Genomic DNA, 60,948 nt, shown 5'->3' on the forward strand with positions numbered 1-60,948 from the left:
AATGACCTCTGATAATCATAAAGGTAGATCATAAAGTTCTTTTCCATTCCATCAAAAGGCAGACAGATTAAAAAGTTCCATGAGTATTTTTAGATACTGTGTCATTAATATGAACATTCACGTTCAAATATTCTGAAACAAGGCACACAACATTGTCTGAGTAAATTGCTTACCCCAGCTGGTACTAAAAACATGTAATGCCAACACATTTACTCAGAAACATAACACAAAAACCTAGATAGCGTAAAAGCAGACAAAGTTTGCAAACGATTCGCACACAACCGTCCCAATTAAAATTCAACTGTATGTCGTGATAATAGAGTGCAAATTACGTTGTTTGATAGTAGGGTTTGACCATTAGTGTAGACATAGTGCGTACATAAAGAATTCAAGAAGGCAGTACCCGACACTTAGTGAAACCGTCAGTCAGTCTTTAGGAATTATTGATAAGTGTACGCACATTATTAGACGTTTGTTGCTAGTTTTTCACTATTTTACGTAGTTTTCGTTGTAATGATGATACGGGGAACACTAGCTAGCGGTTCGGGCGGGTGTGCGTAATATTTATTACCTGAAGGTTGCTTGTGTACATTCAAGATTCTTCAGAAAGGAAAGATTTTGTACCCAAACATAAGCAGTCGCTTGTGAAAGATCCAAGTTTTTCTTAGAGTTTAAATCAATACATAGATTTTAAAGTATACTTAGTTTATAAATGCCCCTTCTCTAAAAACTTAGCGACGAATAATGCAATTGACGTCTCGAAGTTTTAGATGGCTATCGCGTATCTCAGTTAACTGCTATTTAAAAGCTACTATGTTGTGCATTGTTTTCTACGTACATTAATTTATTGAATAGTGACCATAAATTTGGCGTACTTTAGTTGCCAACTGCAATATCTGAGTGATAGCCTTCCTGATCGACAATTTAATAGCTGCCATATGGTGAATCGTTGCCAGGAGAAAAAGCAAGAAGTGTTTTTACTATACTTATTAAGTTACTGCTAGGTGGGTGTATAAAACAGATTCTATACGAGATATACCTACGTAATTTATTTGAACGCCATAATCCTCAAAATTCGCAACACGAAATAATAATCGGACATTAATCAGATTGCGTATAATGAATTTATTGTTGTCCTTCGGCGCAGGTAATAAACGAAATCGAGGCTCGTTCGTTTTTCTCTCAAATTTATTGGTTTTCGATATGAGTACGACTTTTAATTATAATAACTTTTCTGAAATGTTTTTGTTTATTGGACCGTTAAATGTTATTAGTTGTGAATATTTATGAAAGTTATGGAATATTATTTATTTACTTGTTTTTGTGTTGCTTTTTTTATAGAGTTAATTTTAACGCTTTCTTTTAATTGCATTGAATATAAAATATTCAATGTAATTAAAAGAAAGCGTTAAAATTTCGTTAGGTTTCAAGAAATTAAAGTATATCGGACTTTTTGTACACCTTACTACGTCTTGCTTGGATTTTACAAACAAACAACTATGGGGACATTTGGTACAACTAACCTGAAAAAACGATTAGTGGATGATACAAAATGTGCTCGTTCCTTGTAAGAATCGAATCTACAACCGCCGTGTGAGCGCAACGCGTGACGATCATTCTTACAATAAACCATAGTACTCGTCAATTAGTCGCGAAATACGTCGGTAAGTTAGTAAGTAACAAATAATATTGAATGAATATTCACAAAGTATTCTACAAAATTGTTATCTTTTTCTCCCTGTTTTTAGTTTCACCTTACATTAACCTCAGTTGAGATACTACGTGCCATAAATACGCGTAATGTTTCCAAGACGTTTACAAAAAAATGTCACGTACGTACTTGACGGGAATCTGATAAAGTAACAAAAGTTGGTTATTAATCAAAAGACTTCAGAACAGCTTAAGGAGGAGGGAGAGGACTGAGTGCTCACCAAAGCGGCCAAGGTGAGGAAAAAGAGGTTTTATTACCTGTCACCTTGTCGTTGAAGAACTCTGTCATGATTCAGTAATCTGAAGAGCATGAAGAGAAACATAAATGTAATATATCCTAGTGATATTAAGTTATTGATGATTATGTAGGTACCTATTTAACTATGAATACATTTCGGAAAACAGACATTTTTGTTTATTGCAAGATCAGTTTTATAAAGTAAATAATGCCGTCTAGAATCTTTGACTTATATACAAAAACCAGTATCTCAATTTTCTAACACTATAGAATACCTACAACCAGCTATAAAAAAAATTGTATGCCAATCTATTCGACGTCATATAAATTATTTTTGCAGTACATTTTAAATGTCAACTCTCGATGGTTCAAATTGTAGAGAATCGGACTACAACTCATATTTATTACTGTAGTAAAAGATCTTACGCTAGCCGTTAATTATCACAATGATTTTGTACAATAAACCATGTTGGCGAGATCATTGGACGCACCACAGGTTACCGCCTCGCTCTACGCTCCTCTATTCAAAACCACCGACCTTAGCTTCGGTGAAAAACGGTGTAATGTACCGAAAGCGATAGGATAATATTGTAAAAGTTTTGCGGGAAACGTCGATGGATCGGAATAATTGATTCGAAGAATTGAAAATTTAACGTCCTTCCTACCTAATCTTATTTAAAGATGAAAGCCATTTTTCCTCCTTTGAGATAAATTTTACGAAATTATTTCAAAAGTCAGATGAGGCGATTATGGAGGTGAAATTAAAAACTGTAAGATATGATCTTGTTTTTTAAAAGCGACGAAGACAAATAATGAAATGCCGTGTTTTTTGTTTGTATCCGGAAATTTTAGTAAAATGTCTACATAATTTTAGATAGAGCAGGCATTTTTGCAGGCAACTTTTTGCAGTGAATGCAAAAAAGTAGGGGTATCATGAAATTAAACTACAAATATACTTTTTTAGAATGAAAATAAATACTGATACATAAATTACTTAAAAGGAAAAAAGTGAGTTTTACATACATACCTACCTACTCAACACTTCTGAGATACCTACGCAAAGGTTATAGATTCAGAACAGGTGTAAAAATTACAAAAATCTGTGTATTAAACTTTTATTTTCACAATGAATCTTCATTAATATCCTATTTATATTGTTAGCCTTGTAAGGTCCTTACACGTCCATATTCCTTATTTATCTTACACGTGAACTATACATATTCATTCAGGGAAAGCCATAGAAAACAATGAAATGCAAAGTACCTAATGAATTGCAAAGGATCTAATTAAAACCTGTATAATTAGGCGACGGATGATTAGTATTGCTCGCTGAGTGCATAATGATAATTGTATTGAAACAACCGCGAATTGTATTACGAGTTAACTAGATATTGGAAATGGGACAAAATTGAAAAGTGCTTGAAATTTTGAGTATATTTATGATGAATAAAAAGAGGTGTTGTTGTTCTACATAACCAAAATTCTAGCCTTAGCTTTTACAGTAGAACCTATAATGCGCTGGAAATACTTACTAATGGTATCATAAATGCGAAATTAGTACAAATTTGGTTATTAGTTCTTAGTCACACAGTTTTTTAAATCCATATTATGTCGAGTAATATTTCTTACAAAACGCAAAAAGCGACCGAGAGACTGGAAATCCAAGAGGCCTTTGCTCAGCAGTAGAACACAAATACAGGCTAGTTAAAACAAACACAAATAATTGCTGGATTTCAGTCAAATCCATTTAAATAATAGGCATCGAGTTAATTAACCCAAGAACATGTTAATAAAAGCAATAAAAACGCTTAAACCAAAACAAAATATCAAACAACTCGAAACGAACATAAAATTAGCATAAACGTCAAAACTCGCGCCATTTTAATTTGAATTTTCAAGTCAGGCAAAGGAAACATTCCGTACAGGCTTGTTTCAACAAACTACTTATTAAATTTACGCCTCCAAGTTTCAAATTAAAGCAAATAAGCAAGTTTGAATGTAGTACTAAATGCATGCACGTTTTGCATGCATGTTTTGCATGCATGTCAAATTAATCTTTGTGAATGCATGAAACTTCAGAACTTTATTGAGTGGAGTTATGAAAAGAAAAGCAGCTTTTTGTTTAACAAGATTTAAAAGTTGTGGTGAATTAAGTTTTACTTATTTTTCGAAGCTCTAAGGCATATATTTTGTACTTTTTTCAAACCACTCAACTGTTATAGTGATAAGAATTTAAGTGAAAATTATTGGGATTAGCAATAAATTTTCACTGAGCATATTTTTTATGACATTATAAAATTGCAGTCAAGTATGCTCGATTTGTTTTCAGAATAGATACCTATATACTTAATTTACTGAAGAGAATATTATTAAATTATCTAAAGAACTGGTAAAGCAAATGTTACCTTATGAAAATATTTTCAATAATATACTCCAAAAAGTCAAACGAAACATAATTTTCTTTGTAGTTTTAAACATCATTATATAAAATTAACAACAACATAATCCCAAAGCGGCAAACGTAAACACACGACTTAGTTCTACTCAAGCCTTTTTCAATAAAGAAAATGGGATTTCCATCACAATAGACTGGAAAACACAAAACCATTCAATTTAGTTCGCCGAATTGTTTTATACCCGACGTTTTTACATACACCCACTATCTGTCTAATAAATTTTCAGGAGCAAAATACACAATATTGTTTTTACGTGGTCGAGTGGTTCGTGGTTCGGTTAAGCCGATTTGCAGATATTGGGCACAAGTTTGGGACCAACTTTGGACGGTGACAAAAAGGGTAGGTAAGACATTTGTGGACTGTGATTAAAGCTTTGGATGTTATAAACATATTTGGAATATGGATGTAAAAAACACTGAAAGATTTTGAGATACCAATAGGTTCTTTTTAAAATACAGTCTTTCCAGTTTTTTAGTTTTTTGTGATCCATCTCGAACGATAAAATCTCGTCAAAAAAAATCTCTTCGTCAACAGTCGAACAGTCGACCGTCCTTTGATTGTAAAGTGCTACGTCATACTGCAGATTCATCATCATACCAGATTTTAACAAAATTCCTTAAATTTCTACTCAAAAAATAGTACTTTTCCCTTAATAAAACCTTTTCAATTCAATTGAAAAAACGGAAAACGCCAAAGTAATTGTATATAGTCGAGAGTGTACAGTCGCAAACAGTAGTGTTGAAAAACAAACAACGCCTAACGCGTGCTGGAAGCAACGCCCGCATTTTATTTACACACACGCTGACCGCTTGTTGACTTATGTCCGACACTATTCACTAACTCCAACTGGACACTTCGTACTATTGCTAAGATTCTTATTTAGAAACTACGGTTAGTTTTGTAGAGAAAGGCAACAAAAAGCTCCAAATTGTTATGTTTACCTGTTTTTAAAGGTGTTTTATATAGATTTCGATAGACGGAATATTAGAGAGATCTAAATAATTGTTTTACATTTAATTGTTTCTAGACTCCCTCCCCAAAAAGAGTTCGAAACTATAGTGCGAGAGTAGCTCTAGAAATCTGTGATCACGAAAAATAGTATGGTGTCTGTGTCTGAAGGAAAACACAGATTTTCCTTGTAATTTCAATTCTCAGCTACAACAATACAAATTTAATTAGCCCACAATTTTCCTCAATAAAAAAACAATGAACCTAAACTCCGCTTTTAAAAACAAAGTCAATTGTAGAACAGTAAAATCGTTAGCTTGGTCCACATAACGGTGTGATCATGGACGCGTGCGGACGGGTGCAAATTTGCGGCGCTGTGCAAACATTTGCCGACGACTTCAGCCGACGCCGCCATTCCGTGAGAACGTAATGCTATTAAATATCGCATCGGTAATTGTGTTATTGTACTGCTAATTTTGGACGTTTTGTTTTATGTTGAGTTGAATGAAAGCCTAAAATCACTTTTATTTGCTTTTGAACATTGATTTTTCCCATATATGTATGTTAGGGTCTCGTTATTACGTGTTATATTACATTTTTGCTCTCTTTTTATCTTATCGTAAAAAATACAACTCCTGCGCTAAGAATTGCTCTTGTGTGCGGGACTTTTATAAACATAAAAACAACGAACGCAAAGTACAACCAGACCCGAAACAACCATTCGTGAATTGCACAAATATTTTTTCCGTGTGGGAATTGGACTCGGCCTCCCGTCGCAGTGATAGCGGCGTGGCGACCTTAACCATTGCAAGAGGCAGTCAAAAGTCTCTATATGAGGCAATTGACAATGATGTCAGATAAAGCAAATTGAATTACTTTGAAACTTGTGATTTATCGTAGTAATTGTTTTAACACTGAATAAAGCTCTTTAACTCTCATGTTGCATGTTTATAGAAAGTAACGTGAGCATGCAATTAACCTTGGTATACTTGATGCATCGGCTCAGCTTACTTTGCCGTCGTAAGCTGAATCAGACAGTCATTGAACTTACATAATACATGATGCCTGATATACCCGAAGATGTAGGCAGAGTTGTATGAAATCCACCTACGTTTTGCAACTTGAAATGTCACTTCCATGTAATAGAGGGCGCGTCTATTGCCGTCTGTACGTAAAACTCCGTTCTACTATTGTAAAACATTCTTATGTATGTAGGTTAGAGAAGACCAATACCACTTTGACCGGCCGTTGAATCGTCATCAGCAGTTGTATACTCTATCGATAGACATCCGAGGTAGTTCATTGAACAGATTATATTTTAGACAGCTGACCCTCGCAACTTCGCTTGCGTCACATAAGAGAGAATGGGTCAAGATTTTCCCCGTTTTTGTAACATTTTTTATTGCTGCTCTGCTCCTATTGGTCGTAGCGTGATGATATATAAGCTATAGCTTTCCTCAATAAATGCACTATCTAACACTGAAAAAATTTTTCAAATCGGACCAGTAGTTTTTGAGATTAGCGCGTTCAAACAAACAAACAATCAAACAAACAAACTCTTCAACTTTATTATATTATATATAGTATAGATGATAATAAGAACGAGCTTCATTAAAGTACGTGAAAGTCATATAAAGGTGTCAGAGCAATGAAATTATAACCAAAGCGAACTCTTATTCATCCCTCGTTTGGCCATATGAAGTGAAATTGAATTCGAGAGAGCTTCCGTTCACTCCACTGTAATTGAGGGATTAAAATATCTAGCGCGGGGTTATCTGACGTACATTTTTAAATTGTTTAACTAGTGTTTTTGGTGACAGGAATACAGAATGTGTTAATTTACCAAAATTATTTTGTGGAGAGATATTTATTGAATACCAATAAGTCAAACTGCATATATGCGAGTCAAATAATGAATTTTTGAGAGTGGCTTTTTAGCACCTTTTCAATTACTTTTTAAGTAATATCTATTGACGTCAATAGCTAAGCTTTGAAGGCGTATCAGACGGGCAGACAGAGTTCATAAAAATGTTATTTAGTGCTGATTCCAGCTGTGAAAATCTTGTTTTCATTTACCTGTAAGTGTATTACTAATTGATTTGTAGATCAAAACTACAAACTTATTGTACTTCGTTCAAATAGATTAGGTATTATTATAAAATCGGAGCTTTACTAAAAACTTAATATCATTAAATGCATTAAAGTTAAACTATGAATGCGTGTTATACGATTATAATATTCAATATCAAACTCTGCCGTCAGCATTGAAATAACTACAATTGAAATAATCAGCCGCTTAACAGTTTAAGCCTATATTTGTGTTATTTCGCAAACAATGATAGAGATAGCTAACTAAAATAATTCAAATACGTTTTGTTAAGGCTGTATCCATATTAGGCAAGCTCGAAAAAGGCATATTGTATTCTCATACTATTCGTACTCACTAGTACAAAACTTACCGTACATCTTTATAAGTTAACCCTCTAATTCATAAAAATATATAAAGTTATGAAAGGCTTATAAAGTGTTTTGTTCCTTTCACTCCTTAGCGACATGAAAGAGAGAAAATACATTAAAGTAGCGTTATAACTAAAATAGGTGATATAGTGTGTTAAGGAATAAGAGGGTAAGTCTTTATGGTCCTCTGAGTTCAAATATATGTATTTTAAACTTCTAAAATTTATAACAGATGTATATTGATACACATCCTAAGATTGCCAAAAGTAAACCAGATTCCTACGCGGTAAATTTAACTTAAAGCATCTAAAAAAAACGTACTTTTGGCACACACAAAACTGACTATAGCTTAATTTTTATTATAATACGTATAAATCATTTTAATGACTTTTCTTTCAAAATAATTTGAAGTAATATTAACGTTACGTTTGCCAAATGCGAATGCACCCTAGCTTCAAATCAGCAACTTAAATAAATGTAAATTCTGCTTAATTTAGTATTGTCGACGAATTAAAATAACTTAAAGATTTAAGACGTGCATTTAAGTTTATTTCAAAGTTTCTCTCGAACTTAAAGGTGTTAATGTACTATTTCATACATTATTTAGATAGCGATTTATTTAACAACTAGCTCTTACCCGCGACTTGGTTGAATAATAACTATGATTATGTTTGATTATATAATAATATTATGATTTTATGTTACGAACATAAGTATAGGTCTAACTAGTATTTGTAAACTAGTGTGTTTTCTTTAGACAAGCTACAAGATTGCTTAGTTTCATCAAAATCCGTTCAGTAATTTTGGCGAAAATAAGTGTAATAAACATTCATTCAAACATTTAAAGCATAAAATTTTAAATATAACGTATTTTTAATATTAGTGAACACACAATACATGTCCACAGTTTCTCGGGTTTCGATTTACATTTCGTAGACCTTCTTAGATACACCATTTAAACAACTAGTAACTAGTATTTACTAGTTTATGCTTTTTTTCATTATACCAGACACATCCATAGCACATTGAACCGTGACTCGTGACTTAAACCCTAGACCCCAGAATCAACAACAACGTAAAAACTCCGATGCAGTTTTAAAAACTGCTAATAATAATTTCATGAAAGTCAAAAGTATAAGATAATATTGGACGCCATCTTGCAAACACTTCCTTCCAGACATCTTTGAGTATCTCGGTATCTCGGTGTTATAAATATTATAGGTGTGGATCATAAAATTTTATGAACGGTATATTTTGAGACGGGCCATATTGCCGCTCTTTCGAGTGCTATGCCCTTGCATTTCACTGTGCATTCCGTTGTTCGGGTCACTGTCATAACCATGCATTATTTTATGAAAATATTTCTTATGTTTAGCAAAGTTTTAATTTAAAATGCAATATTTAACCTTAATCACCCGCATATTTTTTACGGCGAATACATAAGACAGTAGAAATAATGCCTACGAAAATTGGTAATTGACTAATCGATTTATTGGTCGAGTCTAAATTTGTTTAAGAAGACGGTTTTAGAGTCTTGGGCGAAGTAAGTATTTACAAACCTTTTAAGTACCGAGAATAAAAAACGTGTTTGACTATTATTTTCTATCTATTCATTGTTGTTTTAATAAATGCTGATTTACAAACAAGATCTATTAAATTTTCTATTGATGCTAATATTCAACATTTATCTTTAAAAATGCCAGCTCGTTTGTGACCAAGACCGGACGTAGTGTTTTCAGTATCCAATCTACAGTGTGATGGCGGCCGGGCTTATGAATATAAATCGAGGCAGATAGCGAATTATACACTTTGTAAAGCCGCGGTTTAGTTCACCACAGTTCAGCACACGGATGATAAACGCTGCATTGTCGTAAACTTTTAATGAACATCCTTTTACATTAAGATATCGTGCTTAGATTTAGTAAGCGGAATAGAGTACGCTTTTTCTGTTTTTTTTTTTTAAATTTGTTTTTTCTATATTTCTATATTTAAATATATTTGATTAAGATGAGACCTTTACCTTTTTATTTTATTAGGCACGGTTATACACTCCCAGTTTTGGCTAAAAATCTCTAATGCCTGTACCGCTGACAGTAGAAAAGACATTTTGAATTTGAAGCAATACAATTGAACTGATAAACCTGATTAATTTTGTTCAGCATATCAAAGAAACGAGAGGAGGTCCATCTTTGTGGTTAAGCTACGCTTGCCAAGGTTGCTCTGCGGATGGGAGACCATATTATACATTCCGAGTTCCTCCGTGTATTGGAAGGCACGTTAAATTGTAGATCCCGTCTATCATTTTCAAAAATCTTTGACACACATGTTTAAAAAAAGCACAAAACTTAATTAACTCCCAGAATCAGGCTTTACAGTTTTCAAAAGTTATATTGATGAAATATGATCCTAGAACATTAAACCTCGAATACAGTTCACCATCCCTAGAGTAAAATGGCCGATACTACGGAGATATTACCATAATCGTATCATTGAGAAAATTGCCCGCTTAATATTGTTCAACCTTTCTCATGATCTACGGTTACTGGACGTATAAATCTAAAGAAAATGTTTTATTTCTTTTGTACGTTTTATATTGTTCTCACTATTCTTTTTAGTTGTAAAAAGAAGATTTTTTTGTTTGAAGACCAACATTTTAAGAGGACAAAAATGGTACACTGTAGTCAAACAAAAATATTGTATCCCTGCTTGATAATCGAATATTGAAACGGTAACTGTAACTATTAACTGTACTGTAACTGGCATATTGGTGAAGAACAATAAATTATCATTTTGGAAATTGGTAAAGACCAAAGATCGTCAGTTGAAACTGGTCCCGCTTGATTGCAGCCAACCGTCTTTGCTTTATTTAAATTCATGTAGTCTACCACGCCGATCACAAGTTCAATTTCGTTTACAGTAAAAAATCTCTTTATAATATCATCAAGTAAACCTGCAGTCAAAACCTAATCTAATCCAAATCACTCCATATTTCAAATATATTTTGTTCGGTCACGATCATGTCGTCCGTCGTGGTAGATAGCCGTGTCGTGGACAAACGACCTATGGGCCTGTCCACACAGCGCGCCGCAAAGCAAACATTTTGACGGATTACTGGTTATACAGGCGCTGTGTCGTCTTAGCATTACTAGCTATGATTACCTCTGTTACTCAGCGGCTAGAAATGCGACCGCTGCGCCTTGCGAAGGACTTTGGTTTGAAATCTAGGTATCGTGACAAAGAGATTTCTTTGGTGATTACCAATGATAGCTTGGAGCATCGAAGTTAGGCTCATAAACCTTAGAGCCCCAAAGATTACGTAAAGCCATCGTTCTCACGCCTGATCTATCGTTGGTCCTGCACCTGATAACTTAATGGTCATATCAGTCTACAGTATCTGCAGTTTAGTCTTTCCACTTCATGAGAAAGGTAGCTGCAGTTTATCACCTGAGTAGTAGTACTTAAGTTGGAAATACGGAGCGTATCTTGTTTACTACATAGATACACACTACGCACGTCGTTGCAACGGTAACGCAACGTAAACGCAACGTGTTGTCTGGAAAGGCTCTATGAGTCGGACTTAAGTAACGTTATCCTGGACATCCCTGTCATAGCCGACAGTGACAAATCGGTTGACGTCGTCCGAGGAAATAACTCTCACCGGGTTTCTTGTAAAAATATCTCATTACATTTTTTTTGGTTGCTATGAAGACGTTCGTTTTTAGAACGATCGTGTGGAAAATGTTTTTGATTTTGATGTACCGTATAGATTTTTTTTGGGTTGAAGATTTTGACGCAGAGTCGTTGGTCATCATTTCTAAAATGCGTCTCTAAGGAAGTTGTGCCTCTCACTTATACCGACCAGAATAAATTCTTATCCTTATTACTAATCACAATCACTGATGTAAGTGACGTACATACCAATAGTAACGTGCACCTATATTACAGAAAATGTCGTAAAAAATAATCTTACTGGATAATAAATAATAATTATGTATCAAAACATATCACATCTTCTTATTAGCTGTATTGTCGAGCATAGCATCTCTACAGTGAAGATAGTAACGTACAAAAACTACCCAATATCTCTTAGGATAAGAGTGGCGTCAAAGGCCTTCGGGAGGCTTGAACAACTTTCAAACTAGGATTGACCACTAACCATGCGATAAGAAGAAAAAGATCATTACCAATATTCATTTTCCCATTTCTTTTTCCATTTTTTCAAGTTATAGTTTCAACTTTTCAACGTTCTCAATACTCGCCCAAAAAGTAGGATTTCGTTGATTTTTCCCGCGAGTATTCTCATAACGAGAGGTTTCGAGATCTGATACCCTTCCATCATTACGTGAAACCTTGGCCGTCTAATAATAGATCAAGAGAGATCTGCATGGAGTTTTTATTTCGGGTTTTTTCGTGCTTGACATACGTATTAGAAAGTGAAGAGTTTTTGGTTTATTTGCGATCTTTTGAGTATGTCTTATGTATTACAGATATGTGTTTTTTGGTCTTCGGTAGTCATAATAATATGTAAGACCTCTTTAAGCTACTAGGGTTTACTTTTATACGAAGTGGACGTTTCTCATAAAAAAAAATCTCCACATGTTTTATAGTGAAAAACTATTATAATGTGAGGTGTAATATTTAAAACTTCAAGATTATTTCGAAAAGACTGTTATTAATTTGGCTACAAGTAGATATTTAATAACTTATACTAAGAGTATACAAGTTATTTAAGTCAATCTACTTAGATATTTAAAGAGGATATGATCAAAGAAAAATGAGCATTGATATGTGATAAGTCGTGCATGATATGCCATTTAAAACACAATGAACCGCATAAACTAGATAATACAAACATACATACGTACATGTATACCTATAATATCACGCTTATTTACCAGAAGGTGCATGAAATACACACAGGTATATCATTTGCCAAACTGACAGCAAACGTGCCTTTTAAAAAACAGTTTAGGAAAATAGAAGCGTGTTAATACAATGATTTCCGGACTGCTATTTTGAAGTAAAGGTTGTCACTCATCAGCGCGTTGGTAGCGTGACGTTGGCACCACATCAAAGTGTTGCACGTTCGACAACTGACGCGCTTACACGAACCATTTGTGATCGTGTCACTGTCAAACAAAACAAAACGGCTTTATACTGTGTATCGGTGGCAATTTTGAGGTATGGGTTTTAGAATGAAAGGTTTTGAAGCTGACGAGGCTGCTTGTTTTATAGAAAGCTAATTTTTACCCGCGCATCTGCTCGTTTTGTCACAAGTCATCTTCTTCATTGTTTTCATTGAAAGTCAGCTACCACACCCAGAACTAATATTGTATCACGATTTTTTAATACCTGCTTACCTAGTACCTGAAGTCTTCCCGTTTTATTATTAAGGTATATGAAATTGTAAAAATTCTGGTACAAAAACCAATCATCAAATGCTTTCTTCATAACATCTATCAATCATTTGGAAAACCTAGTCCTACACCCAAACTAAGTTTATTACACAGTTAAGTTAATCTATGCTGTTTCTACTATTATTCAATTCTAAGGTAATTTGAGAACCACGGCCGATCGTCTATCTATCGTATAGTTAGTGGTCAACCTAATGTCAAAGTTGTTCAAGCCACCCGAAAGGCCTTTGACGTGGCTTAACGACTGTTATCTTAATTGACAACAACCGGGACCGACTTATTACGTGCCCTCCGAAGCACCGAGACGCTCAGTTCAAATACCACTATACGGTCACCCATCTATGGAATGACCGCGCCAACGGTTGCTTAACCCATAGATCGTTCACCGGTGAGCACAACTGGCTATGATCGTTACAAACTTACATAAAAACACTACAATATTTTTGACATAACATCCATGATTGTTAAACGAAACGTGTAAAACGGTGCACATGACGTGTAGAGCGTGACACGACGTGCTCGTGAAATAACATTAAATAATAAAGTTATACGCGCCGCAGACTAAGTTAGTTGTACGTAAGTAGATCACCCGCCGGGCGGAGATTTTCTTAACCGGTTAGACGGTTATCTTGGGTGCAGAGGAACTTTTAGACGCTATTACACCGAGTTTAAATATAATAAAATAAAATTTTATTTTCAGTTTTGCTAATATTAGTACAAAATAATTTAGAAAATATAAGCTTTATAGTAAATGGAACTTAAAATATAAGTGACGTAGCAAAAATGTCTTTTTACACCCCTGCCCAAAACGTTGAGTGGGACAGGCGAGATACTTGATGTATAAAAATATATAAAATCAAAACCTCATTTTCATAGAATACTTACCAATTATCGTGATGAAATCATTATAACATTTAATAAACGCTATTGACATAAGGTAGACCATTAACCACACGAAAAATAAAAACGGCCAAGTGCGAGTCGGACTAGCGCACAATGGGTTCCTTATTAATTATTTGTTATCTATCATGTACGCTAAAAAAATCAATCTTATGATATGGGAGCCCAATTTAGATGTTTGTGTTTATTTTATAATTGGAAAATCCATCATTTGTAAAAAATCTATTGTCTGGTTATAGCGGCTCACGATATACAGCCCGCTGGCAGACAGGCGGATAGACGTACAGTAGAGTCTTAATAATAGGTGTCCCGATTTTACAATTTGACTACGGAACCTTAAAAACTAAGTAAATGTCGATGAACTTGTCATGTCAAAACGTAAGGTTAAATACATTACACTAAAAGCCTTCGGAGGGTGTGCTATTAACATAATAATCAAAGTTGACAATACCGTAGTGGAAAAGTACATGGCATTTTTAGTTGGAGACGTAATAAGTGATGAGTAAGTGACGCGCAATGAATAGAAAAGATATTAATTTTATACATGTTTACCTTAGAGGCTATTTTGAGCTTAATTTCTTTAATATATTTTTCAGTTGACAACTATTTTTGAAAGCTTACGTCAACCTATTGTTGAACAAATGTCGCATCACACCATTTCGATTTACTAGAAGTAAGTTATTGAATGATAGAAATAGATTTGTTTTTTTTTATCTTAAAACTAGGAGTTTATATTTAAGGAATTAAGGCATTTATACATGAACTAGCTATGGACATAACGGCGCTTAGCATTTGGAGTCGCCTCAGATCAAGACCATTGACCAGGGTCGAGAAATATAAAGATATCCTAACCTTTATGTATCCATCGTTATTTATTTTATTAACGACAATTATTTTTTTTTTAATATCAAAGAAAGCCTTTTCCTTAAAGTATAAAAATTACACAAACCTCTTACATCATGAAAGCTTTAACTTAATTAAGTAACATTTAATTAAATGACACAGTATACAAATTACGTCTTGGTTAATTAAATTATTCGGCCCAGAGTGCAAATGTATTCATTGACTCTCATTTATCTAAATAAAATGTAAGGTTCACACAGTAATTTTTATTAGAACAACGCATTTGGAAACATTTTAATGGTCAGTTTATACTATGCGGTTTTATTTTACAGACCTTTCTCAAACTGTAGCTAAGTATACTATATCAAAAGAAGAACTATTCATGTACCAATTATTTTGATTTTATCCATGGAAACGAAACTAACTAAACTAATATAAATAAATGCTTATATGAAAAAAATCTGACTCACAACTTTAATACTATAAAATCGTGTCCATTTATCGCACAACGCGAACCAAAATTCAACGCAAAAATACAACATAACAAAAGTTCACAATACTTTTTTCTGTATCATATTAATTGTCAACACACGAAACAGTATTTCATACACTTCATTCCCATCATTCTTGTGTAACAGAAACGTCTATAAAACCCGTCATATTTTTGCATTCTCGCAATATCAACGTCAGTGGAATTGGACGTCGAAACAGCGAATATCGGTGCATCGATCACTGGAATAATTCCATTGATCTGTGCCTTCTGATGTCAATAACAGATGCTCTGACCTCGGCAACGAATAATCATTTATTTCACAAGTCTATTGAGATTTGTGTGTGGTAAACGGGAAATATTTAACTCTCTTTGATAGTAATATAGACCTTTTTAAAGTGCGTTATTTTTTGGTATTTTCTCAACGATTTTATTACAAGTTCATACGAACAAGTTCGTACAAAACGATGACAAATGTATATTTTTTTCATAAATTGCAATAAAACAAAAATTTTAATTTTGAAAGTACCGTCATAAGTTACGTAAACGTAAGCCCTAAATCATGGATTTAGATTTATAAAGTACTGTTCCTGCATTCTACGTAGCTAGTAGTTCTAGGTAGGTACTGCAATACCCAGTAGTTAAAAATACATTCAGTGAAATCCTTATTCATTTCCCAATACGCGACATATCAGCTTAGTACCTAGTAAAATGAATGGCCCTGGCCGTGCTTCATTAATCTTAATAACTCTTTATTATACTAAAAGATTTTCAAATGTGCACAGATATGAACTGCCATCTATCGCAATGTCCTTTTAACAGGAGCAATGTGTCTTTCGTATTTTAATGCGCTTGATTATCTAGTACCAAGATAAATGTACCAAATGCGCATACATTTATTTGCTTTTAGTAACGTCTCTTTAAAATATGCAGTCAAAATGCTACCAAATATTAGAACTTTTTGTCCTTTGTCTAGACTGTGTTTTATGTAAATTCGGGGATAGTATATAAATAATATGATGTACTGGTCCGTTCAAAGCTACATAAATGATGACGAATGGTCAGATCAAGTGTTTGTGTTAGTAAATAACAAAGTAAATATCATAATTCAAAACCTTTTTCTTCTTAAAACTTCACCGAAGAGGCGATTTCCTATCACTATCGATTATCGACAAGCAGCTAGATATCGAAAGATTTCGTACAAATATCAGATCAGCGCCACTAGCGGGCGCCGTATGAACTATAATTGCAAAACGTTTAAAATATCAAACCCTCAATATTCGAAAGTACAGACTGCAGTGAATCGCGCTACTAGTCAAGGTTGCTTACTTACGAGTCTTATCTTACAGACTTTGTTTAAAAAGAAAGAAATCCCAGGTAATTAAAACAAAGCTGAGGCCACAAAAAATCTAGAAAAAACTCACAATCTTTGCATAATATCTATATAGAGTTGTTAGAACACAAACGCAGTTCTGATTAATGTGCAGCTCTTGCACCGTTAACGAGACCGCAAAGTCTGCTTTTTTTACTGTCGCTACTCTAATGGAACGGTTAGTGCTACGTGCTTTAATGAACTTAAGAATTTTTATCATTAGTATGCATTTGCATGGAGTGCAATTTGTTAGGACACGGTCATTTTAGTGCGGTAAAAGGAAGAGTAGAGTTTGCGGAATTATTTTATACCACTTTTTAGATAGTTTTAAAGTACGCTTTTAGTTTCGTACACTTTTTATATTTTTTAAGGGATCTCTGCGCTTAGAATTCATTTTATATCTCGAGGACATTTAAACTCACTAGAATGTATTCTACGAGAAAAGATACGAATACATCTACTTATATGTGTTTGAAATAACATTTATTTTTATTGAAAGTTTTCACACAAGCTGAAAGTATAGTAGTATTATTTTAAGCTGATGTATTTCTTTACATTCATTAAATTCAGAGGGGTCAGTTGCGGAGAACTCGTGCCCGGCGGTCTTGTATGAAAAGACTATGATGAAGTACTAATAAATAAAGAAAAGTTTGTAAGGATCGTAAGTGACGTTCTCTGGTCTCTGTCTGCCCTATGGGAAGGTATGATTTTATGTATGTATAATTAAAATACTCACTATTTATTTTTGTAAACTTTTTATACGTTGTACTCAGTACAGGTACTTTTTTTTTACAACTTTCAATTCTAAGATGCATTTTCTTCACAACAATAGAAGAATTAGAGTGGATAGACATTTCTTCGTAGAAAGCAAGCCTTGTACTCTTTTATTTGGTACTAAGAAATACTGTACTAGTAGATTACTTCACCTCGGAAACGAAGACCGGTCAGTATCTATACTTGTTCAAGATTAGTATAATAAAAATGCTTTTGTTCTTTAGAATAAAATCTGTTTCTTGGTAGGTTTTTTTCGATCTCAGTTTTCAGAGAGTATTAATGCTCTACAACAAACTTAAAAAAACGAAAATGGCGTGATTTTATATATGTATGTACATAATAATATGTTTGTATGTATGTATGTTTGTATGTATGTATGTTTGTATGCGTGTATGTTTGTATGTTTGTATGTTTGTATGTTTGTATGTACGTATGAGGTTACTATTACTATGAACTCTCACAATTAAAACGTACTTAAATTCCAAATATCAAATCAATTGTAACAGAATCAACATAACATAGCACATGTTCATTCAGTAAAACAAATTTCCGCATTTATTTAACTTCCATACATACCGAACCACCACACAATGCCAATCAAACGCATCAAAGCATCCATCGGAAATACCGACAAACTAATTCACAAAACAATCAGATTCACCACAAATACGGTACGGCTGGAAGCCATATACATCGATATTTCTGCTGTTAACTGTATCTGTTGGAGTTCTAATCGGTCTTATTGCAATTTATTTTTATTTAATAATAGCGGTTGAATTTAACGTTACGTTGTCTGTTTCAGCATATGAAAGCAGCCAACAACGTCAATTTTTTTTCGAAAGGACTCTTTTATTATTTTTTGCCCACTGCTGGGCAAAGGCTTCCCTCACAGCTTTCCACGGTAAGGACTCTTTTAACCTTCTTCAAAAAAAGGAGAAGGTTCTCAACTTGTCTGCTGTTTTATGTCTTTGACTCATAAGACCAATTTTGATAATTCTTTTTTTTATTTGAAAGCTGACAATAGCTTACGTGGTGTTACCCAATATTTTTTTTTTCGCCTAGATATTTGTTTTGTCGCCTTAATTTCGACTTCTTTGAAGACTGTTCTTTTCAAAAATAATAATATAAACTTCGATTCACATATCGACACAACGGTTTTTCGTATTCCGATATTTCCCTCCCTACAAACGTTTGTATCATTGTAACATTCATAACGTTTGCCAACTTGGAACATTTCCACAGATCAGCTTTCTGTAACGGATCATTAGGTATCATTTGTCGTTTTGGAGGTCAACACCCGTATTGTTCAGCTCGGCCTTTCAAGGCGTGGATCCTTGATCGGAGGTAATTAGAAATCGCTTGAGAATTTTCCTCAATCTCTTGTGTGGATGAGGTTATGGCCTTGAATGTGAATGATACGTGGAAAAAGCACATAATAATATAATGTATTAGGGTTTCATTTTTTTTTATAACTGTCCCACTGCAGGGCAAGGGTCTCCTCCCAAACGAGGGGGAGGGGTTAGGCCTTGAGTCCACCACGCTGGCCAAGTTGGGGACTTTGCGTGCTCTAAATAAATGTATACGTTTCGTTTTTATATCTGTTTATTTCAGTAGCTGCTACATATTTGTATTGCTCAAATACCAATAAGTGAAACGTGTCGAAATACTACGTACCGACATTTGTGCAATGTTCCATTGACATTAAAGGGCTACATTTGTCTTTTTTTAGGTATAAAAATTAATTGCTCCTCTCGCACTATTATAGTGAAAACTCGAACTTCTGAATTAAGATATTTATATAAACAAGTCTTTTCACTCAGTACATAACGCAAAAAAACACGTAAAGTGAAAAAATCATTTAAAAACTCTCATACATTTTCGCAGTTACATTAGCGTCAGAAAAATCTTGGCCAATATTTTTCAATTACAAAAAATACAGTACTTTCAAATTCAATTCAAGCTTCCATCTATCAACATCTGCATGAATCAACGTACACATTTCACAAGAGCATTTCAAAAGTTAAAATCATGATATTTTCATTTTGGCATAGCAACAACACAACTGCATTGTAGTGTTGTAACAGAGGTTTAACGGATGTGAATCGTAGTTTTTAGTATCAGTAGTTTAGAAGCATGTGTTAAGCCTTCAAAAAATTTAATGGGGTTTGATTAGATTTGAACTGTGTTTAGCCTACAAAAAAAAATGGGTTTAATTAAATTCAAACCAATTTGACAATGAAAGCTGCAGCTTGCGTTAAATTTTGTGAATACAGAAGTGTAATTAAAGGTTTAAATTCAATCGGAAGTTTTTACAAGAAGATTTAAGGTATTTTAGTAGACTAGCACCTGAATTTCATGCGTATTTATAGACGTACATATATCATAGAAAGAAAATTCGGCATCAACTAGTGATAAGGTTCGCGGTCCTAGAAACGTATATTTTTCAGGGAATTCTGCAATCAATTAGCGTGATCCGTTTCGAATTTCTGTTACAACCCTATTGCATTGTATGCCAATGTTATTTTGCATACATAATACCTACTGGCAGAAATTGTTCAAAGTTTATTTTCTGACTAGCTGACATTCGTTTTACATTTGCTTCGTTAAATTTTACAATTTCAGCGAAATTCATTGTTAATAATTGTAAAACAGTTTCGGATAAAATACAATTATTCCTGTTGGATGCTGAAATGTTATTTTCGTGTACCCTTTATTTTATTAGTACATAAATATGTTGCTAAATGGACAAATATTTAATGTAGATATTCAAATGTTTGGTTTACGTTTAGGATTATACAGATTTACCTACCAATAAAATGAATTAACCAACATCATTAATACTATCTATTTACAAATTAAATTAAAACTCTATTTATTATATTTTATTTCCTTAAGAATTAATAAAATAATGATAATTTTACCTGAAATATATTTAAAACTTAGCTGGAATATATTAGATAAATGATTTATTTCTCACATGTAAGTAATTTAACTTCTCTAGCTATGTAAAAATTACCCATAAGAATAATCTAGTTTTTATGAACACATAAATGGAAAACATAAAGCACAAACACACCCTAAAATCCTTATCAAACAGTAAAATAACATTGTAGGCTCTGTAGTTCATTAACCTCACCAACAAAACGGGCTATTATCTCAACCGGTCGGAATAGACAATCAATTTGAATGATTTGTCCAGCTAATGTAACTGCCAAGTGCATTGGACACGGGTCAGAGGTTGAAACAATGTGGTTATTACTTCAATTGACATCGCTGAGATGACGGGGTTAGATTGTGAACTGGAGATAATGGCTAAAGGAAGGGATGAGGAATTAGGTGATTTAAGAAGTCTGTATTTAATTAGTATGATTTGATTACAGATCGAATCAAAACTTGATCAAAAGCTAATGATATCAAAAACATATTTTGTCAAAAAATCGGAATACCTTTATTCTAAGCAAAACTTACTTAAATGAAACTAACGATAAATTCTGATGCATAATGGTTATAACAAAAACAAAGAAAGTGAACACATTTATATTACAAAAAAATTACGCATGCAAAAATGAGTAATTAAAAAAAAACAAAATAAAACTGGTAAAGTAAGTTCAAACCATAAAAAATTGGTTAAGTAAATAATATAATTTCACGGGAACTTTAAAAGTATTCATAGGTAACGTACATATAATTTCATTAAAATAAAACGTTACTTTATAATTTAAATTCTGACCGCGAATTACAGTTTCATTTCAGTTTAATTTCCACTAATTAAGTCTTCGCGAGTATTTTGCTACACAAAATATTATTGCTTCAACCCGTATTTTAAATGTTGTCCAGTCACAATAAAAAGAAATTAAAGAATTTACTCTCTACTTAATATAATAGTTTGTAATCCGAATTTATCAATACATCACTTTTGTACATATTATAAAAAAAAGTTCCCTCGTCGCATCTGTCAGTCTGTCTGTCTGTTCGTAATAAACTCAAAATCTGCTGAGCGAACTATCAGCGGTTTGTTCTATTGGATGGAATGAGTTTCGTAAAAGATTTTAGTGTATAATTAGTTAAGGCTAACCTTATGTAGTGTTATTGAACGTAGCCGCGCTGCTAGTTTTCATCATAAATATGAAATTTTCACAATATGTCACAATTGAAAATTATTTCCCTGAGAACGGCAACTATATTCAGCATAAAAACCCAGTACCTAATATGTTATATTTATAAGTATTTATAAGACGTTTCTCATATTCATCCGTTTGTTACACAAATCTTTGGGAAACCGTATATTACAATAAATCCACAACCCTCAATGGTAAATGAAAAAGGCCGAATAATATTTGAATTTGAAAAGATATTGAGGCGTCTGAAATTCAAATGGGCAACAAAAAAACGTTTTTACATGTCAATCTCTTATAAGGTGGAATAATTCTAAAAATAAATTCCTTTTTATTTTTCTTTCTTGAAATCGAATATATTAGGAGATTTTACTAAAGCCTAAAGTCAGTGCCAATTTGTTTTTTTATTTAGCTACTATCCTCTCAAGCGCCCGGCCACCGTGTCACGGTTAAATGTTCTACCCCCGTCAAGCGCCCCGCCACCGTGGTACGGCAAAACGATCTTACATTTAAAAAACGTAAAAACGAAATGCTAAAACTATGTTTATCCCTTTCAAACATATTTGACATTGAAGCTGATGAAACGAGACGACGATCTAATGCACACACTTGAATAAGTGGTTGATATAGGCCAGAGAGCACCTTAAACAACATCTGACCCAACGACATGTTTCTTTATGACCAATATTGTAAATCCTTTTTTTAACTAATTTTAAAGATTTGAGTATATTTTACAGTTGGATTTTAATGTCATTATTCATTAACTACACGATAAGACCTTTCGTCATATTATTTTTTTTGCCTAAAAATATTTTTTAGACTTTCTTCAAACACATGCCTAAAGCACAAAATATTCAGATTAAACCGACTATTGTACTACCACTATCGAATATTATTTGTGGTTTATTTTTTTAATCTATAGCAAATTTTATGTAGATTTCAAATATATAAGGTATGACTAGGGTGTTAGTATTAAAATATGACGGAATCGGCGCTTAAACGCCAACCGTCAATTCAATTTCGCGCGCCATTTTTGGCCTGGACGCTTAACGGTATATTTGAATTTTGACGTTGGGGCGCTCGAGAGGCTATTATATTATTATATTTGCTGTGTTATCGGCGTAGTGATCACCTTGCCCTTTAGTCCACAAAAGTCTGATAAACACTGATAATATTTGATCGGTTGCTGGTGATTGATTTTTTACCCTTAATAACTGACGACAAATTAAAATTTTGACACGGCGAGGAAAAGCAACAGTTGTCCCTAAAGTAAGGCGTTTGTAACCTGACCAAAACATATGAATCAAAAAAGTCTGTCTTATTCATGTTTATCGCAATTTAATCACTTTAACCCTAAAGGTGTCTATTTTTTTACGTTTTCAATATGCGAAAGTGAAATAAGTAAATACATATATTGTATTGTAGCCGTTGACTGAACTAACTTTGCTAGAAGTAAATAGCCATAGTATCGAGGCGTGTCAGTCTAGTGAAAGACAGCCGTGATTGATTGCACAACTGGTCTAGCTTTGAAACTGCAGCCCAGTGACGTGAAACCAAATGGTTTGTTTTGTGACGTCACAGCTCCCGCACTTTGACAGATTAAAAGTAGCTAATCCGAAGACGGATGTAGATGGCTATTGAGGGGCTTTGTATTGTGAATATTAAAAAAATACAGTTATTTTGCTCGACTTTTGCATCTAGCTTTGTTTGACATGGCTATAGCTCGATTTTCTACTACTATCGAACACCGGCAACCGGCTTGTTATGGAAAAAAAAATCACGAAATTCTCTTCAGCGCCTCTACCGGGCTCCGTAAGAACTATTTTGGGCGTACATTTTAAATGTCAAACTCTCGATACTCGACGGTACGGACTATACAGAATTGCGCTAGTCTAATCTCATTGAATAGATCCGAAGCGATGGACATTTTTTTTTAAACATTAGGGCCGGTTTGAAAGCTTATAGATAACTGATGAATAACCTATGCTGTAGATTAAGTGACGGCAAATAGGGCTTTAGTCTTAAATTTTGACTGGCTACAAGCTTTTACGACAAGTTTTGCACTGTACTGAACTTAATTCTTACATAGAAAGTCTGAAGATGAAATATTATGGTTGCAGTTTAGAATGTTTCACTTATATGTTACTCTACTAAGTACACGAAAATAACCAAGTCAAGAGAATTTAGAAGTCAACTTTTAAGAGCTTATCTTTCTAAAATGTTGAACCGTACTACTTTCAACTTGGAATAATTTATGATATTTTGACAGTCAATTCACAATAGGTACCCTAAGTTTGTCCGCTTCAGCGCAACTGATGTTTGTTATACGTTATCTCTAAAACATTTTAAACAACATTTCCTCCGAGTTTCCGCTATTTTGCGATATTTGCTCCATATTTGTGACATAAAAGAGTTCTAACAATAACAAAACTTTGAAATGACAAATTTTACTGCGCTTTCAAGCAGCTGTATTTTGAGCTTCCATAATATTTACGTAAGCTAATAAATTTAACTGTACTGACCATACATATTTTTTGTCGGCATATGAATCACGAAAATCACGGTCACCTCATTCAAAAAACACTTAATGTACAGTTTGATTTCCCTTACAATACAAACTTATATTTTTGTGTGACGCACAAGGTAATTGTTGATTACTAGAGGCCGCCCGCGACTTAGACCGCCTAAAAACCCTTCCCGTGTAAATCCCTATCCCTCGAGAACTCCGGGATAAAAAGTAGCCAATGTGTTATTCCGGGTCTTCAGCTACGTTATACCAAATTTCATCGTAATCGGTTAATTAGTATTTGCGTGAAAGAGTAACAAACATCCATACATACTCACAAACTTTCGCAATTATAATATTAATAGGAAGTAGGATAACACATACTGCATCTCAAAGAGCACCTGCTATTCGTCTCGCGCTTTAATTCTATAAAAATGCTCTAATAAAATTATAAGAATTGAATAATAAACTTCTGCATTGATATTCGCAGAAAAGTTTATGCGCACGCCTTTACTTCCCCTCCTTAAAATATTGGCATAAAGTATATCTGGACTTTATAGCGATTTGAAGCACTAAGAATTGAATAAAATGTTTTATAGTTTATGATACGGTTTCCGTGACTGCCATTTTTGAAAGCTGACTTGCCTGATGTCTTAAAAGTGATGGATTTTTAATGCATGTGCAATAAAAGTATCTGATATGACGGACCAAAAGTGAAACGTTCATAACTGGTAACTTAATCTCAGGGTTAGTAAGCGATTATTAAGTTTACCACGCATTATGCTCAGATGGGTAGCCGCTTACAGGTGTTTAATCTGAACCACTCCATGTTTCTAAGGGATGTCCTGATTATTGTCGGTTAAGGTAAGCCTTTAACCCATGTCAAATGGCTAGAATACCTTTAGCACTAAATTGACCAGTAATACAACAAATTAATAAATATGGGCTAAACTATTCTTGACCTACACTTCACACAAATTTCATTATAAACTAGATCTTAATTCCTGAACTCGAGGAACATTTTATAGAGGACAATTTCTCTCACAATCTACAAGTTTCTGTAACTTTTTGGTGCCATTAAAGTCGGTGGTGCTCAACTATTTATTACAATTGGCACGAAAGACTTTCAAACTCCATTTAACATTCAGATTCATTTTTCAACAAAGAAGTAGTGCAAATTTTAATTAACGCTATGAATTCGCTGGGAAAATTGTCAATTGGTGTTCACACCTCATTGTAATATTTGCTCATTTTGTTTACTTTTTAAATACATTATTTTGTTTTTATCAGATTTTGATTCTACTGGCTGTTTTTTGCATTCACGGGTATTAAACAATACTATATTAATCTGGTTTTATAGCATCAAGTCAAATGAGATTTTCGTATAGTTTAAAACTAAAACGTTACCGATTGGTTACTTCAATAATTTTAAAATAAATTCAACTCATTTTTGTCCCACTGCTAATCTAAGGTCTCTTTCTGAAATGGGGAATAAGTTAGGCCTTAGTCCACCACGCTGGCCAAACGTGGATTGGGATTTACTTATAACGAATAAAATTGTAGGTAAGTATGAGATTTAAGCGTTATTTAACGAGCAGCGGTAAAACTTTCAGCATTCAGTACGCCTTTGGGAAAGCGATCTTATTGTAACGTTATTCAAAATATTAATATTAACCAACAAAGTAGCATCAAAATCAGCTCAATAAATTACATTACAAAGATCAAAAGTTTCATTCAAATGCTTGTAGTTCCCATATTATTATCTTGGTCGTAAACATAGATAGTTGCTTCAACCGTCAAGTAATGAATTCAGGAGGTGGGTCATGCAATTCCGCTACATATTAAGTTAGTGCAGTAACTTGAGCGTGAAGTTGCAGTTGGAACTTTGTACTCCGCGGCGCCGCGACGCCGGAGTTCCGACCTTCGGGGATAGGGCTACCACCACATACCTATACTGTTACTTTGACAAAGTCGTAGTAGACAAGAACTACTTCTAAATAGTATTGTAACAGTACAAGTCGTATTCCTACTGTTTACTAACGTCGTGTAAGCTATGATTAGTTGTACACTATTTTGTCACTTTCAATCAATTTTAAAACTCTTTGTGAGTGACAAAGACAAAATATTGTCAGAGTAATCAGAGCTGATACGACGTTTCCTAGGAAGACTGCTAGAGTATACAGTATCTACATTGGAGCTAAAATGTTAAAGAGATAGTTATTTTAACACAATAATTTATGAAGCGTCCTCGTGATGACATTTAGAGTTTTCCTTTTCTTCAACTTGTTTGTCGATAACTACCGAAACAGTATTTTTATTCCTTCTATTTGAGTTACAGGAAACTGGACAATCCAATCATTATCAGAAATAAAACAACCCTTTCCTTGCCAAAATAAGCCGCCAAAGCCCGCATTACATACTAAACCAAAACATTATACCTAGGGGGCATACACATTTCAAAGAAATGATACCGTCACAAGAAAATGTTAAATAAAATAAATAATATTTCGTTGAACAACAATCTCCTTAAAGATTCGTCGAATTTTCCGCGAGAGAAACCTTAAAATACCTTCAGGGATTGTGAAAATAAGCCGTCATCATTATTTCTTGTTTCATAAATAAGACGATCGGATTTCTCGTAAATAAATAATACGTGTAAAATTAAATGTCTGGCGTATTAGCTAAATGGTTATTAGTCTCGTTTTCTTCTGCCATTTTATAAAACATTTCTGTATTTTCTTTCTATTTTTCGATTGAAAATCGACTTTAAATCATATTTGTTCAGTTTAAAAGCTTAGAAGGTAATATTACAAAGGGATTAGAACCTATTCACTCTCAGAAGATTCGAAAATTCTTTACTTCAGTTCGAATACCCCTAAATATTATATTTTATTTGCCACACCAAATGTTGCATTATTTGCTGAAGCGTATACACAATTTACCGCAGTTATAATACAGAATAAAAGATCCACATAAATCTAGACTTTTTCAGCTGTGCCTTCAGGAGTGTTTTCAGATTTAAGCTGGCGATATTCCAGTGCTTTCTCCCCGGGGCTTTAAACAGATAGTAGAGACACACGACCACCTGGAGAATACTGAGCTATTTGTTAGTTTCCTTCTTGTACTTTTTGGAACCTAAAGCTAGAACATAAATCTGTACATTTAGCAGATTTTTTTGTCTTGCAACACTTTTACGAACATAAAACACTTTCGTTTTTTTCTGTTATCTGTCGTAATTAAAGCTGCAACGTGACTGTGAAGAATTTTTGTTTTGAAAATCGTTTAAAATTCTACAGTCAAAAATAATTTCACTGGCCAGTAACAAATTAATTTTTGTGGCGCTACAAAAAACCTGACTCATTGCCAATTTTTTAATCGACTGCTAAAACTGCAAATGAAAAATTTTACCGCGCAGAATATTTCAATTTTGGAACACAAAGTTTAAAAAAGTAATGTACAGCCCTGTTCAGTGTTTTAACCACACATATAAACTTCGACGGTTGAGTTCTTTGTTAAATGCAGTTGAGAATATTAGCCAAAATCTTAACACACGTCGGTACAAAGTTTACTTATCATACTTAAAACCGTAGTATAATTTGCGCAATTTTATGATCTACGTTTACTTGGAAAGTACGAGAATTTATGTAAGAGTTTTAATTAAATATGTAGAGTTTGAAATGCTTATTACTTTTGTTTATTTATCACCTTTGCACACGCGGATGGGGGATGGCGGATTTCTCATGCAGCATGGATCATGTTCGCATTTATCCAGAGATTTTTTTGCCATATCCATATCATGTGTCCACTCGCTAAGCAAAAATCTTCTTTTATACCTTCAAACCTCTCGGTCCTGACCATTATCTATCGCGGACTCACGAAAGAAGAACATACAATTATATGTTACGAATATTTCGTAAGACTTCTTATATAACTCATTAATTGTACAATCAATCAACAAGTGCAAGAGCTAAGCGCCTTCAGTAATTATATCACGCTTCAATTTCTAACTTGGCAAGTAACTTGAAGTTCTCGTGATGAATGTTTCACACTTCAAGCACATTTGTGTTCAAAGGTAAAGTTTGTCGAACCTAAACGAATGTCTTCGATTTGTTTTGCGAGTACTCTCACGTATGAGTTATTTACGGCCATATTTGAAACACGACAGTGACGGATTTGGCGTCTCCACCTCTCTGAAGGTTGAAAATGATAGGATAAAAATATGAGACGGTGACAATGACACAAAGGTATTTTTGTGATTGGAGTAATGAGTGTTTGTAAATATGGCGGGTTGATGACTTGTTTTCCGAGAATATGTTTTAATTTTTGAAACGATATGTCAATCTATAAATAAAGTACTTTTTTACTTCTGCATAAAGAGAGTTTTAAAAAGCAAAAGTAAAAAGAGAAAATTTGTAGAGAATCGCGCTACAGTAGCGCTATTCTTTACAGTCGATACTGTCGACAACAGTCTGAAGAGTTTGACATTTAGAATGTACCTACTGCAAAAATAATTCTTACGGAGCCTGTTACAAGCGCTGATCAAATTTTTATACAAAATTTCTCGTAAGCTAGCCGATTGTCGGTATTCGACAATCGCTCTACAAATGGATTACTTAAAAATGGAAATATTATTTGACGACCAATAATTTGTTGTTAAACTAATTTGTCCCGCAAAGCCATACACAAAACAAAAAATAGTTGCGTTAAACCAACGAGCCCGTAATAACATTGGTCAACACGAATTTTGAGTCTGAGTTCTGTACCTTTGATTTTGATTACGTATACCTAACTAAATAAAGAAATAATATTTTTATCTCATAAAGTTTGCTTTTGTAGCTTTTAGAACGAATTTTAAATTTTAATGGAAAAGCCATTTATTCACATTCAATTATAAATATGTAAGAGTAAAAAAGTTATGATTTATGTACTTTTATTAATTAAAATGATGAAATAAGGCATTAAGAAACACAAAATACAAAAAAGATACAATTTTTTTTTTCAGAAATGAATACTTTTGGTTTTTCTTGTGTGAATATAGGAACTTGATGTATCAGTAGGCTCTCTCCATATTTGTGGTACTGCAAACTTCATCTTTTTTTCTCTCCTCAGTACCAGGCTGAAAAAAATATTAATAACATTAATTAACGATGTACACATGTAATGTATATTTAAAAAAATATGTATATAGGCATATAAATGTTCATTTAATATAAGGTGTATTTTCTTACCTTCTAAAGTGTTTTTGCAGTTCTTACACAAGAAGTGAGGTGCCCATATTTTATCCTGATTTCGTACTGACATGTTAAAGTAAGCTTCATAGGCTTCACAAATGCCTTATTTGATGATAAACAAATTTTATTGGCTCTCACTTTAATAAATTCGTCACAAATGTAGCAAAAAGAGTCCACGTCGTTTTTACACTTTTTCGATGCCATTTTTAGACCCCGAGACGCAAAAAATACGTTTTTCTTTAAGAACGCGCACGCGCATACTGCCATGATACTCTGCTACCACTCACTTCACACCCCCAGCCCCCTTACCCCTGGTTTTGCATCATAAATGCAACGGCTCTTCAAAAGATCTGCCAAAACCCCATATATTTAGGTTTCGTTATATATAGTACAAAAGCAAACTTAATTTATTATTAATGTTGTTCCTGTTTTCTATTTGATTTATATTATCAGAAAATATTCATTAAAACACAGGCTCAAAAAAAAAATTTTTTTTTGTCGACTTGTGTAATCTGCGGTATGATATTTACCAACCACATTTACAATATTGTCATATAAATCATACCAAATATTGTGTTGGGGATATGAAACCAATGTTTTATGACTGACATAACCAGTATGTAACATGATAGGCTCTATTTTGAGTTAATGAAAGCCATGTGATATTTTTTGCCGTTCGATTCCGATAGTTAATTTCAAGAATACAAGTTTTATGTCTTTCTTAAGATATTTCTCCCACACATACATGACAAATGCTTTAACATACATACAAATTTTTAAAACAATTCTTGAAGTGTTATGGAATTGAGTTACGATCTAATATATTACTGAAAGGAGTTGACTTTGAGCTAATGCAATGTTGTTGAGGTAATGCTAATATTTTCTTTACTATCTCATCTCTTATAAAACTTTCTAGTTATAACCTCAGAAAATATTTATTTCTACCTACGTAAATTGGCAACAGGTAGGTACTACAGTATTATGAAGCACAGATTCACTTAGTACACATCTATAATACCTATGCAAAGTTAGCAACATCAAAGTTCACTGCACAGATTGACCAGTGAAGCAAGTATACACTAAAAGCACCTCAAAGGTATTAGCACTTAGTAAATGTTCCTAGGTTCTAGGTACTGAGTGTTAGTGCTAGAACTAATTCAAGTTAGTAGCTTACCGTGGTGTTGCTTGATATACGGATTAAATTTTGGAGCTTGTGGTGGTAGCCATTAATCCAGATCTTGGTGTAATCTTGGAAGCTAGATGACGTGTTAAGGGAAAGCTCTTATAGTTTATCGGAACTTCGTTTGCTTTCTTATTTCTGAGAATGTTCTCTGATCATTTATTTCATGCAGAAATTTTAGTATTTAGCTTTTGTTTTGCCCATCGTTTTGAAAGCAGAGGATTTTTTTAGTAATTTAGTATTGTTAACGTTAACCGCGCGGATCGATCTCAGAGTTAAATGTACGTTTATCGAGATTATTTCTGTGGAAACTGTTGGTCCTCGCTGTCATTTTCAAAGATCCTTGATAGTAGTTAACAGTAGTCAGAAGCTTGAAAATCTGACATCCAGTCTTACCGAAAAGTATCGTGTTATAATACCCAGGTAATTTCAGGTCACATTTGCTTTTATAAACCAAAAAACCTAGAAAATCCCATCTATAGTTTATTTTTAGCATAACTTCGAACAAAATAGCAACATCATCTTTATACAATTTCAAGTAACTAGCTCACTCGTATACCCACTCATTATCGAACCCTTCTCAATAATAATCTAGGTACAAAATGTTCCCTATTAAACTGGAGCCCATTATAGATGCGAAACCATTAGAATCTATTCAAAACTTCAGCGCCAGCCTTGTTCCTAAGATAAATAAGTTGAACTAAGAAGATAATTTCCAATAAAACATTAAGGGACTGTGTTTCTGTGGTCTCTAGGCCCAATTTAAGTTTTTGAAATTGTACCGTTATTTAGTTAAAGTTATGATAAATGAGTGGAGAAATTTTCGAAATTCGTAGTAGGCAAAGAGATGATTTAATATTATTAGTAATAAGTTAATATAAATATCCCTGTTTTATTTGTACTAGGTTTTCGTCCAACGTATTTATTTATGTAGATCTGTAACATAAACGTCTTAATCTTTAGCTTCTACGAAAACTTAATTAGTTTCCATATACTATTTTTACTCTACACTCTTAACATTCTTACGTCTAATGCAGAACATTCGTCTTGGTGCTTTTATTGGCGCTTGCTAAGCTTATCAAATTTGAATGTTTTAAAGTCTGTATACAAAACCGAGATTTCGCAAAAAAATGCATGTTTTGCAATGCAATTTCAAGCTTTTTACCCTACATAAAATATAATTAAGTATGCTATAAAAGGAAAAGCTTAGCCTTAACATCGCAAGGACCTCGGGTGACCATCGTCGTTCAGCGTGAGTGTTCTAAGTAGGTTCTAAACTACTAACGGTACACGTTTATACTCTGTAGAGAGTACTGCACTCAACATGTACTTTAGTAAAGTTGAAAGTGAAAAGTATTTTATACTGTTATTGTATTTTTAATTATCGTTTCTATTATATGTAGGTTAATCTTAGGGCATAACATAGTGACGATGTTAATTTTGACAAATATAGGAAATTTTATAAAAGTGAACCTTGGGACAACATGCATATTATAACATTTCAAATTCCTACAAAATGTTTTTTTATAACATGGTATCAGGCAGACTATACTATTCAATTAGGGCAATTCGGTTTGACTTGTAACGTAGACTACTAACTACGACTACTTATTTTACGACAGAAAGATTTATTGTAAAAAAGTTATTAGCTTGTATTTTACCAAGTTATTTAACACTGCACTTAACCCCCTACAAACAATTTTATAGAAACATTAAACGTAACGCAGAAAGGCCACAACCCTCCACGTTGACCAAATGCAAGCTAACATTTATTGAAAGCTCTTAACCTTCACAACGCTTTACCATTTCAGACAAGCTACTCTTAAAACATAGGTATTTTACCTCAACACAAAAATGTTATTCAATACTTTTCTCAATGTCGGTCACTTGACGCTAAGTACCTTTCAGGGGCTATTTAAATAGGTCCCTTCAGGTACAACGTCAATATTGAACGCTAAGGTTAGAAACTCAAAACCAGGTATGACTTAGTAATAACACGTGGAAATGTAATATTTGCACGAATTTGAGTACCAAATGGACCGTTTTCCTTTTGAAACATAAGTCAATTCAATTTACTTTGGTGTTTCTGAATTGGTTTTATATAAAGGTGTTTGAAGTTTATATAATTTAGACAAAAAAATGTGAGAAACGGGTCCTTTTTAAAAGATCGTATATATTATATAGGTCTAGTTTAATATAATTTTTAACGCGTAGCATGATTACCGTCTAGTACCTATTGAACCCAAACGAACGTTTGGATTACGGGCTAGTGTTACGCCGAAACATAATGGTAATCAAGGAAAAAATGTGTTAGTTCCTAAAAATATAAAATGATTGGGTAAAAATTACCAATAATGTAATTTTCATACTTTACTACTAATAATGATAAAATGCAAGTTCCGAATTCTCAAGAGATAATAATGAAGACCTCATTAAATATTCTCATCATATTTTATAATAATTAAATGCGTACAAATCCATCCTATCAATCCAATTTATAGTTAATTTAAACCATTTTATGGCATAATAATATTTTCTTTGAAGATTTAATACCGGCAATCAAAAAATTATAAAAGGTTAATTAATTTCCTGGAATAATCATGTTGTGGGAGGCAATCTGGAAAAGAGGGAAAATGATTTTAAATGAAGACATTTTTTTTAAATTTTTTGAGACATTTTGTACCAATTCATAAGATATTTTTTAAATGTTCATTAAAAGTTAATATAAATTAAAAGGTAAAAGCTCATTCTCAAATACGTATAAGTATCATGAAATAAATATAGTGACGGTTTAAGTAAAAAAAAAGTTTTTTTAGATACATTATCCTAAGGATGGATTGGATATGATGCAGGATTTTCCGATATTTAAATAGCATCCTGGAATTAATTATATGTACATTCCACCAACATTTTACCAAAGAAGTAAATCTAACGAAAACAAACACGTTTTAAAGCAAGTGTTTCGTTCACTAGTAAGAAATGCAATAACGTTGGTGTTCTCACGAGATCTGTTTACCTTTGGGATTCACTACCAACAACACAAACCGTACCGACACTACCAACGTCTTACTAAAACATTTATGTTAGAAATCTAGCGCCGCCTGAAAAGAAACCGGAAAACTTGTCTGGAAAAAATAAAGGTTTTATTTGAAAAGACTTAGTTTCATTTTCGTGGTTATATATTTTGTTGGTGTTGTATATTCAATATTCTAAGTCATTGTATGTATAGGCTATTATAAAATAGCCTATACATACAATGGCTATTATAAAATAGCCTATACATACAATGACTTTAAATAGAAGAGTTTATGTATGCCTATAATCTACAGGTAACTTTATCTTTGAACTTTTTGGTATGTCATTCAAATATTTTTTTATTTACTGAGTACAAAGCACAACCATTGTATGTGGCTACGATATATAAAAAAACACTTAACTCTACTGGTTTAGAATTCACAATAAATAGAACTAGCCGGTTTACAATTCAAGCCAATAGCAAAAATACAATTAAATTGGCACTGCATTCCTTTACAGCACTCCATTCGCTATTAAAAACGTATACAAAAAATCCAAAAGAATTATTTTACACAAACCCGACGTCAAATAAAATAAAGTGAGCAATGCTGTAGCCAAATTTAATATTTGTATGAAAGTGTCCCGATGCCTGGGGAAATAAATGCACGGGATATAAAAATTGAATTTTGTTTCAAAGAGTGCATTTCCATGACTGTATTCGTAAATACGTGTGTCAATATTTTTTCAAACAACTGGCTGGAAATGTTGGCGAAATATTCGTTTTGTGAGTTTTCTTTGATGACAAAGAAATGCATCAGATATTTTGTGTGCTTGTTAAGACAGTGCTATGAATACGTCCTAAGCGGAATTGACCGTTGTTTTTTCTTTTAACAGTTTCGAGTTTTCTAAAGTACATTAATTTGTAAATTGTAACAAATAAAGTATGAACACAAGTGGAATTGAAAAAGTAGAAAGACAAAACAACGGGGTTTTGTCTTTTACAGTTTCGAGTTTACCAAAGTTTCAAATCAACATTTTCCTGAACCTTAATAAATAATCTAGCATTGGAGTACTACGACAAAAAACACTAAAGTAAGAAGACAGAATAATCTTTTCGTACAAAGTGTTTTTGGTACTAAGCCTACCGGCGACTCCATTTAAGAGGTTGCGGTAGTAATAAATGCAAATACGCTGTCATAAAACGAAATATGTTCAGAACACAGAGCCGGAGGTACAATTTGCCAAAAACTCGCGACTCATGTCTTTCAAGAACCTTTTTAGAAACCCTCTTAAGGAAGGACATTCGAGTTTATAAAACTACATTACTCCAGTCATTAAGACGAGCTCGGTTTAAGGCCTTTATAGATTGAGCGTGCGCGTCGGTCCAGTGTGTAAGCGACGCTAGCGCCGAGTATTAGTGCTAGATATGCATAGCCATAGCGTGGTGGACTCCTTTTGGGAGGAAAACCTTGCCCTGCACTGGGACAGTACCTAGTGAGTTTAAAAAAAAAGCACAGCCATTTGTCATAGCGCGGAGTGGGTTTCAGACGGTGTACTTGTGATACGCAGCATTTTCGTCGATGTCACGCTTGAGGAACGCACATGCCTAATGTGGAAGAGGCTTAAGAGGTTGCAAGCTCAATAAACATGAGGTTCACGGCCAAGGTTGTGAGGTAATGCCAAGTTTCCTTTAAAGAATGTTGGCACCACGCCAGAGTACATTCGAGAGTAAATGATACGAATATTGTTGTTTGTTGTACGTGTTGCCAGACACCTTGCCTTTATGGCAACGAGTTTATGTTGTGATTTGTTTCAATAAAAGTTTTCTGTAACTGTTTTTGATATGCTTGGCAAAGTTTTATCGCAATATTTTTCTTGTTTGGAAGGTTTCATCTTATATTGAAGTAGTGCCAAAATGAGACTGTTTGGCTCTGTATAATTTACTAATAACTTAGAAACGATAACAGGACAAGTTGTACCTACCCGAAATAAAACCGGGAAATAACGCTGTTAACCAATCAATGACTATAGTCCATCAACTTAGTAGAGAGCCCTGGCACGCATTATTTATGTAGATTTTAATAATAATGATGTGCATTTCCAAAATAAAATAGGTGTACTAAAACCGGCCACCTTGAACTGCACAAACCTGCAGAGTGCTGATATTCTAAATTTTGAATTTCATACACTTTAGCCTACCGTGGACCTAGCACCCAAAGCTCTCTACTAACTAAGGTAAGGCTTCAGTCAAAATAAATAAACAACTCACTAAACCCTAACTACACGGCTAATTGATCTCCACATTAATATTCTAGCACACAAGCGAGCTTATTTACCCAACATAGCGTCAATTAACGCGTTGTGGAGGACACAATCCGTTGAACGTGTCAGATTGTGCCCGTCTTTAGTGGTCAGTGCGCTTTGTTTGTCTAACAAGCTGTTGCATACTGCGTTTAGACGATATCGAATTGACAGGTGCGACTAGATTGACTACAGTTTAGGACAATTAACTTTAGATACGTCATATTTTTCAAGAATTTATGAAACGTAAAAGGTCGTGCCTTGTTTTCACGAGAGTAGGCGAAGACTACACTATAACGGCAATTGTTACTTTGTAATAACAAACCAGATTTGGCAAAAAAAACGTTTTTTTTATAGTTTAGGTAAATACATAGTATACAATAAAAAAAGTACGGTAACATAATAGCTAGCTGCTATCCTTATGAATAAAAAATCGAAATTATAAAGAAACTTTAATTACTTTTACCTTATAGATTCATATTAGCGAGTTATTCTTGCTGTCAAAACGTATAATTTTCATCTATTATTCCTATTTCTTTATATTAAATAAAAAACTCAAATTAACGTTATTTTGGTCTCAAATGATAATTAATTTACATCGTATCCTCTTACTTAATTGTTCGTTCATTTAGACGTCGGCAAAACAAGGGGAAAATCCTTAATTTGAAGTCCTTGCTTCGAATAAATTCAATGCTTAGAGAACAAGTATTCAATCTTTAAGATGTTTGTAAACACGTGTTTTATGTGTTAAAAGAGAAGCTGTTTTAGGATATTTATTTAGTTAAAATGACAAACATATTTTTTATTAAATGTCGGAATCTATCAGCTTGCTTTTTCAAGCAGCAGTCAGCCTATCCGGCGTCAAAATATTAAGCAATACCAGACATTTAAATGCAAGATTGTGTTGCAGATGTGTACATGCAACGCAAAGCAATAAAGAAAAATTTTCATCAACAATTTTTTTGAGAGTGTATTCCGAATTTATTCACTTGATCGTAAATATTTTGACAGCACTTATGATAGATTTTACTCTAACAAAGAGTTCTGTTCAGCCGGAAAAACTTAAACAAAAAAATCTTTCATAAATATCTAGTTTAAAAACTGAAACATTTCATTCACAAATTCTTTCAGCCTAAAAAATAAGTCATAACTAAAATTCTTCACTTTTAATATAACATCGAACTCGATATTTAATATCCGCTTCATCTTATTACAATATTTTAATAACTTTCTCTTCATACCGAGTAGAAAAAGCTTATCCCTTCCTCGGGGAACTCAGCGACGAGCTTTTAGCGCGGTCTAAGCGAAAATATTAGCAATACCGAGCGATATTACTTAACCGCGCTTCGAAAAACTAGTAACGTCATTTACATTATTGAATTCCGATTTACAACATCAATTTTACCAATCCGCGAGTGTCCATATAAAATAATGGGACCCATTAAAAAAATAGATAAAACTAATATCAAAAAGAAGATTAAAGTGTACTCTTGAGAGTTAGCTGAAACTGCGATAGAATGAAATAACCCAAAGCGATGCAATATCAGGAAGTATGCACATAGCGCGGCCATTTAAAATACATTTGCTAGATGCGACGCTATCTGCAAGCACATGTGCCACGTTATGATCTTCATTGCAAATAACATTCATGACATTACGGGAACTTATTAATGTCTTTGCTGAAAATCATACTTCCTTTTCAAGAAAATTCAAGATTTTTTGAGAGTAGTTTGGAGTTTCTTGCCAGCTCTTTTCAATGATTCTATTTCAATAAATTGACTTTGACTTGACTTTGACGACTTTTTCTAAATTCTGCGAAAAAAAATCTTGTTTTAGATTCGAATAAGCTTTACAGAAACCAATAGGTTCATATTGTCCATCCAATTACAAGATTTAAATTGGGCCTAAAATATTATTTTCATGATTCAAAAGTTAAAAACATTTTAAATAGCAATATGAACGTTCATTTAAACTCAACATTAAACAATTAAACTAGCAAAATCAATACAAGGAACAGTCCACTAAAACAATCACTGACGACTTTCGTCACGCACCCACAAAACAATCAAGATAAAACAACCAAAGTGATAATACAACAATTAGTAGTTACAAATGAAATAAAACGTTCACTACGAATAATATCTACTGAATAATAGACCCTGACAGCCACAACTCACGGTTAACTAGCCTTCGAAATATACCAACATACACACACAACAGCTTTAGTTCCTAAAGCTTTGTCCATAGGGTTGATTTTCCCTTGCGTTGAGTGTAGACTTAAGTTGGTTTTGATCTGGGAAGATAATACACAAAGTGAATAGCCACGTTTAAACTGATTCTGCGAAAGGCTGACCTGCTGATTGTTTTGCAACTGTTAGCAGTTTTGTGTTTCAGTTTACACGACCGAAAAGGTAGTTTGTTTGTACAGTCCTGTTACAAAAGGATCGGATTAGATTTTTCTCTTTAAGCTAGATGAAATTGGGAGATTAAACGCAATTTTTAAGAGGAAAATATGGCGTTTCTTCTCTCAAATAAAATATATGATTCTGAAAAAGCGAAACGCTCAATTAAATTTAATGTTTTAACTAGTTACTAATTTTATCATGACTAGCAAAACATTTAAAGCTTGACTCACCCTCAAATAAGCTTGGCCAAAGCCTTGGCTTGCATAAGAAGGTTCTACAGGTTGGTCAGTTCATCAGTATAGTAATGTATGGGATATGAACCCACCACCGATCGCAAAACAACTAAGTTAACGCCACCTCAGAACATTATAAAACTCTTTAGATTCGCCTTAAACTTTTCAACTTTAAGCGCAACAGATTAAAACGGGAAGATCCAGCAAAATAATTCAAATTAACAAAATAATGATGCAATTTAACTAATTGTGGGAGTTTAAATTTGATTGCTTTGACACAAACTTTGTTGGTGTATTTCCCCTGTGGCGAACGAAATAATGAAATTGGTACGGTTGCGAGTGCGACGCATATTTGAAATACAAGCATAGCAAACATTAGATTTTATGAAATAGTTCACCGGTTATGTGCAAGCTAATGATGATTAAACATTTTGGTATTGTCTTTGACATAATAAAATTTCTATTTTGTCTACGGCTATGAGGTAGGTCTACAAAAACATTACAAGATAATATTCAGATCTTTGACGGATATTGTGAAATACCATATTTTGTAAGCCCTTACGATGACTACGGGTTTTAAATTTAGGGCTAGGTTTATGTCACATACATACCTTATATCAATTAATACACACTACGCTGTATGTTCCAGAAATATTCTTTCTATTTTTCATAACGTAGTTCATTCGCTGCTGCGTTATATGTCATATTTTCATATATAACACATTGTGAGAAAATATTATATCGGAGAATTTATTAAAATCTTCAAATTCATCCGATACACAAAACAACGAATAACACTTACAATTTAAAAATCACACGTTTCTATACAAAATGAACAATGCATATATTTTCCCAACACATGTTTCACAGAATTTATGCTTCGTTTCTTTATTTGTTTTAAACTACTTTTGTTTCAATGCGAAGAAATAGTGGTAGTTTATTGCTGTTGTTCAATATATTGTGATATTCGGTTATGGAACTGTTATTGAAAGCATTGTGGAGGAAATACTCGTATGTATCATTATTGGTATCATGTGTTTTCTTTAGTATGTACAACAGTGTCTACATCGAAGTTGGAACGGTATAAGAGTCTGACGATTTTGGAAGGTGAAGATTTTTGAAAAAAATATGTCTGCGTCTATGTCCTTCTTTACTGTGAAATTTCATCTAAATCATTTAAATGGTTACCTATGTTGTTCTCACACCGATATGTTTTTCGCTATGTAATTTCATCTAAATCATTTGAATGGTTACCTGTGTTCTCACACTGACAGAGATAGTAGACAGACAGGCAGACACTGTTACATTCACATTTCAATTTTGCATATGCATTTTTTAAATATTTTCCAGATTTCTGCGCGAAAAAATCTACAAATGTTACATAAAGTTGCAAAACTACCGTGTGAGAGTAGTATAAGGAGTGGATTGTATTGTCAGAAGTATTAAAATGACTGCAGCCCGCAGCCAGCTGGAGTCTCGCCAAAACACAGCCAGATTATGTTACTGTCACCCTAAACCAATTCTTCAGGTATATTCAGTAAAAGCTAATCCTATTCTCTTCTGTCCAAAAAACTAAAATGAACATTACTTTATAATAGTTATAATATGTAGTTATACAATCAGTTCTTAAGGCGTTAGGTGTTAAAGGTCTCATTAATAAAAAAAATGCTAATAGAATTAAATTAATGCATACATATTTAATTTGAGTTCTTTTTTTTGTTAGGTTATCGTCGTATAAATTTTGATTGAAAAACTATGAAGTATCTTTTTAGTCCAACCAAGAGTAGAACGCGCAGTCTCATTGATTAGTCCGATCACGCAGTAATTACAAAATGTCATCACAAAATAACTTAATTATTAAAATAAATAAAACAAACCCTATTTTCCTTAACAACTTTGATATACAGCCATATTTCACCACATCAGAACGTGATGATATCCACCATTCATTCTTGTATCAGGATACAAAAATTTCAAGTGATAACAAAAATAAAAACGTTTGGGAGCCCGTAATTCTCAGAACCAAGGACTGTAAAGCACATTGCCCTACGACCGCTAAACGTAGGTACATGTAACTAAAGGTATATTTCCACGAAACGCGGCTATGAGAGCCTCTGCCTATTTTCATTTGTAAAAAAGTTATCTCGTTTTGTATTTAAAGTAACCTTTTTGGTTGCCTTTAAGTTATAATGCCAGTACTCTATAAAAGCACGATTATTTTTATTAGACGTAAAGTCAAATTTAGCTATATTTAATTAATTAAACTGGCTGTCAATAATTTCTGCAGAAAAAAATGTTATTCGTGAAACAAATGTTTGAAAAATATGTCAAACAAACGGCATAGTCAACAATCGAATAAAATCAACTTTCAGTCAATAACTTATTAAAATACTGATAAAACGCATGCAATGTTAATCGCAATTAATTGAAGACCAACATGTCCTCGTTATCGCTTCTTTTCTCATTTTCTTCTTCATATCTTCATATTATCTATACTAATCTATACTAATATTATAAAGCTGAAGAGTTTGTTTGTTTGTTTGAACGCGCTAATCTCAGGAACTACTGGTCCGATTTGAAAAATTCTTTCAGTGTTAGATAGTCCATTTATCGAGGAAGGCTATAGGCTATATATTATTATCATTACGCTACGACTAATAGGAGCAGAGTAGCAATAAAAAATGTTTCAAAAACGGGGAAAATATTAACCCATTCTCTCTTATGTGACGCAAGCGAAGTTGCGCGGGTCAGCTAGTGCAGTCATAAAAACAGTCTACATATTCATTGATCTTGTAACATACTAAGTACCAACTACACTAGTAAACGTGTATCGCATATCTCAAGGGACTCAATATAAGCCGTCACCTGTCACATTAGCGATACAACATTATCGTCAAAGTAACAACACGTCTGTTATGTGATACAGTAGTAGCCTTTACACCCACGAGTTAACCCCACTAGGCCTAATGGAGTGGTCAATTCTTAGACCGGTTGACGATATTTCTAAGGACATTTTGGGAAACTGCTATTTATTGGTAATTGCAAAGTGGGTGGTGTAGGTATTTGTTGATTATGTACCGAGTATATTAGCCGAATTAAATTATTAGTAGGTTTTTATTTGTTCGTCAGAAAAAGCCCAGAAAATTAAAAACATATTATGTAGGTACTTTTATATTAACTTCGTTATGTGGTCGGTAAAGTTAGGCTCACACTTTGAGACAATAAATAAATACTTATTAAGAAAAAAATCCTGATTCCTGCTTATTCAGCCGCTGTAAATTACAGGTTAGAGGATAAGCAAGAAGAGAATGAACACCGCGCAATGTTTTACATACATTTTTGAGGTAGAAACGGAAAGATAAAAGTTTGTCTTGCAAACTCGGGGTGCAATAAGATAACTCGATAATCACATCCACAAATTCGTGTTAGCTCCCAATCTTCAAACCATTCAACGAATATAAACTCAAAAAAATCCTGCAAAATCTTTTCGGGTTTTCATCTAAGATCGCCAGTAAGTTGCACTCCCAAGTCAGAGGTTGGTAAACGGTATGCAAGTTGAACTTATCTTTGACTAGCTGACCCGCGCAACTTCGCTTGCGTCACCTAAGAGAATGGGTCAAAATTGTCCCCGTTTTTGTAACATTTTTCGTTGCTACTCCGCTCCTAATGACCGTAGCGTGATGTTATATAGCCTATAGCCTTCCTCGATAAATGGGCTATCTAACACTGAAATAATTTTTCAAATCGGACCAGTAGTTCCTGAGATTAGCGCGTTCAAACAAACAAACAAACAATCAAACAAACAAACAAACTCTTCAGCTTTATTATATTAGTATAGATACGATCGGTGTAAACGGATAGCCGCTTTGTGGTATTTGAGCCGATTCTAAGAATCGGATCGCTTTGAATGTGTACTGATTATGTAACGCTTTAAGAAAATATGCCGTTTATTTAGTAAAATGGGACTTAGACGGTGTTTATGGTGAATGGTATTAGGGAAACGTAAAGTAATCTATACTGTAAGGCTATGAGCACAGCGAAGAAAATTGACTGATCGCTATTTAATGTGGGTTTGTTACATAAACACATATTTTATTATTTTTTTAATAATCCATACTTCCATACTAATATTATAAATGCGAAAGTAACTCTGTCTGTCTGTCTGTCTGCTACTCAATCACGCCTAAACTACTGAACCAATTTGCATGAAATTTGGTATGGAGATACTTTGTTACCCGAGAAAGGACATAGGCTATATATCATCACGCTACGACCAAAAGGAGCAGAGTACCAGTAAAAAATGTTACAAAAACGGGGAAAAATTTCACCCATTCTCTCTTATTGGACGCAAGCGAAGTTCAGCTAGTTAAATATATTAATGTGACGCGTATAAAAGATCCAAGACAAAAACTATCTTCTTCGTTAACTTTAGCATCTTTTATAAAAGAAAATATTTTCATAAACTAATTATATTATAAATAAGTATTATACTCTAATTTAATTTTGATATCTTGATATCAATATCAATGAATTTTCAGTCCACAAATTCCCAATAGGCTTTGCTATTGATTCATTAAACCGAACCTAAACCTAAATAAACCTTTGCAGTTTCAAACTAATAGACTTACAAATAATTTGATCCCACGCAAATAATTGCAAGTTGATTAAATAAAGAAGCCGATGAACTGCGCGCTTTTGTTTTCAAAAGCAATTATTTGTATTAAAAGTGAGTGCATTTGGTGATTACGAGATTGTTAAGAATCTCTAAAGAGTTCTAAATAAGTTCTAATAGCTATCTGTAATACGTGTGAAAAGTTGTTATTTGTAAAAGTTGGTTTATCTCTTCGTAAAGTTCTTAAAGTTTCTATATTAACTTTAGAAGGGTCTAAATGAAGATATCATACAGACTTTTCTAGTAAATATCGGCAGTTATATTGAGCTATTTTAGTTTACTTAAGTCGGTAAAATTACATTAGATAATCATTTGGCAGAAACAGATCAATAATTACCATAAAGTGGAAAATAGTCGTAAAAATACAAAACGCGAATCTGCATTTCGACAACTTATTTACACTCATCAATCTTTTAATTTTTAATAACCTATACAAAATATTTGTTAAAAATGTGTATAAAAATAATTTTATGCCGTGAAAGGCCTATAATTATTTCTCTGACATTATAGTTCTAATCAACTTGAAGTAAGACGCCAGCAGCAACTAGTTTATAAAATATTTTTTCGTTCAAAATGTAGAGATAGCTATGTAAAGATAGGTGTATGGATAGTTTCAATCAATTACATCGTTACCAAGTTTAGTAGAGAACATAACAAGTTGACTACACACCACATTGTATCGTGTAATTACATTATTAATTCGAACAACTTTGTTGGAAACGGTCTTATTTTCTTTTATATCTATCTAATGGGATTAGTTTGTTTTAAATGGTCGATATAATTGTATCGTTTATGGATACATTAACTTAAAGCAAGTAGTTAATTATTCTTACTAGAATTGTGTGATACATTTGGGTTCCAATATTATTCTTCACTTAAGAAAATGTTGGTTTTACGAGAACGTAATTTAAACTTGGACCATACAAAACAATCGCTTCAATGATCAAGTAACAAAGGAAAAACTATTAAAGATACTTACGTTTACTGATAAGTTATCTAAGACTTATAACAAGCATAAAATTACACGGTATTTTAATCAGTTCTCTTTCATAAGTATTAAAAACTGAACTGAAACGAACAAGAACATATTTTTTTCGCGAAATATAACCACTTATTAGTTATTGTTGGATGGAGTTCGTTTGTAATAAATATTAGAAATTACCAGAAATATAATAATAATCTATGTGATAATTTAAGTATGCATGAAAAATGCATGAAAGATATTTTTGTTTGAACCAGTTTACTGACTGAGTTTCAACATTATCCAATATGTGTGTTTTACCCTACGAACGTTTCTCGTACAACAAATTAACATTACGTTTATGTAGACAGAATCCTTACAACGACTACTCCTTCATTCAGTCAGCGATCGTATTTCAAACTGTCTACTTTTGCCCTTTGAAAAATGTATAGTGAATTTAGAATTAACCATTTTTACAAATTCTCTGGATCAATGAGACTCAAGTTTTTCAGTTTCATCGTATTCATGTTTGTGGTGTATTTAATTATTTTCTGCTATTTGTTCAAACGTACGACTGTCAGAAACAAGTATAAAGTGAACTTAGAACATGTTATAGTGCACATCGATTTGAAGGGGGCACCTCCAAAATTGGAGTACCTGGAATCCCTTCTACCGACATTCCAGGAATACGGAGTGAATGGAATTTTAATGGAATACGAAGACATGTTTCCTTATGAGAATAAACTTGTCAATCTGAGCTCTAGGAACTGTTATGACAGAGAAAAGGTGGGTTAATAATGATTGTGTTACGCTTATTTTACTATACGCAATAACTTCAAAGATGGATAAGGAGAATGTTTCTTGTTATTCGAATATGATTGAGCGATTGTCGGAAATACAGATGATAACCTTGTGTGTTGTTATGTAAGCAGATCCGTCAACATTCAAGGCCAGATGTTGCTTCTCTGAAATAGTCAATGACGGACAAAATTTTCAACAAAACCTACACGTTCAATAAGCAAAGATATTATTAAAATATAGATTTTACAATCTAGACATCTTTTTACCATTTATAAATTCTTTCTTGATAGGTATATTTTATCCCGAATGGCAGTGGCATCAGCCTTCTTAATATCTATCTTTCGTTTTAACCTACTCTTTACATCGTTTTTGAAAGCCTCATTTTGCCTCTAGTTTAGTAATAATACTTGTCCTCTAGTGTACTATTGATGAACTCAGATCTTTCAGAATTAATTATATGGTCTGCTGTTATTTCTGTATTACAGTTAAAAAGATTCCTGGAGAGAGCTATGATTCATGAAATACGAGTCATACCATTGGTACAAACGTTTGGTCACATGGAACACGTGCTGAAACTGGAAGAATTCAAGCATTTGAGAGAAGATCTTGACTACCCTGATTCGATATGTCCGAGCAACATTGAAAGCATACAACTCGTTCATAATATGTTAGCACAGGTAAATAATCTATTTTCTATTATACCAAGGATACCTATTTCATAAAATATACAACTTCAAATAGCTTAAAATTTTTAGTTAACAGTTTTGCATTGGATATGTCTTGCCCTTAACCCTTGAGCCTTTTAAACCAATGTCCAAGGCTGATTAAGCAAGGGTCCCTTTTCAATCATTATTTTTTAGGATAGCTTATGTCTAATTTTTTATTGATATTCTGAAATATTACAAAAAATTGGTTACCAATCCATTATTTAGTGGCAATAATTTGGGGGCACGGTTATACCCCGCCAAGGCGATCAAAAATGGCACAGCTGTACCATCCATTTCTAGAATCAATTTCAGGCCATTTTTGACCTCTCTAAACCAACTTCACTATGGATTAAACCAAAAGCCTGATTATATCTATTTTTGTTACTAATAACTTATTTCACATTTCAGGTGATAGATTTACATTCAAGTGTCTCACCGTTGCATTACATACACTGCCGGTCAAAAGTTTGAGACCACTTGTAAGAATCTTCGTCACCAACAAATTATTTCAAAAGTACATATGGTAAAGACCTAATTTGAACATCTGTGTATTCTATTGTTATTAGAGAATTTCTAAGAACCTTTTCTTTATATATTTTTATCTTATCGTCCTAGAAAGGTCTATTGTTTCAAAACATCAATGAACGCTGCGCAACGACCAAATGGTAAATCATTGTAATTTTTTTATGAGCCGACCAAAACATTGAATATTTTGCTTTTGTTTCTTGTTAACTGGAATTTAGGATTATTTAAACGTTATAAAACATATTTATTACCTGAGTTTTCATGAAGTTAATCTTTTTTTATCTCGTTTAGTCTGAGCTCATCCTTGTGACAGTGAAGACATCTTAAAATGGGAAAAGTGCGCGAAATTAGCAGTGAAACTCGTGCCGTCATAGTTGTTTTACACAACGAAGGCAAATCTGAACGTGAGATTGCCTCTCAACTTAAGTTGTCGAAGACTTGTGTTCATAACGCAATAACCCGATACAAGGAGACTGGAGCTAATCAAGATCGTCCGCGGTCAGGAAGGCCGAGAGCTACTACTTCTAGCGAGGATAATTTTATCGTCGTTACCAGCAAGCGGAATAGACGCCTAACAGCACCAGAAATCTGCGCTGAAGTGAATAAACCCGATCCGAACCTGTGTCAGTGACTACAGTAAAAAGACGATTGAGAGATGCCAAGTTGTTTGGTCGCGTCGCTGTACGAAAACCACTACTAAGGCCACAAAACAAACGGAAACGGATGCAGTGGGCCCTTACCCATCGAGACTGGTCTGAAGAAGACTTTAAAAAGTTCTTTGGACAGATGAATCCAAATTTGAAATATTTGAATCAAAACGACGAGTTTTTGTTCGACGTAGTGCCGAGGAAAAGATGATGCCAGACTGTGTGGTGCCAACAGTCAAGCATGGAGGTGGTTCCATTATGGTCTGGGGATGTTTCTCGAGCCACGGAACCGGAGATTTGGTACGAGTCGACGGAATTATGAAAAAGGAGCAATATAAAGAAATACTAGAGCAAAATGCCGTTCCGTCTGGTTTGCAATTAATCGGCGATGGATTTATTTTCCAGCAGGATAACGATCCAAAGCACAGTTCAAAATTATGCAGGGGCTTTTTGGAACAAAAAGAGACAGAAGGGGTGTTAAAAAACATGGTGTGGCCTCCTCAGAGCCCGGATCTCAATCCAATTGAGCTTTTATGGGAAGAGCTAGACAGAAATGTCCACAATTGCTGTCCCTCCTCCAAAGAAGACATGTGGAAGGTGTTACAGGAGAGCTGGAATAATATTTCACCAGAGACAATAAATAAATTAATTGCTCGTATGCCGAAACTAGTGAAAAAAGTGATAAAGTGTAAAGGTGGATTTTTTGACGAAAAATCAGTTTAAGATATGAAGGGAATTTTTGATGTATACCATTGTAATTTCTCTACTGTTTTGTTTTATTTTAGAAGTATGTATATTAGTAAATAAGTATTTTAAATAATAATTAAATATTTTGTTTTATATTTTGAGTTTTATTCCATTTTCCTTCTTTTATGTAGGTGGTCTCAAACTTTTGACCGGCAGTGTACATATTGGATGCGATGAAGTATTCAGCATTAATAAATGCGAACAATGTCTTGCCAAAAATTCGAGAACTCCGTGAGTAAAACTTTCCACCATTACTTCTATAAAAAAATGGAATTTAATAGACATTTTTCTAACAATGTCGCAAAAAAATACCAATATTATTTTTTCATTATATTAAACGTATATTTATTTTTATAGGGATATTTACCTCAACCACGTAAACAAAATAAAAGACATAGTACTAAACTTCAGTCCGTACACCACCGTCCTCATCTGGGACGACATGCTCCGGAAAATCAAACCTAAGGAATGGCACAACCACGACTTCAGCGGCTTTTCCAGTATAGAACCCGTTTACTGGGACTACACTCCACAAGTAAAAGTATCGCACCTGAATCTTTTCTCTTACCATAGTGCCTTCAGGAATATTTGGATCTCTTCTGCTTATAAAGGTGCTGATGGTCGTCAAGCGACTCTGCCAAAGTTCAAAGCCCGTTTTGACAATCATCACAGCTGGATGATCATGATTTTGAACTACGTATTCGCTGGAGAGGTAAAAGTCTTCAATTTCAAAGGAATTATCCTCACTGGATGGTCGAGGTACAGCCATTTGGATCCATTATGTGAACTTCTCCCAGCGTCACTACCAAGTTTGGTTCTCAATCTGCTGCTAATAAGAAAATTTAAAGCCGGCCTCAATTACTCCGATGTCTTCTTAGATCCTGATCATTTCTTCAATAAGTACATAGCAAAAGATTTTTATCGTTACTTTAGAAGTTCCGATCATTTCAGCGGTCTTAAGGAAGTTGATGTTACCACAGAAGTTTGGCATTTTGAGAACAATGAACTTTTCTCTTTGTTGAAAAGGTACAAAGTTCTTATAGGCAATATAGATAAGGCTTTTACTGTTGAGGAAGAACTGTCTTCGATTGAGTATTATGTTGAATCCGACAATTTTAATTTGAATCGGGCACAGGACAATATAAACTGGTGTAACGAGGTTTTGAAGAAATTACAAGCTTGGGAAGAAGATATATCAAAGAAAATATCTCGGTATTACGAAAAGTATGTGATAGAGGAATACGTGGGATGTAAAATATATTCTACAAAGAAAAGGGTTTTGAAAATTTTAAACATTTTGAATAATTACACTCCACGCGTGTGGCCGCAAAGGCCGTTCAACAGTACAAGAGCATTAACCTAGAGTTTGCAAAAAATGTGGTTAAAAAAATAATTAATTGCTAAGTAATTAATTTTAAGAAATAGTTAAGTATGCTGATCTTATTACAAGTTAACATATAACTGTAGTTTTCTTTAATTAAATAAAGCTTGTAGGTATGTATGCGAGTGCAAGGTTACGATATCTTAGTTGCAATTCTGAAACTTATTGATTACTTTTATTATTTATGTTTTATTGTTTTTGTTCGTAAATAGATTTGCTGTCAAAACCCCTACAATATTAAATAAGTAAAATTCATTTTTTTCTTCATTATTCATACATACATAACATAGCAACAGTGCTCTTATTTTACTAAAAATAATACTTTCTTCAAATCAAATTACAACTACATGTTCGTTGTTATATAATGTATTCTGCTTTTGTTCTTATATTATTATGATTTACGTCTACCGACCTGAAAGTCGTTGTTTAGTACTTAGCATTTCTTAGACTTACTTAGACTGAGACTTTCCGGGAATAACCTTTTTAGTGGATTATATGACTGGAAATTGTTTCTAACGTACTGTTTTGATAATAATAAATATATTAATGTAAGTTGACTGCCTCCGTGGTGCAGCGGTTAAGGTCTCTACGCCGCTACTATTGCGACGGGAGGTCGTGAGTTCGATTCCCACATGACTCAATAATTTTGGCGATCCGCAAATAGTTGTTTTGGGTCTGATTTTACTTTGTGTCCGTTGTTTGTATGTTTGTTGAAATTCTCTCGACACAAGAGCAATTCTGAGGTCGGGAGTTGTCTTTTGAAAAACGGTGGTGTGTGTTTTAAGTTTTTAAAATTATGTAAATTTCAATACTGTGTTAACATTTTAAAGTCGTAATAATATTGACATCTGAATGTTTTGTTTACACTTACATAATGCTATTGGCAGATGTCCATTCAAAATATTAGTTTTTTTTACATTTAACCTTGCCAGTTACCATGTGAAGATCGCTCTAGATAAATAATATTACACATACCGCGGACTTCCAAGTAGTTTCATATAGCCTATAGGGTAATTATGTTCTACTAGGTTAATTTAGTCTCACTTAAGAGGATTTAGGGGGTAGATTTATTAAGCTCCTAAATCCGAAATTTAAGAAGAGCTTAATATTTTTTGTCCAAATTATGTAGGTAGGTACTCTAAAAAAGAGTGATAAAGATTACCAGAATGGAGTAAATTCTCACAATATATCCTCAAAAATTCTTGACATGTAATATTTTACTATATAAATGATTAACAAACTAGGTCTTAAAACATAAACAAACCAGAATCTCACGCAACAATCAATATTCTTCCCAAACCCAAACAGGGGCGTTGATAAAATATTTAAATATAAATTTCCACTCGGTGCCCGAAATTCTTAAAGTGACAAACCGTGTTAGTCGACGCGCCACGATCATTCAACGGAAAAGCTTTCAATATTCAATATAGTGGCATAATCAATCAAAGCATAATACCTCTCATCAGGGAGCGAGCACGACTTAGAAACAAAAGGGGAATTAACACTAAAAGGGCCGAAGTAAATGACCATTTATACTTTAGAACGTTAAACGACTGGGAGATTGAATTACATGGCAAGATTTCTCAGTTATATTGTTACCAATTTTATATTAGCTGGAAAAAGTATTTTCTGATTTTTTTGTTGCATTATAAGACACAATTTTGCTCTTACTTTGTATTAAAAACTCAAATTAATCATCTGTGTGTGTTGTTATGTGAAATGCAATAGTAAAACCCATTTGAGCTTTATTAAAATTCTTAAGAACACAATTATATAGAAAATTATTTAAAAAAATAACCTAACAAAAGCTTTTGACCCCATGGCTTGTTTAAAAATAATAAAAAGTCAATAATTGGATTCGCATTGTTTTAAAAAACTTCAATCAACACACTTGTTTTCAATGCTCACATCCTGTACATTGTGTGCTTAAAAACATCGTGAGACAATTGACAGTATTACTGGCAGCTATAATTAAATTCTTGCGGGTCCTTTGAAGCAGACGACAGAGTCTCTTCCATTCCTGATAACAATGCTACGAGAAAAAAAATATCAGCCGTCCTTTCAATCTCTTCAATGGGTTTTAGCGACATCGTTGCTTATTACGATACGTCTGCCATTCTTTGAGAAAAATGAATTTGAATATTTGTAGATATTTTTTTCCTCCTACATTACTTGTGGTTATGATTTTGCCGAAATCGCTTCGGTAACTTTAATTATATTTTATTACTGTAGAACTTATTAAAATAATAATAAACGAATGCAAAAGTAACTTGTAAAAATCTTTATTTACACACACAGGCAACAACACTATAAAATATTTAAATACATTATCAATCATTAGTAACGACAAATAACTTTAACATGCTCACAGCTTTGTTTTAGCATCGACTACATTTTGTTACCACCATCACAGCAACAACGAAACGTCCATTTTTAATGGAATATCGGATCTAAATGATCGACTCTGATTGATTGAAGCGCTCTCTCAACCGTACAGGCAAGGCTTGATTAAAACATTATTCTACCGGCGTTTTGTGAATCGCGAATACACACTTATCTATTGTTAGCATCATTATCATTTGGTTCTTTGCTCTTAAGCTCCTCTACTTCCACTTTTGGTTTATGCACGGGCACGATTTCCGTGGGCGGAGGTGTTATAGGTACTAGACTACCATCTTCTTCGGCTACCTTCAAGCCGATAGTAGCGCCAAGTTTTGCACTCGCTTGTTTGAAAGTATTAGACAATTTGACCTGAACGACGTTAATGAACATAGAAGTGAGTGCGAAACCAAATACTAAGTATAAGATGGAAGCCATCATAAACATCGGATGGTCTGGTACAAAATCACCCAGTCCGATGGTAGTTATAGAAATAAATATGAAATAGAAAGATTCAAAGAAGTTCCACTTTTCCCACAAACTGTAGACAACGGCTCCAATGTTGATGTAGACTAGAAGAATGAATACGGCAACAGAGATAGGTAAATTAAACTCATCGTCTATTTCAAAGACCGATGGTGCTGGCGTTTCTGGTTCGGTCTCGATGTCAAGGTCCCTCGCGACGGTACCAGGTTTCGGAGGTAAAGGCGGAGGAACGTCACTTGGCTTCCTGACGACGGGCGGAGGCTCGTCGCCCTCTGGGTCCTCTTGTACATCTTCTTCCGAAAATATTTGCGAAGGACGACGAACAACATCGTAGACAATGTTCAGACCCTTCATTACCTCCTGAAATTTGTGAAATTCTCATGTTATTTTCCAACTTTGATTCAAAATACGATCGTTGTGGCTGAACTCGAAACAAAAGGTCCCTAAGAATGTAAGACAACATATTGCCTAGAGCGTAACCATTACTCATTTCTGTATAAAAAGGAAAACATTAGCTTTGTTTCCTTTCTACAACGGAAATTTGAACATTATTCTCAAGAAAAACATTGAGAGAGGTATTCCTTGTTAGTTGTTAAGATTTCGTTATTCTATAAAATGATTTACGTAACTTTGCTTTATTAGTTATTATACGAATATAATGATAAACTTTTATGGTACTAAATTGTATTTTTGGCTACTTTCAAAGCTGAACTTATGTAAAAATATATACAATATCTGCATTGTCTAAAATATTGTATTAGAATTTTGTGTAAATATGGCCATAACCACGATGCTTTCCCAATATTTGCCCTTATTCCTATACGAGCGTAAATTCAGTTTGTCCATTAACCGCGCTAACAAGATTTATCAAGCATAATTTGACTAAAACGCTATATATGCATAGTGTGCACTGACGGAACGTGCGGTAAACCACATCATTACGGCCAAACCCGGGTGAGATCGACATTACCTACGTAATGGAACTCGTGATGCTTGCCCATTTCAATTTCGTTACAAAAGATTCAGCGAGCGCATTATGGATTAAATAGTATTGAAAAAAATGCGATATTTATTGTAATAATAACTTTTACTTTATTTTTCTAAAATGTACTTTTCAACATTTAGTAATCTTCGAAAATAAAAAAAAACAATTAAATTATTTCAAGGCCAGCGTAAAAGTATAGTAATAAACCCAAGTAATAATTCGCACGTAAGCTATATTCCGTAATATCTTTTGCTGCTACTTTCTGAACTCGTAAACAATATAAAAAGTACCTGGACAGGCGCGGTTCTCCTAACTTTGCGACAGCTTCTTGTGTAGTAGAACCTTCGGATGAAAGCCCAGAAGAACTTGATGATCCTCGTGAACAGCTTACCGAAGTCAGCCAGGAGGATAAGAAACAGCGGTATACCGATAATTGCATACACGATAGTCGCAACACGACCATACGTTGTCTTCGGAGCTATGTGACCATAACCTGGAATTTGACAATAAGTACACAGTTAGAAATGAAAAACAGAAACAAATACTGGCCTAACATCTAAAAATATAACTAAAAAAACACTTACACGTAAAAAAATGGCGGAACTAAAAGAAACAAAAGACAAAAGTGTTTTTATTAATGCAGTGTCATTGTGTCAAACTGTACATAAATATAAGTGTGTGGTGAATGTCTAAAGCGCATTTACAGCCAAAATTAATTCTGGAATTTGTTCGGAGATACACGAATAGAATTACTGATTTATATCTTACCGACAGTTGTAATTAACGTCAAGCAGTAGACGAAAGAGTTCATAAAGTTCCAAGAACGCTGACCACTATATGACGTCACACCTGCTTCATGCGCGGTGTGCAGCTGATTTTCGAACTCAAACAACTTTCTCCTAGCCATCGATTTCCAATCTTCCTCCCGCAAATGATGGCTTCCACGCCACAGGTTTTCGATAAAATCTCTTTTCACGTTTCTTGTACTGCACTTGTACGCGTTCTCGAACGATCCTTCTAAAGTCTTGAACATCATTCCACCTAGACCGCACATTATTATCAATATTAGAACGTTTATTATGCATTTATTTCTTAGTACTTTTATTTTTTCGCAATGTATCGCTTGTTCTTCTTTAAACTGTTGCCAATTAGCTATTAATTTCCATCTTGACCTGACAACTTTTTTGTTCTTGTCATCAAGAGATTTTCGTTTCGATTTTTTCTCAGCTTTTTCAGCGGTTCGTACAACTTCCTTGGTTTCTTTCTTAACAACGCTTTTGACGTCAGCTACGGATCTTTTCCTTAATACTGACTTTGGTTCACTTTGTTGTTCAATTGTAGGTGCATCGTCGTCTGGTGCTAAAATTATTCCTGACATCATCTCTCGTTTATCAACTTCTTGGCTTAAAACATTAAGCTTACGAGTCAACTCTGCTGTTCGTTCTGATAAATCGAAGTCGTATTCATTTTCACTAGGTGATGAAGAATAACAACTTGATGTATACTCAGACTGACTAGCATCTATGTATCCGGAGCTCTGTCTACTGCTTTTTTCTATTTGCTCTTTATTTTTGGCCAAGCCTGACAGAATTTCCTTTTCGCTTATAATCTGAATCGTTTTCGGACACGACATTCCTCTTGCCTGCCTGCCTTTCAACGTGGTAGGAGTCTTATTAGGAGTCTTCAAATTTTTATGGTAATCTTTGTATTCTGGAGGCAGTCTTGGATCATCCTTTGGTATAGATAAGCTTCTAGCTCTTGCTTTTTGCATTAGTTCGATGATCTCACGACTTGTTTGACTCATACCTGTTCCAGTCTTGTCTACCACTCCGGCATTATCGGCTCTGTCAGTTCGATGCATTGACTGCGAACGATGTGCTTTCGGTGATAGTTTGTTCTTGGTGTAACGACGCGGTAAAGCCTGGGTTCTACGTTTTGAAGCGTCAATTCTGGCAATATGTTGATCCTCACTCATCTCACTCTCACTAGTTTTACTCTGTAAATGTTATTATGGATAAGTTATTAGTTGCTCTTCTCATTCTACAAAACTATGGCAAACTATATACATACATGGTGATCATTATATTGCAGGACTCGGGATTATGTCAAATAAAAATAAAGGGCTATTAACAAAGCGACAAACAGTATCAAAAACAATTTCATATAAAAACTGACCGCAAATCTTGTAGCAGATTTGCTGCGGGCAGGTTTAACAGGAGGCACGCGGCTTTGGCTCTGAGGCTCATCTTTTATTTGTTTAGGTGGTTGTTTAGCCACTGTTGGCTTGGCGTCCGCTGGTAGCTTTCTACTAGGCGTCCTGACAATTCTTTCTCTAACTTCTACAGTTGGTCTTGCTTCTACCACCAACTTTTTGCTAGGAGTTCTTTCTATCTGTATTACTTTAGTGACTAGTTCACCAGGTGTCGCTGGAGTTTCAGGTTTAGGTGTAGGCGTGTGTGCCTTTGTGGTTGGTTTTAGATCTTTTTCTTCAAACGTGAAAATGGTGTCAGTTTTGACCGGAGTTTTCGGTTTTTTGGTCTTTTTCTCATCAGGATAAATAATTTCTTCCAGCGTTTTAGGTGTTGTAGGTGAAGGATACGGAAAATTGCTGTCTTTTGGTGAACTAGTTGATGGCGGTGAAGGAGAGAGAACATTCTTGCTTTCCTTTGGAGGTTCTATGGTCAATGAATTACGTCGAGAACTATCCTCGTCTTTAGGGTTTAGGGCATAATTAGTTGATAACAATTTATTCGTTGGATCTATAAAGCTTCCTTTACGTTCTAAAGGTGATCCAGAATCATCTTTGTCTTTATCTGGTATAGCAAACGGAGAAATACTTCTACGTCTACGTTCTATTGCTGCCACTGCCCTTGCTTCTTTAAGTAGATCCGAGTCAAGGTCGTAAATAGGATCTTTGACACCTGCTTTTTCTTGAACTAAGCGTCTCATTTCTTCATAAGTGTTGTCTGCCTCAATCTCTCTTGAATTGCGCTGAGGCTTGAAGTCTTCATCGTCAGAAGTAGGAGTATCCTCATGAGGGATAGGAGTTCTTCCTGGTTCAGGTGTCTTTTCTCTTTGTCTTGCGGTAAGTCCTCTGTTTTTAGACAAATTACGTCTTTTTCTTATAGACATAGACTGTCTATCTTGTGCAGAGTCCATGTCGTCGTCGCTCTTATCATCCGGTCTTGAAATTAATACACCGATCGTTTGGGTTTCGGATTCAGCTCGTATTATAGGAATTTTCAATGTCACTGCAACTTCCTCTTTGTCTTCGTTTTCACTCATCACCACGAAACCTCACTTACACACCGCAACTGAAAAAATAAATGTTGTGTTAACACAACAGCTCACAATAGACTAAAGGGAATTGAACTCGATCAAAAGAGCATCGCTATCAAGCTTGGCAGTGTATGATAGATCCCCTGCCAATAATTATGACACAAATAATATGAATCAAGCCAACAACGATGAGTATTCATTAAATGTAAACTTACCTTTCGTTAGCGAATCCAATAACAATCTCCTTTATAAACGGGGTCATAGCAAGTTTCTAATAAAAGAATCTATTTTGGCCACCCCACGGTTTCGGACGTAAACAAACGTCCGTAGATAAGGCAATGTAATCCATCTTCGTTCTGATTATATCACAGTTAGAGGTACGGAGGTTTGGTGGCGAGTCGATAGGTTTTCACTGTTAAATATGAGAATGTATGGCAGCACGGTTGTTTGTCACAGTTTTCGTAATACGGTGTGCGTTTGTGACGCGTGAGAACTGAGCGGAAAAGCGCCAAGCCCGCCGGGCGGTGTTCCAAATTTAAAACAACTACACCTAAATTCAGTCCGGTTCGCGTTTGCAATCGTACACTAGAAAATGTTCTCGACATTTGCGACCATTTTTATGAGACTCGTCGTTTTGGAATAACACCAACAAAATATTAGAAAGTGAATGTTTTGCAAGGTCTTTGTATATTGGAATCACGTGAAATAGCTTATATCTGTATCAACACTTCAGTGTGAATTAAAAATAGACTCATCGCTGATATATTTATTCTGCATTGTTCATAAAACCTATAAATGTTTAACAGCATTTTATATTGCTTTTATTGCGTAAACGTGAAAAACATTCAGCAGGTAAATATTTAGTTTTGTATGTAAACAAATTTATATAAAAGTAGGCCTGTAGATTTTGTTTTGATACTTAAAATCTATTATCTGCGCAATAAAAAATGTCAGATTAGATTTTAAGCAAATAAAAGGATTAAACAAGCAATCACAAATGACTATCATTTAGTTTAAATGGCGTTGAATGAAGATAAATCCTCGTCGTAATAGACACTGAATGCGCTAAAGAAAATTAAAGAACTTCAAACTAAGGTAGAATTTGAGCGAAGAAATAAAGATTTTGTTTTTAATGTGTCTGAACCGCTTTGTGTAAACTTGCACGAGCTGACATAAAAGGATTGCGTCGCCGTGTTTCAGTTTACCTTTATAAAGGAAAACAAATAAATTGTTCCTCTTAAAGCTTTGAACGTGTTAACAACGAATGCAGTCGAAACAAAGCGACACTTTCGTCTCCGCTTTCATAAATTTTATTATTATTTACTCAGTACTGCTTTGTAAACAGAGTGTGAGGGGTGATAACAAACGCCTGACGGTTTCTTTACGGCAACGTATGCTGTTTAGTGAAATGTTGCTAGTTTAATTTCTACAGGCGCTTTACTAACAAGGCTGAGAAAAGTGCAATTTTATATTCTTGAATGGAGGCTACTAGAGTTTCCTCGTTACCTTCCAGTCATTAAGACTTTCATAGATCTTAACAAGACGTTGGGCTGAAGCTGAGAGATCGTGGCACTAGACAGTAATTAATTGAGTGCGGATAGAGTTTTTAAAACGTTATTTTGCAGCATAATTTATTTATTTGAAGAAATTTTCAATCTTGTTTGAATTGAAGATGCGTTGTTTACAGACGAACTAGCGTGATGAATGATTTGACTTTACAATGTTGTTTCTAAGTACTTATACTATTTATAAGTATCTATCGAATATCAATCGATGCCACTGATCAATCGTTTCATTGACATTGACTGAACGAATCGAGATGTGTTTGATGACTGACGCGTTCGTCATGAGTATTTATGATAATGATTTACGCTTGGATCTTTAATCTATTAAAATTGCTGCTACTATATCTAATATATTTATTAGAATACCTTAATTACTGAGTACTATATTTAAATTGTAATTGGACTTGATAATCGAGTACCTACAATATGCAAGACACTCGAGAGTAACCCGTATCGAAAGTTTTAGTACTGAAACTATATTCCCCACTAAACTAATATTGCATTATTATTCAATAATGCCCTTTATGAAATTCATCACATACTCAATTAAAAACTAAGACAGAGATAGATATATTCTTTTTCTTGTCGTGTGGTTAGTGTTCAACCTAGTGTCAAAGTTGTTCAAGCCGCCCGAAGGCCTTTGACGCGGCTTAACGACTGTTATCTTAATCGACAACAACCGGGACCGACTTTTTACGTGCCCTCCCAAGCACGGAGACGCCCAGTTCAAATACCACTATGCGGTCACCCATCTATGGAATGACCGCGCCAACGGTTGCTTCGCCAACCCACAAGCTGGGGGCACCTCGAAAGATATACAAAGATAGATATATAAAAAACAAACAAGCAAGAAAGAGACTAGAGTACTAACCAATAGTAGTGTAGATAGTGCCAGCATAAAACATGGCGTTCCAGAACGTCCAGGTCTTCTTCTGTACATTGTTGTTGTTGACGTGCTTCATACATTCCGTGTAGTTGCCCTCGTATGCTGCCAGGTCCTCCTCGAAGTACGTTAGGATGTCTACGTTGGGGTCCTGAAAGCATAAGATTTTTTTGATAATAAATACCTGCCCATATTATAGCAGTAGTGTATGTGACAATAGACCGCAATTTTCGGTTTATTTTGCGACTGTGCAAAGTATAATCAGGTTTATAAATTCCTGTTGCAATATTTTTAATAGCGTGTAATTTGATGTGTAATGGCGAAGGCTGAAGAATGATTTGATAGTAACAAATAGAGCATACTATACTAGACTAAGTAAATTACAAAGGAATAAAACTGAATGGTAAAAAACAATAATTTCTAATATTAGCCTTTTTTTCAATTAACGTTTTCTATCGGACCAGATTTCTTAATATGATGTAGTACAATGAGTAGAAATGCCTAACTTACCAGTAAAAGTGATTGATTGTTAACAAATAAGTCACGCATCCTCGTGACGATTTCTCTCCTAGTCTCCGTTAAGTTTCTGTCGTAGATGTTTTCACTCGGAGCTGAAACATAAAAGTAAAAATAAATATAACTTTTTAGGTGTATTCTTAATTTAAACTAAATTTTAAAAAGATCAACGTAAATCTGACCATTTTTACATGTACTGTGTGACTGTTTAAATAAGGGTCGTCTATAATAAATCATAATAAAAATATAAATACTTTTATTTCAGGTTACAAAATATACATAACTATGAATTTAAATGTGAGAATTAATGGGCTATACCAATAATCCGTTATTTCTCACAGTTAAATACTACTGAACTTCCAAAATCAGTATAGAAAGAAGCGTAAAATATAGCCCGCATCACCTACAAAAATACAAGCTAATCATTCAAACAAAAAGCACCTAGATATTTTTCTTCTCCACCCTAATGCTTCATAGCCACTTACATTATAGCTGGGTGTTTTCCACAGCTCTTCTGTGAATAGGGGCTCATAATGTGTGGCCGTGTAAAGAATGCGCTCGAAAATATAAGGTTCGACCTACTGACCTATATTACTGCTTCAAACTTAAATATTAATGGGACTAAGGTAGACGTTTAAAATATAAGCAATCTGTGATATTGTTTTGTATTGTGTTCGAAATGAACTGGGTCCGGTGGTGGTGTTTGCATTATTATTATATTTTTTGGTTAATAATTGCAAAATTCGAAATAAAAAGAAAAATACAAAATCTCATTCACTTCGAATTAGATTTCGTAGTTATTACTGATTTTCATTAGGGTTAAACTCACACCCCAGATCATCCATAAGATCTTCTTTTTTGGACTCATTAATAATTAGGTACATTGCGTTTAACCAAAATAATATGGACCAAGGCATTCTTATTATTATGTTAAGTACTAAGGCAACTCCGCGCTATATTTTGCTTTAGTTACTAATTAACCAAACAATTACTTTTGCTATTAGATACGTATCTTATCTTGAAATGAAACGTCTGCAAAATAAGCAATAGTGATCCCGTTTTTAATCTCGTCTCGATTCCGGAGCATCGCTACTTTCCCAAAGCTTAGCCAGAGGCGATACTAACAAATGAACATTACGAAAAGCCCAAACGGTTTCGAAATGAGATGTTTCATTAGCATTGATGCGCTTGTAGCGTTGCAATACTGCTCTTTCCTATTACGAACGGCAATGTTCTGTGAAATGAACTGACTGTTTATAAACATCGTGTAGTAGCTGGCAGGCTAATTATGAACGCTCAAAGCTGTTAACCGGAGATAGTGACTGGAGATTGAGAATGAAACTACACTTGAATTGTGAAATCTACTTCTTAGTATTCAAATCGTTTCTGTGATATCACTTCATAGTATAAAGTCGCTTCCCGCGTCTGTTTCTAGGTCTGTATGTATGCTTAGATCTTTAAAACTATGCAACGGATTTTGATGTGACTTTTTTTATAGATAGGGTGATTCAAGAGAAAGATTTATATGAAAAAGTTGTGAAAAGTTTTCTGTAAAATAACTGTATAAGCGGGGCGAAGCCGGGGCGGGGCGGGTTATTAATTAGCAACCTTCGATTCGTTTCGATCTTCTTCGCAAAAATAAAAAATACATTTCAATAAGTGGTGAACGACTGCATCCGTTCATTAACAAATTACTTCCAACAGAAAACTACGTCCATTTTATACTGAAACTTAATGAAACCGTTTCTAGAAGCCTTTAAAAGACTTTACAAATAGTTAATTTCACATTTTCCCAGAAGTGTATAGTTTTACCTGTCTGTACCTTT

The 60,948-nt window shown here is 34.0% G+C and overlaps 2 protein-coding genes across 2 annotated transcripts; one reads left to right on the forward strand and one right to left on the reverse strand.

Annotated features, from left to right (window-relative positions):
• The first annotated feature begins 44,407 nt into the window (after nt 1-44,407).
• LOC142983514 (hexosaminidase D-like) lies at nt 44,408-49,054 on the forward strand. Its single transcript, XM_076130439.1, has 5 exons — nt 44,408-45,007; nt 45,508-45,699; nt 46,138-46,177; nt 47,807-47,879; nt 48,006-49,054. Exons 1-5 carry the CDS (start codon nt 44,666-44,668, stop codon nt 49,009-49,011), a joined length of 1,653 nt encoding a protein of 550 aa, XP_075986554.1. The 5' UTR covers nt 44,408-44,665; the 3' UTR covers nt 49,012-49,054.
• Nucleotides 49,055-51,295: 2,241 nt separating this feature from the next.
• LOC142983433 (uncharacterized) lies at nt 51,296-56,669 on the reverse strand. Its single transcript, XM_076130278.1, has 5 exons — nt 56,374-56,669; nt 55,055-56,193; nt 53,648-54,875; nt 53,170-53,372; nt 51,296-52,254 (listed from the first exon to the last, which is right to left on the reverse strand). Exons 2-5 carry the CDS (start codon nt 56,162-56,164, stop codon nt 51,583-51,585), a joined length of 3,213 nt encoding a protein of 1,070 aa, XP_075986393.1. The 5' UTR covers nt 56,165-56,193; nt 56,374-56,669; the 3' UTR covers nt 51,296-51,582.
• Between the last annotated feature and the right edge of the window lie 4,279 nt (nt 56,670-60,948).

Source organism: Anticarsia gemmatalis, chromosome 24 (assembly GCF_050436995.1).
Source record: "Anticarsia gemmatalis isolate Benzon Research Colony breed Stoneville strain chromosome 24, ilAntGemm2 primary, whole genome shotgun sequence".
NCBI lineage: Eukaryota > Metazoa > Arthropoda > Insecta > Lepidoptera > Erebidae > Anticarsia > Anticarsia gemmatalis.

Coding starts and splice junctions, on each gene's coding strand:
- LOC142983514 (XM_076130439.1), top strand. CDS start 44,666: ATGTATAGTGAATTTAGAATTAACCATTTTTACAAATTCTCTGGATCA. Junction 45,008..45,507: donor ACTGTTATGACAGAGAAAAG/GTGGGTTAATAA, acceptor TCTGTATTACAG/TTAAAAAGATTCCTGGAGAG. Junction 47,880..48,005: donor GCCAAAAATTCGAGAACTCC/GTGAGTAAAACT, acceptor TTATTTTTATAG/GGATATTTACCTCAACCACG.
- LOC142983433 (XM_076130278.1), bottom strand. CDS start 56,164: ATGAGTGAAAACGAAGACAAAGAGGAAGTTGCAGTGACATTGAAAATT. Junction 54,876..55,054: donor AATCTGCTACAAGATTTGCG/GTCAGTTTTTAT, acceptor TAACATTTACAG/AGTAAAACTAGTGAGAGTGA. Junction 52,255..53,169: donor GGAGAACCGCGCCTGTCCAG/GTACTTTTTATA, acceptor CACAAATTTCAG/GAGGTAATGAAGGGTCTGAA.